The 60,948-nt window shown below is 35.5% G+C and overlaps 4 protein-coding genes across 5 annotated transcripts; 1 reads left to right on the plus strand and 3 right to left on the minus strand.

Annotated features, from left to right (window-relative positions):
- Positions 1-2,253: 2,253 nt before the first annotated feature.
- On the minus strand, positions 2,254-3,743 carry LOC127076880 (protein SRC2 homolog). The gene is made up of 5 exons (XM_051018675.1): positions 3,301-3,743; positions 3,096-3,222; positions 2,897-3,026; positions 2,531-2,831; positions 2,254-2,450 (listed from the first exon to the last, which is right to left on the minus strand). Exons 1-5 carry the CDS (start codon positions 3,455-3,457, stop codon positions 2,425-2,427), a joined length of 741 nt encoding a protein of 246 aa, XP_050874632.1. The 5' UTR covers positions 3,458-3,743; the 3' UTR covers positions 2,254-2,424.
- Positions 3,744-9,147: 5,404 nt separating this feature from the next.
- Positions 9,148-12,540, minus strand: LOC127076881 (wax ester synthase/diacylglycerol acyltransferase 11). Its single transcript, XM_051018676.1, has 6 exons — positions 11,745-12,540; positions 10,236-10,308; positions 10,075-10,142; positions 9,767-9,982; positions 9,555-9,692; positions 9,148-9,479 (listed from the first exon to the last, which is right to left on the minus strand). The coding sequence occupies exons 1-6, from the start codon at positions 12,456-12,458 to the stop codon at positions 9,336-9,338; spliced, it is 1,353 nt and encodes a 450-aa protein (XP_050874633.1). The 5' UTR covers positions 12,459-12,540; the 3' UTR covers positions 9,148-9,335.
- Positions 12,541-25,922: 13,382 nt separating this feature from the next.
- On the plus strand, positions 25,923-43,336 carry LOC127076882 (protein CHROMATIN REMODELING 25). The gene is made up of 19 exons (XM_051018677.1): positions 25,923-26,493; positions 26,580-26,666; positions 26,764-27,130; positions 27,212-27,268; positions 27,368-27,454; positions 27,737-27,832; positions 28,058-28,108; positions 28,807-28,881; positions 28,980-29,066; positions 30,062-30,153; positions 30,231-30,363; positions 31,325-31,444; positions 31,551-31,664; positions 31,754-31,837; positions 31,954-32,031; positions 32,118-32,176; positions 42,259-42,436; positions 42,586-42,684; positions 42,803-43,336. Exons 1-19 carry the CDS (start codon positions 25,973-25,975, stop codon positions 43,190-43,192), a joined length of 2,775 nt encoding a protein of 924 aa, XP_050874634.1. The 5' UTR covers positions 25,923-25,972; the 3' UTR covers positions 43,193-43,336.
- Positions 43,337-53,069: 9,733 nt separating this feature from the next.
- On the minus strand, positions 53,070-60,058 carry LOC127076883 (presequence protease 1, chloroplastic/mitochondrial). Of its 2 annotated transcripts, none has more exons than XM_051018678.1 (17): positions 59,736-60,058; positions 59,469-59,661; positions 59,002-59,380; positions 58,579-58,662; positions 58,196-58,286; positions 57,096-57,613; positions 56,844-57,008; positions 56,526-56,744; positions 56,313-56,440; positions 55,684-55,873; positions 55,478-55,561; positions 55,280-55,377; positions 54,762-55,029; positions 54,178-54,340; positions 53,908-54,088; positions 53,707-53,778; positions 53,070-53,389 (listed from the first exon to the last, which is right to left on the minus strand). In XM_051018678.1, exons 1-17 carry the CDS (start codon positions 59,956-59,958, stop codon positions 53,248-53,250), a joined length of 3,198 nt encoding a protein of 1,065 aa, XP_050874635.1. In that variant the 5' UTR covers positions 59,959-60,058; the 3' UTR covers positions 53,070-53,247. The 2 variants fall into 2 exon arrangements, with proteins under 2 accessions (XP_050874635.1, XP_050874636.1); XM_051018679.1 differs by having other exon boundaries at positions 59,469-59,628; positions 59,736-60,053.
- Positions 60,059-60,948: the final 890 nt, after the last annotated feature.

Consider the following 60,948-nt stretch of genomic DNA (forward strand, 5'->3'; position numbering starts at 1 on the left):
TAGATATGAGATACTGTAACAATCTCGTGATTCGTTATCAACTTCTTAATTTCTCGAATCAAAGTCAAACAGCTAGGGTTACTACAACCCTCGCCCTGAATAGCTCTCACCACAAGCTTAAAATCCAAATGGCTCTCACCACAAGCTTAAAATCCAAATTAACTTCCACTCTCACCAACCCTAAACTCTTAGTAAGCTTTAGCCCTTCAAAAACTCTCAAAAATTCTGCTACCATAGCACTACAATTTCCCAAGAACTTGGAAAATCCCCTAATTCATTCAACCTCCGCATCACGAATGATTCCTCCACACCCAGAAATATTTTGATCTTTACTAGAACCATCTAAGTTAAGCTTAACCATATTAATCAAGGGCGACTTCTTATTTAGATATAAGATATAATCCAAGTTGTGCTTGACTTAAGCTCAAAAGAGATGATTAGGAGGGTTATGGTTGCAGTTGTAGATGACCATGTCGAATCCAAGATCTGGTTCCTCAACTCAGACTGCTCCAATCACATGACTAGTCGAAAAATGTGGTTAGCATATTTCTATTCGTCGAAGAAGAATAAGGTCAAACTTGCTGATAATAGCTCGTTGCAAGCAGAAAGTATCGGCGACATAGTTATCCAAAGGAGCAATGGAGGAAAAGTTATGATAAAAGATGTACTCTATGTACCTGGAATGAAGTGTAATCTGCTAAGTGTTGGATAACTGGTCGAAAAAAAATTCTCAGTGGTTATGAAAGATGGAGCGTTGGAACTGTTCGACACTTAACATAATTTGATCTTGAAATCTTCTTTGTCGAAGAACAGGACATTTAAGACCGTGATCAGTTCGACTGAAGTACAATGTATAAAGATTGTTGTTAACCACAAGCATAGTTGGTTGTGGCATTTGAGGTTTGGACATTTGAACTTTCGATCACTCAATCAACTGATTACTCAAGATATGGTAATTGGTATACCAAGTCTGGAGATGTCCGACAGACTCTGAAGGTTGTCTAGTCAGAAAGCAATCTAGAAAGTTTATATTTTCGACTACGCCAATGAGATCCTCCTGCATACTCGAAGTTGTACATTCAGATGTATGTGGACCTTTTGAAGAGCATATCATTAGTGGAAACATATATTTTGTTTCGTTTGTCTTGAGTTTAGTCGAAAGTTGTGGATCTATGTGATCAAGCGAAAGTACGAAGTATTCGAAATCTTTATGATATTCAAGATGCTTGTCGAAAATCAGAATGAGAAGAAGATCAAAGTTATGCGAACAGATGGAGGCGACGAATATACATCAGAGATGTTTGAAGAATTCTGTATAGAACATGGTATTGATCATATGAGGTAATTGCTCCTTACTCGCCTCAACATAGTGGAATAGTAGAAAGAAGAAAAATATCATATTAGACATGGTGAGATGCATGCTAAAGCAGAAGAATTTGCCAAAATCCTTATATGATGAAGTTGTTTTCACTGCTCTTTATATTTTGAACATGTACCCTACCAAGAAGTTGAAGAACAAGGTTTCTAAAGGAAAACGACCATTACAAAATCATTTGAAGGTGTTTGGCTCTATTTGTTACAAGCATGTTTATGATGCCAGAAGAATGAAGCTTGATGACAAAAGTCGAAGATGCTATTAAAAAAAGTTAAAGTCGAATATTCCAGTCAAAGTCGGTGTTAAATTTTTCACATGTTTAATAAATTATAAACAAAGCAAGACGATATAGTAGATGATGATATGTCCTCAACATATAAAAGTGTATGTGATTTAATCGTCATTATCATCATCTTCGCCGCTGGCAGGAACATAGTCGTCGATCACCGTTGGCAGGAGCGTAGGCTCCATGATGGACAACAACTGTACTTGATAAAAAAAAAGTTCAATGAAAGTAACCCTATGCTTGTAGGATTGTCTTTGATGTTTTTGGATATTTAAGATGGTGAGAAGTTTTGTATTTTATTTTTTGCATGAGATTAGAGATCCCTCTCTCTAGGAACGATTGAGAAGCCTCATGCCATATTTTGGGCAGCCTAAAACCGATTAGGAGACCTCATGCCTTATTTTGGGCGGCCTTTCGTCCAGTTTTGGATGGTCTGTCAGCATATGTTGGGCGCTGGAATACAAGAATTTTCATAATAATTGCTAATAAATATACTGAATTAGAAGACTTTTAAATAGGTGCGCAAATAATACTTTCATAACATGGATGAGTAAATATTCAAGTTTGTGATTGTCTGTGTAAAACCAATTGCTTACGGTAATTTAGAACATATAATATAACAACTTTGATAAGCAATAAATATTCTACAAAATGATGATTCCACTCGTCCACTAGAAGTATAGATAAATATAGGGATGGCTACAAAATGCAGAAAATGTAGGCAAGATTGTACAAAGTAATCCTTGAAAGTAGCAGATCTGTGTCAGTATGGTGGTGGAGGGTACATCCCTGGAAGAAGAAAAAAAAGTGATTAGAAAAGAGCAAATGAGGATATGAAAATTGAAAGCAGAGAATAAAGAATTAGTTACCAGCATTTGGAGGATAAGTTGCAGGCGGAGGGTAGGAAGGTGGTGGATAAGCAGAGTGGGGAGGAGGGGGGTATGGGGAGGACGAGGGTGGTGGATAAGGAGATGGCATGGATGGATAGGTTGAGGGTGGTGGATAGTGAACTGAATTATGTGAAGCAGGATAAGGTTGTTGTGGATAAGCAAGAGCAGGTGTTGGATGTTGATAATTAGAGTATGATGGTTGTTGTGGGTAGTAGGAAGGAGGACCTGTGGGTGCTGCTCCATAGGAAATAGGAGTATGGGTTGAGGAGGACCCTTGTTTCTGCAAACCAAACACATTCATCAATATTCCAAATTCGAATATCTAGAAATGAAAATGCAGGTTACCTGGTGATTTAGTTTGGCGTTTGCATAATGCAATATAAGTTTAATTTCGCCTGCGTGTCTGCCAGATTTAGTTTGAAGTGGCCAACAAGAGTCATCAAAACCTTGAGACAGAACCTTGTTCAATTGAACCCTAACAATATAATAGAATCAATTAATCAATTCAATCATAATAACAAAGCGATAGAATAGATATACTCACTTTCCGGTGCCGATAAAATCATCCAATTTGAGAGTATTGCTGTTCCAAACGACAACAGTGAGTTCGCGAAGACCTTCAATCAGCGGCACAACGAACTTCTCTTGAAACACCGGATATTTTCCACCGTCTGGATCCATCAAAATCAGGTCAAAAAGTCAAATCAATTCAACGGTCAAAGTAAGAAGAAGAATGAGTAGGAACGAACCTGTGCAGGTTCTTGTTCGGAATTTGGTGGAAGCGTATTCAAGACAGACGTAGGGATCTTGTCTTGAAATCCATTCAGTATCCTTCAATTTCGAGCAAGAAACCACCGTCACCTCAAGAGGTTGGCCCTGAATCCCCGCTACCGTTCCAGAAGACATTGTTTTTTGATCGGAATATGGTCGCTGATTTAGATCCACAACGTTACTTATACTAAAATTCACTTTTCAATCAAACTGTGGGCATTTATTTTCATACTTATCTCTTTACTTTCTTCTCTATTTTACCAAATCAAAACAATAAAACTTCATCATCTTTTACGACTTGACCAAAATAAAATACCAGAAAAACAAAACATGTTGTAACGTTTAAGATTTTTAGATTTTTTAACAAAACAAACTTATTCATTAAGGAAATGCCCGCACTTGGAATTTTGGCCTCAAAGTTAGAATGAAAAGGCAAGCTAAATAAAATATGACTTATGTCAATTTTAAATAAATATTAATTTTATTTAAATATTTAATATTTTTTATGAATTTAATTGATATACACTGTATAAAGAATTTTTATACCGTCAATAAATCACAACCTTTTAAAAGATTTGATTTTTATTTTAATCACTTAAAAAATAATAAAAATAGATAATTATGATATAAATTTACATAAATAATATATAATAATTAATCTCATTTTTTATTAAAGTTTTCTATTTTTTATCTCAGAACAAAATTTTGTAATTAAAAAATTCAACTTTTAAATTTTTAAAAAATTAATTATAATTTATTTCCTTATAATTCAAATAATAGTCATTATTATTTTTGATATGTTTGATTCAATCTGATTTTTACAATATTATATATTTTTGTTTTAAAATAATAAATATAGATAGTTTTTCATAAAGTATTATTTTAGTTATTTCATTATTCTACTATAAATATTTATATATTAAAAGTTAAAATAAATAAAAAAATCAAAGTTAAAGTTGTTATAGGTCATCCAAAAATAACCAAAATAAGGAAGCGCTGGTGAGGAACATGTGTTTGTCCGTCGTCACTTAGAACAAATGATTGTGCCTTTAAGGCACTGCCGATCATCAAAATCAATCAGAAAAATGACCGCGATTCACGTCACAATCCACACTTTCACTTTAAATTGTTCCCTTTATTTAAAATGAGAAACACACATTCTCGCGTTATAATTGTTGAAGCTCTTAAAGCTCTGCCTCTTCCTCCTCAAATAGATGATGATTCATTCCTTGTGGCATCTCCTTCCCGTTGGGGGAGTTTTTCACTAGGGAGCATTGAACATTGTGGGACTTCTTATTTAGAGCAATACCTTTGTGAGAGACACACCACATATTCACCCAAAACTTTAAGGTGATAGGTGAGTGGGTTCTCTCACTTATAAATGCTCAAGTCTCCACATTATAATCAATGTGGGACTATTATCCATACTACTCGCACTTGACACATTCTCAATACTTCCAACCCTTCACAATAAGATTTTGCTCCATTGAAAGTCAGTTAAAGAGCATCCCAAGCTCTTATGTTCTTTGAATCTATGTAACAGTTTCACCAAGGCGAACCATAACATCGACCTTCATTACTGCTTATGGTACCTATGAAGACAAGCTCCTACTGATATAAAGTTTTGATGAAGACAAAGGATTATCAACGAAGGAAAATATCTCTCAATCCAAGCTCAAGTGTCAAACACCTCCAATCAAAGATCAAATGCATAAGCTATTGAATGCCATGAAATTAAAGTGAATTGGTCATGATGCTAATACAATTGCAATTTATCATGTAATACTTATACATGCTAAAAAAACTTGATTCTCTTCGTATCTAGATTCCTAAACTATCATGCATCAATAGCATTCAAACAAAACTTATTTCAAGCTGAATTTTTAATGATTTCAATAGTGTAACCGGTTACACAAATCATGTAACTGGTTACAGGTTCAATCATCCTAAAAAATAAAGTTGTTCTCAAAGGTGGTAACCGGTCACATCATTTATGTAACCGATTACACCCTGCGATTTTTAAAAAATTCTAAACCACCGTGTATCATTTTCGATGCAATTCTTCATGGAACTTCTTGAAACAATCACATCTAGTCCAAGAGGTGTCTTAGGGTGTATTTAAGACAAAATACATAAGTTTTTCAAAGCACCTCTTCCATTCAAAATTTCAATACAATTCAAATCAGTTTTAATATTTTGTTTTGGATCAACCTTGAAACCTTTTCTGCATAATTTTCATATCTTTTGCAAAAAGTTTTTAAGCATTTAAGTTTGTTATATTTGAATTGTACATTAGAATTTAAGATCAATCTCTGCATTGGAATTGATTCAAGTACAACAGGAAATTCAAATTAGTTTCAAGTTATGTTTTGATCACCAAGTATGTGGTGACAATTGATTATAATAGAAAGTTGTGTGATTTCTAAAAAGTGTTTGTAATAGAAAGTGGTGTTCTTTCTAAGTGTTGTAAAAAAGAAAGTGGTGTCCTTTCTTTGTGCGTATGATAAGAATGTGTAATTGATCTTGGTGTAAGACTTGTAATAAGGATGTTATCATAGTGAAAACTACTTGAATGAGTATAGGAACTAGACATACTCTTAAGTTGGAAATGAGAATAAATATAAATCTTCGTGTTATTTACTTTCCGCATTTCAATTTTTTTGCACTTTCAATTATTCAAATAACTAGTTCAATTGTATCCTAAATTTTATTTAAAAAAAACTCTTAAGAAAAGGAGAAAAATTATGCACCATAAATTCACTCCCCCTCCCCCTAGGTTGCACTATATAATTACAATTGACATCACAACAGGTACTTGCTTCACGATCTAGGTAGATATGGATTCCGCAAGAATTATTCTTAGTTGATGGTGGCAACACCCAAAAACTACCATGTTTCTTCAGTGAATACTATGATTTCTAGAAAATTTGTATGCACATATCCTTAGAAACACAATGGGCTAAAGTATGGAATGCTGACAAGGATGGACCCTTCATTCCTATAATTGTTATAAATGGTGTAGGACAACCAAAGATAGAAAGTTCTTGGACTTGTGATGACAAAATGAGTGTGTTGTATGATAAGAAGGCAAAAAATATAATTGCATTTGTCTTAGGAGTGGACAAATTTTTCTGAGTGTGTTGATTGACCTGTGGATTATTATCATAACATTGACACCTTTACGTATATTCGGGATATTCAATAATAGGTTCGGTTAGACGATTTTTGATCCGGAAAATATTTAAAACTTGCTTTCGCGTCATAAATTTTTCTAAGTCAAATTTTCGGATAAATTTTTAACTTGGGATCTATTCATCCCCTATAGATCTAGGCTATCGTCTAACAAATAAGAAGTGAGAAAGGAGAAGGGTCTGACGCGATTTAACCTCCAAAGTATTCCGAAAATGCATCTCCATAATTTTTTAACGTTAACGGACTTTTTTGTGCGTTCAGAGATGTATCTTCGAAATCTGAGAACATTTATGTATTTTTGTATGGTGCGTAATAAGCATATGGGATTAGGGGTGTTCAAAACCAAACCAACCCAATAAAAAACCACAAACCAAACCAAACCAAACAGAAACCGCAAAAAACCGCATTTGGTTCAGATTCGTTTGGGTCATTTTTTAATAAAATCGCACGGTTTGGTTTAGTTTGCGGTTTGTATTTTGCAAACCGAACTAAACCAAACCAAACCAAACCGCGTTATGTTACAACCCAAAGTTCACTTATCCCACATCCAACCCAAACCTCAAACCTAATATGCCTTAACCTTACAATTACAAACGATTTTCTCTTAATCACACTTAGGGTTTCAATTTCAACCTTCTTAAATCTCTCATAGTAATATCACACATTCTTCTCATCTTCTTTTTCATGTAGGTCTCGCCTATTCTACTATAATAATTCCTCTATTATGTTCTTTCTTTTTTATCTTTTATGTTACTATTTTCTCTTCCAATTACGTTTTTATTGCACTTTTCTTCTCAATCTCGCATCTCTTATGTTCTTTTTTTCATCTTCTCTAATCTCTCATCTCATATGTTTTTTTTATGTTTTATTATAATGTCTTTGATATTATTTTATGCTACTATTTATATTTGTCTTTTATTCCACTTTTGTCTAATCTGGTTTTTTTGTATATTGAATGAAACGTTTTTGTCTAAATATGATGAATTTTGATGTTATTTAGTAATATATGAATGACTAAACACAAAGTTATGTCGTTATTTATAGGAGTATATATGGTTCAATAAAAATATTATAAAAACCGAACTAACCGAACCAACCCAAACCGCATTGATTTGGTTTGGTTTTATTTCTAAAAGTCAACCGAACCAAACCGAACCGCATGCTTTTTTCTCTTGCGATTCGGGTGATTTTTATCGCAAAAACCGCCCAAACCGCACCGCGAACACCCCTATATGGGGTGCATTAAGAAATTGCCTTTAATTTATCATTTCTCGTAAGTCTATCATGAAAATAATTTAAATGTGCACTGATTGCCAATATGTTTGTTGATGACTGAGATGGAAGTGACCATCGAGTGGTCGGTGACGGAGGCACACAAATTGGAAGAAATGAACTTAATGTCCTGGTCAGTTTTACTGGACCCCATAATAGACATCATTGTACTTGTTAAAAAATACAATAGTGCATGATACCCCTGAGCAAGTAGGAATGACAGATGCTTTAATAGTTTTCTGAAACTAATAACTTGTCCACAACGGTGATAGACTCTGTTTTATGGTGTTTATGGTGGTGAGAGATGGACAATTAATGTGAGGTGAAAGACTCTGTGTTTATGCATTATGCAGGGTAAGTTATAACCTGGTATTATGACGTGTCCTCTCAACCCTAGGTTAAGGTATTTATATATGCATTTGGGCCTAGGGTTTCTTTGAGAACCATAATAGTCCACTAAGGAGGTGTGGATAGGTCGGTTGACTCTGACTTCTCTCTAACATAGAAACATTTTTCTCCCACGCTTCCCATGGCGAGGCGAGGGGAATACTTAGGGATAGGTAATCCTTAACGCTGGACAAAAGATGGAAACCACCCCTGACATGTGATTTGTGGTCCCTGTGTTTAATAAGTCTTGTACAAATATATTGTTACAACTTGTTTTTCTTTGATGGAGATTTCACATATTTTATTTTATTTTTAATTATGAATATTTCTCGAGAACAAGAGATAGCTTTGTTTTGAAACTAACAATTCAAAAAGACAATTAGTATTATTTTTGGAGTCGATGCCTAGCATCTCATTCGGGGAGCATGAAAACAAATTTGCATTGGCCTTGAGACACTTGACGAGTTTGTCCACCACAAACTTGAGGAGATTCACTCTATTTTCGACCGTTTGTATCGGGTTGTCATCGTGTTGAACAAGAATAAAATCGTCATTTAGAATTGGTCTTTAAATCTCCACTCTGGCTTCAAAAAAGAGAGATATCTTTGGATCATTCTCGTCCTTATACTATTTGTCCTCATGGCTATTAATTGTTGATGAAGACATTGAAAAGATGTACTATGTCAATAGAGATTGTCTTAATGACCATTTGTCTTCATCCTTTATTTGTTAATTCATTGTCTTGAATGAATTGCATTGAAAACATTATAATGACCATTTGTTTTCTCGAATGAAGCACTAATGACATGCATGTTTTCAAAATTGATGATCAGTCTTCTCACATGATTTCTCAAAATTGATGATCAATCTTGTTACATCAGTTCTCTCACATAATTTCAAATGTTGTATGTAGGCGCCAGTTTGCTTATTATTAATAATTGATGATTTTTTATAATACTCCATAAAACAGTACATCAGATGGAACATCTAGCTTTGGGGTCTCTCTTTATTCAGTGTATGAGAAATTTTTACTTTTACTCCTCGTGTACTAGTGTGTATAATTCATGGTTGTGTTGTGATATCACAAATTAATGTGAGGAAATGTTAAAGATTTGTTGTCCCACATCCAAAGAATACAATTTGTCCAACACTAATGTCAAATTTAGGCTGTAACGTGCTCCTTCAATTCAAGTAATGCATCTTCAAAGCACTTGGCAAGAAACTCAGGATCCGGAATGATGTCTTTGGCCACCTGCACTTGCATGTCTGCCTTTCCAGCATAACTCACCATAAGCAAAACAAGTGCCTGCATTATCAGCCATTAACCACATAGTCTATGCTATGAAGAAAAACAGAGTTAGCTAAGGGGGTTGTACTGTACATGAGGCAAGGCAGAATTATTTGCCCTTAAGAACGTTACAGGATTGCCTGCAATCATAATCTCCTCTTGAGGGCCAACCACATTTGAGAATGCAAAGGTAGTGTTGCAGAGTATCCTATAATTTAGCAAGCTAGCAAACTGCAATTTTCAAATAAGAATAAACACTTGACACTTTAATTCATAATCCATCAGCATCAAAAAAGAAAATGCACCTTTGGACCAAGAGTGGACATTACAAAATCTCCAATTTTGTATGACATATGGGCCTCCAAAGATTTTTTCTTTCTGTCAATCATTACTTTAGCTCTCTTCAAATATTCTACAGCATTTGAACTCTTGCTTCTGTGATAATATATAGGCAGGAGGATCATACCAAATTTGTTGCCCCACTTTGCCCCTGAGTTGCTTTTCATCAAATTGGATAGTTCCTGATAATTATCCAACATCAACATTATAATATTCTAGGCACAAATTAGAACCATTATTACTAATTAAAAACATCGTAGAAAGAATAGTAGACCTGCAATCCTGGCTGTTTCCTCAAGTTAACCATAGCTAACCCTGTTAGCTGAACACCGTCTCGCAGCCCTTAGAGGGAAAAAACAGTGGTAATTGTTTTGCTTATGTAAAATCAAAAGGAAGCTGTAAAAATCTGTTCATTCAAATGTCTTTTATATTTACCATTAGGTTGTCTGAAGTCCAGGTATCTTGATATTCCAGATGATATAACTGCAAATAGAACATCGTTTATAGTCTGCAGATCAAAAACATCACAAGGAAAATAAGTTCTCGAACGGTGAAGAACATACAATATTGCAAAAACAAGGTTGCATCTTGTCACATTATCATCCAGGTTAAGTGCAGCAAACCAAAGGCGTGTCCATTGATGACAATTATTTCGATTAAAATAGGTCCATCGGTTCTTCCTATGTGAACTCTAAAGAGACAGAAACTGAACCCCATTCGATTTCATAATCCCACTGTGTGCGTAAAGTCTTGAAAAGCAAAAAATAATAATGAAGAGAGTATATCTGCACACACTTGATAAATGCTAATGACTACCCTTAAGTTATGAATTGGTTATGGAAACAAGCTTACACACACCTTATTATTACTATTTAGATTCTGCATTAGTAATAAATAAGTAATTGGACAAACACTGCTTTTTAGGTGGCCATCAAGGTGAAGTTAATGTGAATTGAATAAGATTTTTAAAAAACTTTCAAGAGAGTATTATCAAGCCATCATGTTTATCTCCCAAATCCAAAAACAAAAGAAAACTAGAATTCTAAATGGATTCTATTGAATTTATGTCCTTAAGGTGTAAATTTAACTAAACCAAACTATTGCAGAAGCCTCCATTCAACATGCCCAATGTGTTTTGCATTGCGATGAAACTTTCACTTAAAGCAGAACTAAATGTATTTTGATGCTCTAAGTAAAAAAATACTTAGGATATTGTTCTCCAAACTTTGTAAGACAATAATACTCCAATTTACAGCAGATCTAAATTTAAATATTCAGTTATCCTTCAATACGTAAACTCTCATTTTAAAAAGTTAAAATTCTATCTAATCTTTTTTCTATTCATCCCCTTCAAAAAAAAATATATTTTTCTCTCAACTCTCAAACAAAATATAAGTGGTTTGAAATGTTTTTGTTTTAGAAAACTATCCCTCGTCCCTACTTTCTCCTAATTTTACTTTTTTTTTTAATTCATTTAATCATTGATGTATGATATGATATCTATATATAAAACAAATATATTAATTTGGCTATTTAAAGTTGTTGAATGAAGTTTAAAAGTCAAAATTGTTTTTATCATTAAAAATGGAGGGAGTATATATGATTCTTGTTTCGGTCAAAGCTTGGCATAAAGTAAAAAACAAAAGAATGTAGAGAATAATCAAAAACGAAAATTAAGTGAGTGAATGAAAGTAAATAAAATATGAATGGGTTCTATTTAGTATTTACTGACTTCATCCCTATTAGTAAGAGCTTACAAATATTTAAATATAAAGAAGAGTGTGGCCCACAATAGAAACATGATTTGTATTGTATCCGTTTTTGTATAATACCTGGTCACAGTCTTGTTTATCATGATTTGAAGGGATAATCTATAATTAGATATGTGTGGTCATTAAAATAACATATAGCACTAGTAAAGGAAAAAGGTAATTAATTTTTTACCGCGTTAGGAACGGCACTCTTGACAGTCTTCATGTCTTCCAGTGAAAAACTAGCCGTGGCGATCTTCCTCGGCCAGAGTTCAACACCGTCGCCACCGGATATGGCGGTTTTCCGGTCACGAATCCATAGACACCTCAACATAAACTGGATCACATATATAAAAGAAAAGAATAAGGCAGTGAGAAGATTCCACAAACTGCGGCGAGATTTAGTAGTCGGAATAGATATGGCTGGAAGCGCGTCTGGATCGTGGAGCTTCCTGCAGCTGGCGAGAAGCAGTGACATGAGTGAAATTCCGTCTCCAAGCGAATGATGGATTCGAAATATAATACACTTGTGTGCTTTTAGGAGGTGGATCTCCCAGAGTGGCTTATCCATGCTGAGTTTCGGTGTCGTGCATAAATCCCCCATATAGTCGCTGATTGCCGATTGATCGTCGACGGCGTCGGAGACTGGATTGTCGAAGACGAGTACGTGGCGGTCGAGGTCAATTTCGGTTGGACGCCAGTGCTCAACGCCTCGATGGTCAAGGACCATGAGGCTAGTGAATCTTGGATGTTGAAGCATAACAGAGTTTTGAATTTCGGTGATGATTGAATCAACATCCATTGCGTTCTTTAGACCAACGACACAGTGGACTACTTGGTTCATCTCCGGTTGAAGGAACAGCCTTCCGGCCGGAGTTAGCGGTTCATCATTATCATCACCGCCCATCTTTACTTCTTCTCTGTCTACTATTCAATCCATTTAAATAAATATAGGAGCTGTCCCATCAATCCCTTTCTGAAAAATAGGTTTACAAGTTTGAATGGAATTGTTTTAAGGTGAAAAAATAATAATAATTCAAAAGTAAGGGGAAGCTACAGTGAATCTGGACCATAGAAGGAAGGATGGATGGTGTGGTCGAGATTTGTTGCGGTCCCCACTGCATTCAATTCAACTGCAACCAATATGGATATTGATGGGTGCAGCTAGCTACTACCATTAATTCTTTCTTTTTTATTTTACAAAATCTGTCATTTATGCCTAATACTACTCACATGTGAAATGCATATTATACTTATTCAAATCTTAATCCTTTTTATTATTATATTCTCACACTCATTATTACATCTCACATTCTAATTCAAACAGACGGAACATGTCCCCACTAATGTTTCAATTATTTTCTATGCATATATGTTTCGTCTCTTATGTGTTTATAAGAAAAGTTCAAATTCTTGTAAGGTGTATTTGATTTGGACGAGAAGTTCTCAACAGAGAAATAGATAAAAGAAAATATAAAAAAAGTTTTTAAAAAATGAGAAGTAAAGTAGATTGAGATGTTATTTAGTTTAAGAGAAAGAAATAAGAAATAAAGAAGAGAGAGGTGTCACATATTTTTAAAAGTATTTATAATAAATAATATTTTGAAAAATATATATTTATAATTGAATAGACAAAATAATTACTTTTCCATCTGAATTTATTTCTTCTTACTTTCTCTTCATAATTGAAGAGAAATATAAAAGAGGTAAGGTCTTCTCCTTTTTAATCTCTCTTTTCAATTTCTCTTATTTTCAAACAAAAAAAATTATCAATCTCTTTTCAACTTCTCTTTCATTTATTTCTCTCTTTTCTACTTCTATTATATCAAACACACTTAATTAATTTATAACAAGTGAATTCTTCTGAACAAAAATAATTAACACATAATATATGCATAGTATATTATATACTAACACTTAATTAAACATATTTTTAATTAGATACAATCAAACTCTTGTTTTTTCCTTTTTTAATTAAACTCTTGTTAAGTCCACTAATATTTTATATTTATATTTCAATATGATTGTACATTTATACTTTTTATGTTATAATATTTAGTTTTTTCAGTATAATTTTTATAATAGTAATATAATTTTTCATTTTAAATAATACATATTGAACATTTAAAGTAATATATCATATTTTAAATAGAATTTAATTAGTATCATATTGTTAATATATAAAAAATAACCATGTGTATTTAGTTGTATTTTGTTTGTGAATTTAAAAAAAACAATATAATAAAGTGAAAAATGATTAAAAAATAAAAATAATTTAATATACTTGTTTTTCTTATATACAAGTTATTTAAGTTTAATCTTATTATATATATATATATATATATATATATATATATATATATATATATATATATATATATATATATATATATATATATATATATATATATATATATATATATATATATATATATATATATATATATTTGGGCATACACAAAAACTTGTACAAAAGGATATATCTAGTCATTATATATTGGTGCGGTTAAACATTAAAGAAACTAAGAACTAATTTATATTGAAAATAATGGATAATATTATTTAATGCAATACATTTACATTGAAAATCATCTACCATTCATTTTTTGAAAAATAAAAAGATTGAAGCACATCTAACAAAGGCATAGTTTCATCATTTTTTTTCAAATGATATATCTTTCTCACAGACGGTGTCATTGTTCTTTTATATAATTAAAAATGGTTGGAGATTCAGTGGTTGCGATGGACAACAATGTGTTAGCCTGAGATTTTTAGCCAAGAGAAAATTCAACAAATTTATGGTCAAAGCTACGTTGACATTATTAAGTGTCTAAAGCTTAAACCAAAACCTTCAACATAATGACTGTATCGACATGTTGATTCATTGACTTGTAAGTGAAGTCGAAGCTAAGAACGGTTTAGAGGAGTCTTAAGAATAGATCCTTAAGATTAAGATCAATCTTTTCCAAACATGTTCAGAATCTTGAAAGACCGCATAGCAACCCTTCGACACGACGTCGAAGTTGACATTTTTAAGTGTTAAGGACTTATAATACTTTCAGGTCCAAAGAGCATGGTGTGGAGATATTTCAGCCTTCGACAAGGGCGAATAAAGCGTTCAGAAACAGTTATTTCATTTGGTTTTCAACAGTTTCTCGTTGAAGACGCGTGGAAGCAAGTTATAGCACATCAACCCCAGGTAGTAGGACACACGTTGAACATGTAGCAAACAACAGTTGTCGACGGTTATGTTAGGATTAATATATAATGTAAGCTTATGCATTATAGTCGAGGTCGCAAAACTCTCATTCATTCTCTGTAGAACTAGAGTACCCAAGTCATCGAGAGAAATAGTTTGTTAGAGATGTGAGTCTACGTCCACTCTATGAATTTGCTGCAAATATTTTATATTTCAAGAATTTACAATTAATATCATTTACTTCGTTTACTTTGATTATTGCTTTTTTTCTTTATCCAAAGTTTATTGCTTACATTCAGTTGATTTATTATCCAAGTATTTTAAATCCAAATCACACACTTTTTATCGTATATTTTCTTTACATAAATTATGTTGCCCTATTTGGTAAAGTCTTATATCAGGGTGCCCATCGCCTAACAAATGAGTCACATGTATGCAATCTAGTGGATCCACCCATACAGCCCGTTCAAAATGGAAGTTAAGTAAGAAGAAGTCCTTGTTGACTCTAGAGATATAGACGGTTCACACACCCCATAAAAAGGGGGGAACGAACGAGACCACGTCGAAGAAGCTATAAACCCTAGCCCTTGAGAATCCCTATAATAGACTACCCATTGAATGGAAACGGGATCAAGTCATATTCTCTTAATACCACCTAATATTGCTCAGATGGCACTTCGCTCCAAGCAAGGCTAACAACGATAATCTAATTGTGCGCTAGCAATCCAACAATGTCGTCTGCCAGTAGGGACTTCCACCTAACATGAGTTAGTCCCTTAAACAACCTCAAAAGTCATCGTACATGGCTACTCGCAATTGTAAACTAGCCTCACCATATTCATGAAATATACCTACTATGGCCTATGAGTCTCCCTAACCTTATATGGGGGACGCACACACACCTTGTGCCTTTTTGGATAATACAGTGACGTCCACCGTGAGACCCTTTAAAACTAATTTAGGTCACACCTCCTTTTAACAAACATCACATTCCCTATCGTACCCTCAACTCCAGTACCTAGTTATTACCCGTCATGGTGAACAAAAGAGCTTCATCCCATACTCTTGAGGGTACAAGCGGTACAGGCGGAGTCGAGGCCATGGCGAAGATGCTAGCCACCATGGACGAATTACAACTCCACAACCGGACATTAGAGGATGATGTCCATAATATCAAGCAACGACAATAGGAGGCTAACCCTCCAGAAGAGACGGAACTTCTAGATCCCCAACCTCTCTCTGACGAAATATAGGGGGCCCTATTCATGAAGGTTTCAAACTTTCATCCTTTTCCAAGTTTGATAGACGCACCAACCCATACGAACACGTCGCCTTTATCAACACCTGGATGGTTATCATAAAAGCTCCAAACTCTCTAAAGTGTAAGTTTCTCTTAGGTACTTTTAGAGAGTTCACCCTTCAATGGTACATGGATCTCCCCTGGCACTCTATTAACAACTACCGAGAATTGGTAATAAAGTTGGTGCATCAGTTCACCTCCAGTCACCATAAGAATATGTCCACCACTAGCATGTTCAACATCCGCTAGGGTTCATCGGAGTCTTTGAGGGACTATCTCACCTGCTTCAACAAAGCCACAATTAAGGTAGTCCCTCTAAACCACGATATGTTAGTGGGAGCGTTCTAGAAAGGACTCTAGGTGGGACACTGCAATGAGTCCCTCGCCTAAAAGTTGGAGGTCTCATTGGCCAAAGTAGTTGATAGGGCAGAATACTACATCAAAGGTAAGGAAAGCAACATTGAAAAGAAGGCTTGCGACGCTAAGGAGTGCGTCATTGATTTTGAAACCTCTCATCCCTCAAATAAGAATAAATACACCTTTCCCGTGAAGGAAAAATCCCTGGTCAAGAGGGTGGGGGAGGCGGCGAAGAATTTCACTCCTTTGAACACTTGTCGGGAACAGATTTGGCACAAGATGATCCACTTACATAATATCCCGACACCACTTACCCATAGATCTTAGATAATGGGATCCAAGCCATAAAGGTGGTGTAAACTTCATAGGATCAAAGGACATCACATTGATAATTGCTACCAGTTAAAGAACGAAATTGAAAAGTAGATACATGAGGGCCACCTTAAGAAATACGTAAAAGGAAGCCCCTCTAACCATGCAAAATGATGCAACCCATGGGCACGAGAAAATACCAAACACCCAAGGAGCGTCTCGGGATAAAGTCGAGCAATCGGTATATCACACTTTCAACTTTGTATCCAGAGGATTCGTTGGGGGTGGCGAGACTAGCTCCGCCCGTCAAGTCCTGAATATAGACAGTCTCCCTAAGATCACAAACCAGAAAGTGGTGGAAGTCGTGGTCATCTTCTCAAAAGAAGTTGAGTTCGGAGTACATCCTCACAATGATTATCTCATGGTCATCTCCATCAAATACGAAGAATAATGGATAGAAAGAGTCATGGTCGATCAGGGAAGCTCCGTCGATATACTATAGTGGGACGCCTTCGAGAGATTTCACCTTGTCCTTGAGGATCTGAATCCCTTCAAGGGATCACTAATGGGGTTCTCGAGAGAACAGGTACAGGTGAAAGGCTACCTCATCCTTAGGATCACGTTCGGAGAACAATATAACACGAAGTAAATAAAGGTTAAGTACTTAGTCATTAATGCCCTTTCCTCATATAACATGATTATAGGGCAATTGTCCTTTAACTGGTTGAGAATCTATTTGCATACCCTGTATTTATGTATGAAATACCTGTTCTTTAATGGACGAGTTGGAGTGGTTCGAGGAGATCAAGAAATCACCAAGAAATGGTATGTAAAAATCCTTAATTAAGGAGAGCATACCCTCCATGCGTAAGGGAAAAAAAGGCCAACTCATGGATTACCCCGCTCAAAGAAGTTGGCGAGGACAAGGGAGTTGCCCACCCATCCCCGCCACGTGACGAAGTTTGAGCAAATCTCTTCTCCTCAGAGTTGTCGTGCCTCCATTATATTTATGTTATTCATGTAATTTCTTTATCGTCTATCATTCTATTTAGCTGGCGATTTTCTATAGGTGAGTATTTAAACATTGTCTATTGTAAGAACATGTTGTTAATTGGGATGCTTTATTTTCCCTCTGCATCTCCCGATGGGCGTGGGTTTTTAATGAGGCACCTCATATTTTATTTATGTTTATTTCATTATGCCATTTCTACACAGGAAGTCCAGTTCCAAGAGGAACAAACTAATTATATTTGCTAGATCCTTCAACTGTGGATCCTTGTTATCCATAGAGACAATTATATTTATTGGATCCACCAGGGGTGGATCCTTGCCGTTGATAGAGGAATTTATATTTGCTGAATCCCCTAAGGGTGAATCCTTGTCATCCATAAAGGCAATTATATTTGTTGGATCCTCTGGGGGTGGATCCTTGCCGCCTATAGAGGTAATTATATTTGTTGGAGCCCCTAAGGGTGGATTAGTAATTATATCTGTTGGATCCCTAAAGGGTGGATCCTTGTCAACCATATAAACAACTATATTTTATGGATCCCCCAAGGATGGATCCTTATTTCCCATAAAGGCGATTATATTTGTTGGATCCCCCAAGGGTGCATTATTATTTCTCATAGAGGCAATGATATTTGTTGGATCTCCTAAGAATAAATCTTTATCACCCAAGTATGGTGACCATTTCCATGGGGAATCTAAAGAAAAAGACGACAAAAATAGTTAAACATTGAAAACAATTAATAATAAGACACCCGTGAGGGGCGTCGCTGTTCCATACAATTACAAAGGCCCCGAAAAAAGGTAGTCAAAAGTATAATAAAGAAAAAATAGAGAGATGGGGAGAGAGAAATAAGACATTCTTCATCCACCAGTTCCCCATTCATAACCACCTTAAAAGGGTCTAGAGGATTCAAATCTAGATGAAGATAAAAGAGAGACACCCGTATTCTCGCCTCCCCAAAATGATTAACATAGGCCATCACAACTTCGTATTAAATCTAGAGACACGCTCATTTGTGCTTTTGAGGGCACCCTGAGTTTCCTCGAGCAACTTATTTAAACCCTCCACATTTATTTGTTAGATAGTCCTTTCCTCGGGCACTACCTCAACAAGCACCCTCAAATGATACTTTCTCACCTTCATCCGCCTTAGCGTCACCCCGCCTTCACGAGTACGCCTGCCCAAGTTGGACATTGTGGACTACATTTTCACCAGGGTCTCAACACGATATTCTATCAATATTTTGTCCACCAAAAATATAACACCATGTTTCTCTATAAATTATTTATATTAACTAATATAATTTTATGTATGTATCTAATTATTATTTGTGTGATAATTGAAATGTGTTAAGGCAACAAGGGTGGGGGACCCTTAGATAGAGAGTGCGAATAGTAATTAGAGGTTGGTAGATTTATTTAAAATTATTTAATTGATTAAATAATCTTTTAGGGTTATTATTTAAATAAAATAATAATATAAAAAAAAGAAAATAATGAGTTTGGGATGGAAAGTGCAATTTGTGAATAATTAAAATAAATAATGTAAGTTAGTAATAAGTTGGGCCTTAGTGGAATATTAGAAATATATAAATTAGGATTTTGATTTATGAGGAGATAAGTGAGGTGAAACTTTTGGAATTTGAGAAAAATAGGCAAGAGAAGAGAAAAACAAGGAAAACCTAAGGAGAACTCTAGGGAAGAGAAGCCATATCCAAAAGCTTAAATTTTTTCTGGAATTACAAGGTAAGGATGAGAATTTGGTTCAATAATAGGGATATAAATGGAAGGGTAGAGGGAGGTTTAATTCTTTTTGGATTGATGATGAATATTGATATTTGTTGAATGATATCTATGTTCTAAATTGTTCATGTATGTTCACCATTGATGATGTTTGAAGTTTTTAGAGATTGATATAATATATAGATCCATGATTATATGAATATAAGTAGTAATTGATATAGGTATATTTGTGACTGAATTTTAAATCATAAAATATTTTTGGTGATGATTTCACGACCGTTTTTAGGATTGGAGAAGATGAAAATCGTGCTGGAAACTTAAGAAAAACAACGACTTTTTGGTAATGTCTTTGTACACGGTTTTGATCATAACTCTCAACTCGTAAATCATTTTAGGACGAGGTTCAAAGCATTTGGTAGCTGAAACAGGGGGCTATAACTTTGTTTTAGGGATAAAATACTTTTAATAATTTTATGAGAGGTTGGTAGTAGGTGGGAAAAAAATGTATGATGTGACAGATATGTACGAGATCCGTATTGACAAATTATTTAATGTGTTATGAATGATTGGGATGATGTGTTTAATTATATTGGTGGTAGTCCAAAATGATGGATTATGTTACACATGGTTGCAATTGTGTGACCGATTATTGATCACTAATTATTATTATAATTGTTGTGTTAATTGCATTACTATCATGTCATACATTCATTATTGATATGTTGAGGGAGATAAGTCATAGGTATGAAGAGGGACGAAATACTTATCAAGAACTCAGAAAGGGGAGTTTTGGATTTCGAAGGGGGAATCAGGTTCATAAGAAGAACCAAACATTGAATTGGTACCACATGCATATGAGCCATTGTTGTTGTCGTGAGTCGCATAACATGAATGAATTATATGCGTGAAATATGACTGTATATGATGATGGTGTTGTTATATGTGATGCTGATGATAATTGGGGTGTGAGAATGTGATATGTTATCATGCATGGTTGTGTAGATGTTGTACTCTACTTTACATTCCATGTTGTTATTATTGAAATGAATTCTCATCTCTTTTATTTGAATGTAGCCTTTACATAGGCATCGTGCAGATACCCAGGAGTAGAGACGCTGTTGTGAGTGGAAGTTAGCTCCTGGAGCTATTTCTTTCAGTTTATTCGTGTTAGCTTTGGTTATGCTCTGATATATAACACTATGAAGCGAATTATTTATTTTGTGTTGAAATTTTATGAGAGACAATGCATGCTCTCGTATTTGTTTTATGTTTTGGTGTGATAGTACTTGGAGAAGACTCACGAGTCGGTGCTTTTAATTTTTTTTATGAAAACTATTATGATATTTTAAATTTATATGTTTTTATATTATGATTCCATTGCGAAGATATTCAGATGAGTTGGATGTCGTCTAAACATCCTAAGTGTAAATTTATACAGTAAAATGTTTTGTTGTAACCCTTGTTACAAAGCAGGCTATGATTGTTGTGAGTGAGATCCTAAGTGATTGTATTTTATTAATTAAATTCTTTGATAATTACACGCAGGTTTTTAAGGTGTTACATAGTGGTATCAGAGCAGATCGGCTCGTCCAACTAGGTTGTTCAATTATGTTTGTTCCCTAGTATGCGACATGTGTGTGAAACATTGTTGATACTTGCTTTGTTTTCCATTTGAAGGTTGGGAATGAAACAAGTGAGAGAGAAGTGTTTGTTTCTCTTGGATTTTCCAACTGTAGAGAGCTTGGACATCATGTTGCTGCATACAAGAGTGCAGTGTTTGTTGGTTCAACTGTTTTGAAAATATTGTGTTTTTCCTGTACCCGAAGAGAGGTCGGATTTAAGGATGGTGTCGGTTAGAAAAATAGTGTGATCCTTGAGGAAAGATGGCCAAGTGCTTTCGTTGTTCGCTTCCTTGTGAGTGGTAAGGCAATGTTTTCGCTAGAGATGAGCAAGTGGTGTATGAATATCCTGACGTGTTTCCTAAGGATGTGTACAATTTGTCTTTCATTTGAACAAGTTGATGTTATTCTTGGAATGAATTGGTTGGAGTTAAACCAAGTGTTTACCATTTGTTTTGATAAGTAGATGCAATTTCTTGAATCCAAATTGGATGTGGAATCGAGATTCCTGTCTACTGGTCCATTTGAGATATTTTTTAGGGAGAACGATTAGGTATGGTTGAGATTTTCTTCTCGAAGAGTGAGGAGAAATGGGACGGCTAGTGATATGCAAGTGGTGTGTGATTCCTGATGTTTTCCTGAAGATATATGTAACTTGCCTCTAGAGCGTGAATATGAGTTCGATGGAGGTGAATAGTTGATGTTTTTATCTGCTAAGCAAGTGAGAGAGTCCGTGAAGGATGAGGCGCAAGTGTTTGTGATTTTAGCTTCATTGGAAGCCAAAGGCAAGGGAGTAGTTTGTGATCTTCCTATAGTGTGTGAATTTGTGTAAGTGTTTCCTGAAGACATCAGTGATTTACCACCATAGCGAGATATTGAGTTTGCTATTTACTTGGTACCTGGTACTAGTCCTGTTTCTATGGCTCCGTACAAAATGTCTACTTCTGAGTTGAGCGAGCTAAAGAAACAGTTGGCAGTATTACTTGAGAAGAGACTTGTTCGACTAAGTGTCTCTCCTTGGAGTGCGCATGTATTATTAGTAAATAAGAAGGATGGTAGCATGAGGTGGTGTGTTGACTATTAACAACTGAATAAGGTGACAATTAAGAATAAATATTCGCTTCTGAAAATCGATGATTTGATGGACCAATTAGTCAGTGCTCATATTTTTAGTAAAATTGATTTGCGGTCGGGTTACCATCAAATTCGAGTGAAACCAGAAGATATTCTTAAGACTACGTTTAGAATGAGATATTATCACTGTGAGTATTTTGTGATGTCGTTTGGTGTGACCAATGTGCTAGGTGTGTTTATGGAATATATGAATACGACTTTTCATCAGTATTTGGATAAGTTCGTGGTGGTATTCATTGATGACATTGTAATTTATTTGAATACTAATGAAAAACATGTTGATCATATGAGAATTATGTTGAAGTTGTTGAAATAGAAGTGATTATACGCTAAGTTATCTACGTGTGAGTTTTCTTGGCCACGTAATATTTAATGGTGGTGTTGCGGTTGATCCTTCGAAGGTTGATGATGTGTTACAGTTAGAGACTTTGAAGTTTGTTACGGAGAGTAGAAGTTTCCTTGGGTTAGATGGTTATTATCACATATTCATATAAGATTTTTCGATGTTGGTAATGCCTTTGACTCAGTCGACTCGAAAGGATCAAGCGTATGTGTGGGATGTTGCTTGGGAGGAGAGTTTTGTAGAACTCAAGAAAAAGTTGACGAGTGCTCCGATTTTGATTATGTCGAGTACAATCAACCTTTTTGTTGTGTATTGTGATGCTTCCAAGATGGGTATGGACGGTGTGTTGATGCACAATGGACAAGTTGTGGCTTATGCATCGAGACAACTTAGAGTTCATGAGAAGAATTATCCTATGCATGAAGATTATTCAACTTTAAGAGAAAGGAATAATTAACATCCGCCATCAGTGGTTCTACCAGAGATGAGTCTCAACTTTAAATTCTGGACATTACCATTATGCATTCGCTCCTTTTCCATTTGGAAGCTTCTAGCATGTGTGTTATGTTCATACAACATTGCAGACAACTTGGAAACAATAGATGAATCAATATTTTTTGTGTTCCTATGCATAAAAATAAATAGGCCTTAGGGTAATCGATATGAGATATTGGAAATGTGAAAGAAAATATGGAACATAGAGTTAGTTATCTTAGGCCATTCATTATGTTTTCCACTTCATTTTTAGTGTCATAGATGCATAGTTATGCAAATTTTGGTGGTTGACCTTCAGGTGACAACAAATTACCAATTCGATGACATGTTTGGCATTGAATACGTATTGTGGATGGTCCACAATTGTTGTTGTACTTGTTATCCAATCTGGCTATAGGAGATGTAAAGGCAAACATCTCAGTTTTGTTGTTGAAATTTTCGACTATGTAAATATGATACTTGCTAAAATGTCAGGTGACTCTTTTAAAAATGGTATTTCAACTTTTCCGTTCCCGCAACATAACGAAAACTTAGGATTAGCTGAATGCTTGTGTTTCCCCATCCTCTCTTGATACCACGATAATGCTTGACAATATTGACATTATATGTGGGGATCGCCAATGTCGTAATAGTCTAGGAATAAATGCAAGAGAATAAGTTAGATGTGAAAATGCTAGCATGTATAAATAACATTGTTGGATAATATATGTAGTAATACCCTTTGATGGTCGAGACACAATTTTCATCTTCAGAGCCACTGCTATCATCTTCAGATTGAATAGGAAGGAAGTTTTTCTCATTGAATTAAACATTGTTCAAACATAAGAAACATAGATATGAAGGACCCACCAATATATATGGCTTTCAAACATACTGTTTGTAAACTATAAAATACATAAATTTAATTCTAAGCAAATATATAGACTATATTGCCATTGAAACTGTAAATATTAGATGATAGCAGTTAAAGTATATACTTTAAATTAGTAACACATGAAGTATCTTGGAAAGTTTTTTAAAAAGAGTGATGCTAGAAAACTAATTTCAAACTTGAGAAACATATACTTGAAGGAGAAACATATAAAAGTATAGAGAAACCTGCAAAAGGGTCATAGTCTGCACTATTAAAGTCCAAATTTGCAGCTGGGGTAAAAATAGGAAGTGACAGTGTGTTGAATGGAAAACCATGTTCCAGTGTGTGAATTGTAGGATTCATAGGTGTCTTTGGTGTTAATGTTGTATGTTGAACATTGTTTGGTTTGTAATTGTTAGAATACCTAGAAAGCATTGGATGATACCAATGTTATCTACATGTACTTAGTTGAAATCAATGAATTTGCAAAATGAGAGTTGGCTTTAGAAATGTACACATGTGTGTTTGGAGAGTAATCATTGATCTTTTCTTTGTAGTGTGGTGTACCTTGACAATGCATAAAATGAAAATCTAGGATGTAAAATAGTTGTTCATATCACACTCAAAATAAAAACTTCTGGCTTATACTTTCACATTGGCATGATGAAGGTAAATTAAGAGCAACATGTATTGCATCAAGACTTAAAATGACACGAAGAAATATTAACTGAAAAACCATAAATTAAAGTTACCATATAAATTGGATATTAAAAAATTGTGCAATTAAAAAAAGATCTTACTAATACACAATCGAGACAGATGTAATTTAATTAGTTTTGTGAAGTAACAAATGGAACTTTATTATATTGCACTTTGTTGCATATATTAGTTTTATTCATCAGTTGTTAGAAACTAACAACTGCAACTTGATCTTACTATAATAGAATGTTGAACAGTATATCGAGGACGACATTGCATGGTGTAGTATGAGTGATAGTTTTAATAGACTTCAACCAATTTACAAAAGAATTTCCTGCAACATGTTTCATAACATTGAAGGGAAGTGTATAAATTTTGCAGTATTGGAATATATTATGTGTAAGATTGAACATAACTTTGAGATGATTTTCACAAGCCTTGAGAGGTAAATAATTCTTTAATGGTTCCCCATTATACAATGTATAAATTTTGTGTTTAATCAACATCTCCATCCAATGTAAATGCAAATAATTCTTTAATGGTTCCCCATTTTACAAACTATTATAGTAGATGCAAATGCAAATTAGATGACACTGATAATCATTAATAGGATGTGGAATAAACATTATAGGGTGTATACCTTTGCATCTTGAATCACCATTTCTACATGTAACAAAAGAAGGTAAGGAAAGAAACTATGTGGAAGCCATAAAATATGCAAAGCCTTTTGAAAATGCAATCTGAGTATAAGAAGAAGTTTAAGTAGCTTACAAATGCCTTGTTAGTAAACGCAATGTCATAAAATATGAAAACTAATTGGATATTATACTTTCATAAAGATTTACCACAACACAAAAACGCATGTTATTAGTATAAACTGGTGTTCAAGACAACAAAATAATCCGGTTAAAGCAAACAGTAAAGCTAATAGTTTGTAAAATGAAAAGATAAAAAATAGTGGTACAAATCATTTATAAGCAATTATTCAAAGACTTATTATAAAGTCATTCTCAGTATAAACAGAAGTTGAAAGTGGTTGTAAATACATTTCAATTGGTATTGCAAAAGTAAATAAAACAGAAACAATAGAAGGCATATAAAGTGTTTTTGAGATGAACATAACATGTAACGTAACATAACAAATGAATAGATACATTTCAATTATTATTATTATTATTATTATTATTATTATTATTATTATTATTATAATAATAATAATAGTTATTATTATTTTTATTATTATTATATCTATAATTTCCAAATGACTGTAGATGCTAATAAAAGAAGTTAAGAATGATTTATATTTGGTTGTATTTATATAGTTTGGCGGCAAAGGATAATTGAATTGGAATCCAAATGGAGGACCAAGAGGAACTGTTGTCGTCGTCTTCTTCCGATTTCGATTCCGATTCCGATTCCGGTGACTCTGAAATTGAAGTTGAACAGCTGAAATCTCAAAATGTAGAGGCACTCGTCAAAGGCAACCTGATCGTGAAGAGACAATCATTGCTACCGCGAGTGTTATCAGTAGGTACCAGTGGAGCCGCTGTTTGCAGAAAACCGTTCAAACCTCCTTCCGATGCTGCTTATACTAACAATCAAGACCTTTCTCGTAGGCTCTCTGCTCGCAAAAGGTTTGTCCCATGGGGTTCCACTACTCCCATTCCTATTCCTATTCCTAACCCTACACCCTCCCCTTTATTGGACTTCAATTTGAATGTCCCACTCCCCGATGAGGAACCGAAACCCTCATCTTTACCCCCTGGAATTGATCCTCTTGTACTCTGGCAACCTCCACACGAGGATCCTCCTCATTCCAGTTTCACACCGATATCAGTTGATACGTTGCTCGTTCGTTTCCTTCGTCCGCATCAGAGGTGACTAATCCGCCTCAATTAATCTATTTTTCTTCGATCATAGTCATACTAATAACCATTTATTCCTTTCTACTTCTTTGATGCAGAGAAGGGGTTCAGTTTATGTTTGACTGTGTCGCAGGACTGTGTGACACACCTGATATCAATGGATGCATTTTGGCCGATGATATGGGGTAACTTATTCTTCTTATTTACAAAAAATCTTTTGTTTTCTTTCTCAATTCTCCTTACTTACCTATGACTGCTTTTGTTCCTTACCTTACCCCACAGTTTGGGGAAGACACTGCAGTCCATTACATTACTATACACTCTTATTTGTCAAGGCTTTCATGGGAACCCTATGGTTACAAAGGCCATCATTGTCACTCCTACCAGTCTAGTTAGCAATTGGGAAGCTGAAATCAAAAAGTGGGTTGGAGAAAGAATTCGCCTTGTTGCTCTTTGTGAAACCACACGAGAAGATGTTATCTCCGGGATAAACAGTTTTACAAGTCCCCGAAGCAATTTGCAGGTGCTCATTGTTTCATATGAGACATTCCGAATGCATTCGTCCAAGTTTATTGATAGTGGCTCGTGTGATCTCCTCATATGTGACGAGGCTCACAGACTGAAAAACGACCAGACAATAACAAACCGGGTACTCTTACTATTTAATCTCCCTCCCCCATCCTCTTTACAGGCATGTTTCTGAGTTACTCACAAATACTTCTTGGATTAGGCATTGGCTGCTCTCCCATGCAAACGTAGAGTTTTGTTGTCAGGAACTCCTTTGCAGGTGAGGATTTATGCATGATTAGCTGTCTGCGTTGTGCCGTGAGTTATAATCCCAAGTATTTGTTTATTTTATTTTGTGTATGGCATGTGCCACTTGCAGAATGACTTAGACGAATTCTTTGCAATGGTTAACTTTACTAATCCTGGAGTATTGGGACCCATTGCACATTTTCGACGTTATTTTGAGGTACATCTATACATTACATTTTAGATTATGGCTACACATTGTTTCTAAAGCTTAAGTTCATAATTCATATAATGTCAGAATATACTAGAAACTAGGAAGGACTTGTTCAGTTGTCAAATAAAAGTCAATATTCAATGGTATGTACGGCATATTTCTATTGTTATTACTACAACAAGAAGTCAAACTAACTTCAAAATGCTTCCAGAATATATCATGCTAGAATGAGTTTACCCTTCTGCTTTTCTGATTTTGACTGTGGCTTACCTGCACTGCATCATAAAGGCGCCAATAATTTGTGGAAGAGAACCTGCTGCTACTGCAGAAGAGAAGAAACTCGGTGCTGAACGTACTGCAGAATTAAGTGCCAAAGTTAATCAGGTTATATTTTCTTGGGCTGTGCATGCAAATTAGACTTTACTATGTACTTTCAGAGAGCTGTATTATTATCCATCACTAGTCCTTAATGTTATGATCCTGCTAGTAAATAGAAAGTGTTATACAGAATTGATAGCTAAATGACAATGTAGTGCTACCGTGTATTCTGTCTGTCAAGAAAATATACTTTTGTTTTCATGAAATTGACTTGCCAATTTGTTTTTGCAGTTCATACTAAGACGGACTAATGCGTTGTTATCAAATCATTTACCACCGAAGGTAGTGTATTTTTCTGTCTGCCAAACAGACTGAAAATTGCAATATTCTATCACATCTTCTTTCTTTCTTTATAAAGTTATGATTACCATACATCCAATCTTATCTTCTGCAGTGTTCTTAAAAGAAGTCTCTTTCCATAAGCCATGCATTAGATAATCAAAAGATTCAAAACTATACACGTTTTTTGATATGATAAAAATATTTCATCAAGATAAAAAGTAAAATAAACAATAGAGAAAGAAAAAAGATTGACGAATCAAAGCTTTCCAATCCCTCAAGATATCTGAATGAGAACATCTAGTAAAAATACCATGTATTGTGCTATACATAAGTCGAAGCTAAAGCCTAATCTTATCCCACGAAAGTTGCTCATCTAAATAAATCTCCTTGGAGATGATTACGCTGATTTCAGGCTTTTGTTGATTCCCAGTAGCTTAGGTTATGAAAAATAGTTTTTCCTACGAAGAAATTTTTAGGATTTGGCGATGACATTTGATTCCATGAGAAGGTAGATTTCAGATGATGTTTAGTATTGAAATATTTAATCATATATTTTGTTTACATATATATTATTACCTTGACTGAAGAAAAAGTCCTTAAATAAAGCACACAAAAAGAAACTGTATGGGTAATTGATAATCATCTGGTCCTCTTAATCTCGTATGAGTCATATCCATGATCTTTTACTTGTGGTACAGATAGTTGAAGTTGTTTGCTGCAAGTTGACTCCGCTACAATCAGATCTATATAAACATTTCATACAATCCAAAAATGTAATGTCCAGTTTTGTTTGAGCAAACACATTTTTCATAAGATTGACCATTACAAGGTTGTCGAGCCTGAATAGATAAATATGTTTCCTCAAATGCAGGTTAAACGGGTGATTAATGAAGAAGTGAAGCAATCAAAGATTTTGGCCTACATAACAGCTCTAAAAAAGTTATGCAATCATCCAAAGGTATGATTTAAATCTTTTTGTTTTTTGGGCGATGGAAGGAGGGGTTTCTTTCTAGACGATTTCTTAATGCATCCTATATGTTTCTTAGGGACCACGCGAAAATCCAAAAATGTCCCCAATTTTCGGAGATGCATCTTCGGGTGCACCCAATACACACAATTCATTCGTTTTTGAGTCAAACCTCAATTTTAAGAATAAATTTATTCCGGAAATGCATCTCCGGAAAATTTCTGGAAATGCATTTCCGGAGACTGCTAAAAATCTGCTTAAATAGTGTTGTATTTGATGTTGGCTACTGTGAAGAATTTTTGGGGCATTTATAGATGCTGAATGTTATGGATAATGACATGGCATGGAATTAAGCTGTAGATTATGCTGCTGGTGTGAACATGCCAAATGATTATTTTAAGTTTGAGGCTAGAAAGTGGCGGAGATCATATTGGCGTGGCAAGTTTGGATATGGATCTAGATACCTCTGCTGAATTTGAAATGAACATAAATGATCTATATTTAAGCAGATTTTTAGCAGTTTCCGGAAATTTTTCGGAGATGTATTTTCGGAAATGCATTTCCGAAATGAATTTATTCATAAAATTGGGATTTGGCTAAAAAACGAATGAATTGTGCGCATTAGGGGCGTCCGGAGATGCATCTCCGGAAACTGGGGGGTATTTTTGGATTTTCGCTTGGTACCTAAAAAACATATAAGGTGCATTAAGAAATCCCCTCTTTCTATTGCTACTGTTTATATGCTTGGACAAAATACACTTTGTAAACTTGGTTAGTTTTTTCCTTATATGTTAAAAATAGTCTGAAGCTCTTCTATGGGTGTCATTGTAATTAGCAAGAAGACTATTTGTAATAATTTATTTTCATTCATTTCCTCCTTTAAACCTAAGATCCTTTGTTAATAATTGTGAAAGAAACCATCTTCTCCTTTAGTGTTTGGTTGGTTTTGGACATACTTTCTTCCTCATAACAATAATGTCTTGCAGCTCATCTATGATACCATACGAAGTGGGAGTCCAGGAACTTCAGGTTTTGAGAACTGCATCCGATTCTTCCCTCCAAATATGTCATCTGGAAGGTAATTTAGTTTATGTTTCAGTTAGACTTATACTTTTGGTGCCACAATTTAGTCATTCTATGGGGGATAATTTGTAGGTCTGGATCATGGACAGGAGGACATGGAGGCTGGGTTGAGCTTTCTGGTAAAATGCAAGTCTTGGCAAGGTTACTTGCTCAATTACGTCAGAGAACAAATGATCGCATTGTTCTTGTCTCAAACTATACTCAGGCATGTGGTAGCAAGAAAAGTTATGTCATGGAACTATTTTTCAATAGTAGGTTTAGGCTTGTAGCTAACCAACACAACTGTTTAATGGAACTAGCAGAGGAGGTTTAGAATGATTAGAGTTCCGTACTTTTGTGAGATGATTCATATATTTTTTATGAAATGAACAATTTTAAATTTTAGGAAAAACTATTAAGTAAAACTTAGACGTCAATAGTTTGGCTAGAAATATGATAAACATATAAGTTTAGTCCATATAGCCTATCACTTTTAATGGAGCAATAAAGGTTTTTTTTTTTTTTTTGAAATAAACAATTGTAAGTTTTTTTCACCTAACTTAACAGATACAAACCACATCTATTATTCAATTTTACGTGGGTGAATCTAGATTGCATTAAGTGTTGATAGTGCCGCCCTTGTTTGAAAATTGAAATACTGTTAATGGTAGTCTGATAGATACTGTTTTGAAAAATGGGAATTAACAGAAGTAGGAAGAAAAATAATTTTATCGAATTGATTCCTCTTACTCTGGCGATTTAAGTACCTAATCCCTCCCACCGAAAACTACCCGATCAGCTAATTGCTTTCTCCTACATTTTCTCCCTCTATCCTCTGGTAACCATGTTATTAGAGAAGAAAATAAATCAACCCAATGAAGGAAAACGAAATGTGATATTTTCTGACTGTTCTCTAGTTTTATCAGACAAAAAATTACTAGGTAATATTTCAGTTAGAGCATTGAATACTAATAAAAAATAGTTAATTAAAGGAAGTGACTAGAATATTGAAACCCAACAGCAACAATTATATTTTTCAAGGTACATATGGGTTCAAGCTCACAACTGTACAATTAGATGTGTATTCATCTTTCTTAATCATCCATGTGGCTAATTGAATCTTTCATGCTGCTTTTGTTGCTGTTCTATTTATCTGTTGTGACCCTAAACTATCTCCCATGTAACAGACTCTTGATCTTTTTGCTCAATTGTGTCGGGAACAAAGGTACCCTCACTTAAGGCTTGATGGCGCTACATCAATCAGTAAAAGGCAAAAGTTGGTCAACTGCTTGAATGACCCATCTAAGGTAAATGGGTTCCCTTGAAATTTCCAATTCTAGTGTTGTTTCTTCTCTTTGAAATTGCACCAATACATGCAATTATCTTTGATAGAAACATTTTGTCATATTGCAGGATGAATTTGTTTTTCTTTTAAGCAGCAAGGCTGGTGGTTGTGGACTCAATTTAATTGGGGCAAATCGACTCGTCTTGTTTGATCCTGATTGGAATCCAGCAAATGATAAACAAGTAATACACTGGCTTCAATTGTAACAGCTGAAATCTTTATATACAGTCTAACTGATTTTCATTTGTTTACAATTCTTTCCTATAATCAGGCTGCAGCAAGAGTGTGGAGGGATGGACAGAAGAAAAGAGTTTATATTTATAGATTTTTGAGTGCCGGAACAATAGAAGAAAAGGTTTACATTATTGTGATAATTGAGTAAACAGAAATTTATCTTGTGCTGTTTATTGATTCGATATCAGTTCCTTCCTTGAGCTATTTCTGCTACTGAATCCATCAAGTTATTTGTAGGTCTACCAGCGTCAAATGTCAAAAGAAGGGTTGCAAAAGGTTATTCAGCGAGAGCAAAATGACAGCGTCGCGGCACAGGTTGCTTCTACCATGTGTTCAAGTTGATGCTACCTATTCCATATTTTACAATCCTTCATATGTTATAATCTATTTATGATTTTCAGGGTAACTTTCTTTCGACAGAGGATCTTCGCAATTTGTTTACTTTTGATGAGAACGTCAAGTAATGCATTCTTTTCCTTTTGATCTATATATTCTCTTGTTATGAACTTATGATACCTGGAATTAATGGAAAAGAAGAAAGATAACATATTTAGTTGGGGGCACTTTAAAATTTGCGGTCAATCTATCAAAGTTATCGTGATGTTGCATACTAAGATCAATTAGTTCTAATTCTAACCCTAAATATTCAAATTTATATAGAAAGAAAATCTATTTGCTTCGGTGGGTCCTGCTTGATTGTATGAAGATTGATGTAATAAAAGTAGATAGAGGGTGTATATCATTAGCTTTTGTTGAGAAAAGCAAGGGCGGGGAAGTTCCACATTGATTTGAAAAGTGGAGATTTGAGTATTTATAAGGGAGATAATCCACAGGCCTATCATCTTAAGATTTTGGGCGAGTATGTGTCTATGTGGTGTGTCTCTCACAGAGTGTGTTGTATATAAATAAATGACCAACATAAAAATGCTCCCTCATGTTGACCTCTAAAGAATTGATGATCTAACTCTGGTATCATAGCCATTGACTTCCTTGTATCAAAATTACTCTCTACATCCTTGTATCAAAATTACAATCTACATAGTGATATGTAGAAGACATGTTCTGTTGAAAAAGTGTTAACGACGGTACAAGTGTATGTGGATGAAAGAGCCCCTGCTTGATGAGAGCATTGGTGATAAACTCATACTTGATGGAGAGTGTTGAGAAAAACAAGTGTGGGGAAGTCCCACATTGATTAGAAAATTGGGGACTTGAACATTTATAAGGGAGAGAATCCACACACTTATCATTTTAAGATTTTGGGTGATTATGTGGTGTGTCTCTTACAAAGTGTGTTGCTTATAAAGAAATGTCCAAACGTAAAAATGCTCCCTCATGTTGATCTCCAAAGAATTGATGACCTTGTCAGGAAAATTGACTTGATGCCTTTCTCATTGCATTTGATACTATATATAATAGTGTCAGTAATTACATTTCATAATGACTAATTACAACTCGTAATGACTAATTTCCTATTCTATAAAAGTAAATTATTCACAATAAATGTAAAGATTATTTCCTGATTAACATCCCCCTCAAATTGATGTGGCTGGTCAAGGAGCATCAATTTGCTAACAAGAAACTGATGTCGTGGGCGTGGAACAACCTTGGTAGAATATCTGCAACCTGCAACTGAGTACTGACGTAAGGAAGTGATATCATTCGATCATTGTAGGTGTCGTGTATTGAATGACAATCAACTTCTATATGTTTGGTGCGTTTATGAAAAATAGGATTTGCAACAATTTGAATGACACTTGTATTGTCAGCATAAAGTGAAGTTGGCTCTATTTGGGGAAATCCAAGTTCAGCCAAAAGACCACGAAGCCAAAGTATTTCTGAACAAACAGCAGATATGGCACGATACTCTGATTCAGTAGAAGATTTAGAAACTCTTGCTTGCTTCTTACTTCTCCAAGAGATCAATGAAGAACCAAGAAACATGCACCAACCAGTAACAGATCGACGAGTATCAGGACACCCTGTCCAATCAACATCACTATAAGCACTCAACTGAACAGAAATTCCAACGGAAAAGAATAATCCGCGGTGAGATGTTCCCTTTAAGTAACGAATTATATGATGAACTGCAGCCAAGTGAAGATGGCGAGGAGAATGCATGAATTGGCTTACTTGTTGAACAACAAAAGATGTGTCAGGGCGAGTAATAGTCAACTAGTTGAGGCTACCCAGAAGTTGTCGATACAATAAGGGATCAAACAAATGATCACCATCATCACGATGATATTTAACATTAACCTCAAGAGGAGTATCTACCGGATTAGCCGATTCAAGACCGGCCATAGAAATCAAATCTGTAGCATACTTGTGTTGATGGAGAAAGATGCCCTCGGATGTAGAATGAACCTCAAGACCAAGAAAATAGTGTAGATTACCCAGATCTTTCATGTGAAATGAGGCCTGTAACTGTTGCTTAAGTTGTTGAATGGAAGCATGATCAGAACCAGTAATAACCATATCATCAACATACAAAAGAAGCAGAACAATATCTGCAGATGTACTATGAATAAATAAAGAGGAATCATACTGACTCTGAGTAAAGGAGAATCCAAGTAGAGTGGAGTGAAATTTCTCGTACCATGCTCGAGGTGCCTGTTTCAAACCATATAAGGAGCGTTTGAGCTTGCACACGCCTTTAGATGAAGATAATAAGCCTTGAGGTGGAGTCATATAAATATCTTCTGTTAGGCCACCATGAAGAAAAGCATTCTTCACATCCATTTGATGAAGAGACCACCTACTAGAAGCAGCTATAGAGATGATCGTGCGAACAATTGTCATTTTGGCAACCAGTGCAAATGTCTCATCATAATCAATTCCATGTTCCTGCTTGTTTCCTAAAGCAACCAAAGGAGCCTTGTAACGATTGAGGGACCCATCCGAATTCAATTTCACAGAATACACCCATTTGCAACCTATAGGTTTGACATCAGGAGGACAAGAGACAATATTCCATGTGAAATTCTCTTGAAGAGCTTGAAGTTGTTCATTCATTGCTTTTATGCATCGCACATCTTTAACAGCCTGTGAGTAACAAGTAGGAATAGATATGCTAGAGAGTGTGGCAGTCAGAGAAGTATGTGAGGAATCATACCTGTTTGGTGAATATCTATCTGGTGCGTGAGATACTCGACCAAAACGCCGTGGTTCAACCGGTACAGGATCAGGTAGCGGTTTAGCGTCGGGAATGGGTGTGGGAACCTGTTGTCTGTGTTTTTGGACATATACATGACCTGGTTTATAACGTTCTATAGATTGAGGTATAATAGAAAACTTAGGAAGAGTAACAATATCATTAATGACAGGAGAAACACAGGGAAACGTAAACTGATTATCAAAAAATGTCACATTTCTAGAAATGCGAAAACGATGGTTAGTGACATCATAAGACACAAATCCCTTATGAGAGTGACTATATCCCATAAATGCACATTGAACGGACTGTGCTCCAAGCTTATGCCTTTCAAAAGGAGGTAATTGAACAAAACACACACACCCAAAAGTATGTAAAGTACTATAATCAGGATGAATTTTAAAAAGACAAAAGAAAGGGGAATCAAGATCAATAACCGTAGAAGGAAGACAATTGATCAAGAAGACGGCTGTGGAAAGAGCCTCCACCCAAAATCGGGATGGTACAAAAGCTTGGAGAAGTAAGGTGCGTGTTACATCAAGCAAATGACGATTCTTACGTTCTGCCATACCATTTTGTTGAGGGGTATTGGGACAAGATCGTTGAGACAAAATGCCTTTTTGTTGAAGGTATTCCTGAAACTTATGAGACATGTACTCACCACTTGAGTCAGAGCGAAATGTTTTAATACTTGCTTGAAATTGAGTTTCAACATATGTCAAAAATTTCTTAAACATAGAAAATACTTCAGATTTAGAACATAGAAAATATATCCAAGTAAAACGACTATAATCATCAGTAAATGTGACAAAATATTTATAGTGAGCATGAGAAACGACGGGAGACATTCCCTATACATCACTATGAATCATCTCAAAACAAGATGAGGCACGGTGAGCATCGGACAAAAAATGAAGTGTTTTATTTTTAGCCAATTTACAAACAGAACATGAAACAAAGACATTAGAAATAACATTTTTATTTCCCAACAAACCAGTTTTACATGAATGAGGCAAAACAGAAGAGTTTGGATGACCCAATTTTCTATGCCAATCCTCATAAGAATTCAAAACATTATTACACGCAAAAGATAAATGATTAGAAATAAATTGTATTGGAAACAACCTTCCCACTTTAGGCCCCTTCGCAATCACCTTCCCCGACACCTGCTCCTGCACAAGACAACCAGTACTAGAAAAGTTAACATCATAATTTTTATCTACCAATTGACCAATAGACAATAAATTGGAAGCCAGTCCAAGTGATACAAGAACATCCCGAAAGTCGGTGTTTATATCGCCAACATCAGTGATAGATAAAGTATTACCATCAGCTACTTGAATTTTCTGATTACCATGATAAGATTGTAAATTGTGCAAGTATTTAGAGGAACCTGTCATGTGATTGGATGCACCAGAATCAAGAAACCATGGGCGAGAAATACTAAAAGACTTATCCTGAATTCCCAAGGCCGAAAGAGTAGAAAGTACCATTTGTTAAATTAGTTCAGGTTGTATAGCACCTCCGTTTGATGTGCCGCCATTGGAAGGACCAACTGCATAATTTGTAGTTGCATGGAATGCTTGCATCGAACGTTGTGTTGGTCGTGGAGGACGTGTGAGGCACTCAGAGATAATATGTCCCTGCTGCTTGCAATAATTACAAAACTTCTTACTACAACTACGAGCAATATGTCCAAATTATTTGCAAGAGAAGCACTGAATTTGTCTCATATCACGACCTTTGCCTTTACTTTGAGCAGCATATGCAACCGTCATAGGCTCGAAAATAACAACTTCATTAGACATGACTCCTTGAGTAATAAGACGTTGTTCCTCTCTCAAAAACTCTCCAACACATGTATCTAAAGAAGGAACTGGGTTCCTATTCAGCAAAGCACCTTTGACAACTTCAAATTCTGAGCGAAGCTTCATGAGAAATTGATCTCGGCTACTTGTGTTGTAGACCTCTTGAATAGCCGCGCGAGAATTCTTGGGAACATTGACATGTATAAGAGAAGAGTGTTCTGTCCACAGATTCAAAAAATCAGAATAATATTCTTGAACAAATAAAATACCTTGTTTGTAATTAGCTATTTCCAGCTCCAACTGAAAACGTTAGGCGATATTATCTTGGTTGAAAATACGCTTCAAATAATTCCACATTTCTTTAGTAGTTGAATATGAACGCAAATTGTTAATTATTTGAGGATCAATAGTGCTGAGGATCCAAATGATTATCTGAGCATCTTTAGTTTCCCACGCATCTAACGCAATCTTTTCTGTAGGTGTCTTAGAGACATCGTCTAGGTGACTTCATAATCCCTTTCCTTTCACATAATTTTTAAACTAAAATTCTCAAATTGGATAATTCTTACCGATAAAACGGACACAAAAATAATTTATGTCATTCTCCATAGCCATGATATCATAATCCCTTTTTATTTTAAATAACAAGATAAATCCAAATCCTAGGCAAACCAGTAAACCCCTTTCTTTCTGCTTTTTATTTATTTATTTAATAATAATAATTAAATAAATAGTAAAAAAAAGAATGGTAAGCAAACCAGTAAACCCACACAGTAGCTAAACCACAGTCGAGAAACAACCACGATCGAGAAACACCGACAATGAAACCACGATCAAGAAACACCAACAATCGTACAATGAAACCACGATCATCGAACAGAACCACCAAGAACAACGATCACCAAGTAGAATCGCCAAGAATACGAAACAGAGTCACAAATCACAATATGCTAGCAGCACCAAACGATCAATGATCACCGAAACAACTTGCGATAAACACGAAATCAAAATCATGAAATAGCAACAATGAAGAAATCATGAGACGACAACTGAAAGCTTTCAATTGAGAAACACGATTTCCAAAAATACGAATGAGAAACACGATTTCAAGAGCAATCCAGTGGGATGTCGCTATTTAGCCAAGAGAACAAGGATTCACAGGTTAGATCGAACCCTTCTGATACCATGTCAGGAAAATTGGCTTGATGCCTTTCTCATTGCATTTGATACTATATATAATAGTGTGATTAATTACATGTAATTACAATTCTTAATGACTAATTACAACTCGTAATGACTAATTTTCTATTTTATGAAAGTAAATTATTCACAATAAATGTAAAGATTATTTCCTGATTAACAGACCTAACATAGTTATCAAATGTTGAGTTGGGCCTAACTCATCCCTAAAAAACCGGCTTATAAGGTGAGGATTGCTCCCACTTCTAAACACAACACACGCCATATCTCTAAGCAATGTGAGACTAAATTCACCCCTTCAAACCCAACACAATGAAGGTGTTGAGGGCTGCAATGAAGACAAGTCAAATGCTGCAATTAAGGCGACTAGGGCGGACCACAATTAAGGTGGAAATTCCAACTCACCCCTTCACGTTTGGGCTTCAATGATCCCGAAGCGTGGACGATGTGGGAAGTCCAATTCATCCCTACAAAACTGGCTTGTAAGGTGGGGATTGTCCCCACTTATAAACACAACATATGCCATATCTCTAAGCAATGTGGTACTAAATCCACCTCTTCAAACTCAACACAATGAAGGTGTTGGAGGCTGCAATGAATGCAAGCCAAATACCGTAATTAAGGTGACTAGGGATGAACCGCAAGGTGGAAATTCCAACAACTTTCATCTTTGTTTGGTATTCTGTTAGGGTACTTCATACTTTTATTTGTTTGATGTATAACAAGCATTTTGAAAGACAAGTATGAAAGATATTTTTGAATTTTATTTCATTTGTTATCAAAGTAAAAGCACTGGTCTATATTTCTAAGCCAAGTACTAACTACACGGGCCAGAAAATTAGGCATGTGACAACTAATACAAACTAATTCTTGCCAATTACAAGAATTATTCAAAACTCCTCCTCTCAAGTTGGTGAAGGAATAATATCTATTATTCCCAACTTGGAAGTAAGTGGATTAAATTATTCTGTTGGTCTCTTTTTTAACACATCAGTCAATTGATGCCAGAAAGGAATGTAAGCCATTACTATCAATCCACTATTTGACTTCTTCTTGTCAAAGTGTAAGTCTATCTCAATGAGTTTTGTCTTGTCATGTTAAACCAAATTATGAATAATACTGATAGTCAATTTGCTGTCACAAAACAACTTCATAAGACCTTCATACTTTATATTGAAGTCATTTAACACAATATTCATCCATAATAACTCACTTGATCGAGCTACCACACTTTTCTTCTTTTTTCTCCAAGCAACATTAATATGTAAAGTTCGGTCTAGTGTGGGCTAAGTATACTAACTTACCCACTAACCTCTGATGATAAACTTTGTCAACTTTAGCGGTGCTCATTATGTGATTTTGACCAATAGAGACGCCTGCAGATTTGCATTTATGTTTGCCTATTTGTTGCCAAAGATCAATCACATACTTTCCTTGACAGATGAATATACCTTTTCTTGAGCATGTCGCCTTAATTCTTAATAAGTGCTTGAGTTGCCGCCCAAGGTTCCGTCCAAGGTTCGTCATCTCAAACTTTGTTGATAATTTCTCTTTTAGCAGCTGTCTCTTAGTGAGACCTGTAACAATGTTATTATCAACATAAACAAGTATAATTAGTTTACCTCCCTCAAAATGTTTAATAAAATAGTGTGATCTTCTGGGCTTTGTTTATAGCATAGGTCTACATTGCTTTTGAGAATCTCCCATACCACACTTAGGTTTTGTTTGAGAATTTGAAGGGGAAGGGAGGAGAGGGCTTTGAAAAAATAAAAGGATTGAGTGAAAAGAATAAGAGGATTTAAGTGGAGAGAGTTTTGGAGGATTTATTTTTATTCAAATATCAAAATTCTCCGAATTTGGGAAAATAGAAAATTGTATTGGAGGAGGGGGTTGGAGGGTTTTGGAAGGCTTAGACAAATTGTTCAAATAAAATCTATGTTATTATAGTATTCTAAAAGTTAAAAATATGTTGATGATAAACACTCTTTTATCATTCTATACAAAATCATTTTTTCAAAACATATTTAAAATTTTCCATATTATAAAAAAAAATCATTTTTCGAATTCCTTCCCCTCCCCTCCCCTCCCCTCCAAACTCCCAATCATAGTCTTAGGGAATCTGCGTGCGTCCATACACAGTTTCTTCAATCTGCATACTCTGTTGAGGTACTTTTTATTTATCTTTCATCAAATAAAACCAAGTTATTCGAGTATAATTATCAATAAAAGGAAAACTATTTTGCACCCAAATTATTAAAAGCAGGGGCAAGTCTCAAAACATCATAATCTCAAAACATCAAAATAAATAAAAACACATGCTTTTGAGAAAACTTGGAGAAAAAGTAATATAATGGTGTTTGCAAAACTAACATGAATTACATTTAAAAGACTCAAAAGACTATTTCAAAAACAATGATAGAAGCATATACTTAATCAATGAAGGCGGGGGATGGGCAAGATGTTTGTGTTAGAGCCAAGACCTGAGAGTAGGTAGTAGACTAGGACTCAGACCAAAAATGGTACCTTCTGAGTAAAACATGCACCACTAGCACCACATCTTTTATAAACAATGCAGTAAAACCACCCCCTATTCCTTAGTAAATTCAATTGTCCACCTTGTTGCAAGGTTTTGAGAAAACACAATGAGAAAAGAAAAATGTCATTGTACACTTTAAGCTTCCGTAAGTTTGTGTATAGAAACAAGGTTACCAAAGAGCTTCAGGTCACGTCGCATACTATTCAACTGCAAGGAAAGGCGAATTTGAAAACTGCTGCGTTCAATAACAGGAGCACAATATCCACCAACAGTTGTAATATGATGTTTCCCTGACCATACGTTTTACAATGATAAATATGATGAGTGCGAAGTCATATGGTCAGTAGCACCAGAATTAAGTATCATGATATCTTCAAGGGTAATACTGGTGACATTCAGAGAATTCAAGATAGAAATTGCTGCAGATTTATGGTTTGACATAGGGGAGCATGACCGTAACAATGTCTTTAATATAACCGAAAATAACTTACTAACAACAACAAAGAGGCCCCTGGTCAAACTAGTCAAACAACCACAACAGAGAGAAAATTGATGGGTGTCAATAATGCCCACGAAAAAAGTATCTCAAATCGCGATTTTGACCTCACAATAGTCAGGAGAGGTACCAATGAGAAAACTGGGAAAATTGTGCTTCAAATGAAGGATTAGAGAGCAACACATTGATATCATGTGTTGAAACTGATGGTTGCTGTAGTGGGTGCGTCTGATGGCCTCTGGTCACTTGCTTCATGGTTGTTGCCAATCTCTGGCGGCCCTTAAGTGTATGCTTGTCAGTGTGAGAGCGGTGTTTGATGGCGATGTGTGAAGAACGGGCATTTAAGGTCCCTAAGGGCTGCAAAGAGGGAAGCATTAGATGACAACCAACAGTAAACAAACAGGCACTTAAGCTCCCTATGGATTACTAAGAAGGAAGCAAAGAGAGTTTGCAGGAGCTCGTGATACCAGGTATGGTTGTCAGCGCGAAAGCGGCGACTGACAGTGGTGTGCAAAGAGTGACAACAAACGACTGACGGTGGTGTGCAAAGAGTGACAACAAACGACTGAAGGTGGCATGCAAAGAGTGACAACTGACCACAAACGACTGAAGGTGGCATGCAAAGAGTGCCAACAAACGGGAGCTTGTTGTAGTGCGAAAGTGGCGTCTGACGGTGACGTGGGAAGAACAACATCGAATGAGAATTTGTTGCATTGGGTGAAGAAGACCAACAGGAAACAGGCACTTAAGGTTCCTAAGGACTGCAAAGATGGAGGTGACGACCAACAGGAAACAAATGATCCCCATAAGATTGCAATGGAGGTGCCTAGACTTTTTACGCGGAAACAAAGACCCCAAAATCGGGAACTTGTGACACCTAGAAAATAATTACGAGTGTTATTTCAATTGTTATCAAAGTACAAATGCTAATAATATATTTATAAGCTAATACCAACTATGTGAGCTGGACAAATGAACCCGTGACAGCTAATACAGACTAATTTCTACTAATTACAAAAATTATAATTATCTACAACAATGACGATGATCTATTGAAAACTAACAACAGATAGAGATCTGGTTTTCGGATATACTATTTCCAGGAGACGGGATTTCCATTTGGATATCTGTTTTTTCGTCTGTATCCTCTATCAATTCTATTAGCTAATAAATGTAGTTGATGGAATCAACTTGAAAACACAAAAATAATCATAAAAGAAGTTGGTCATTTTGCAATGTTAGTCATGGTTGATGTTGATCGTCTGGTAGGGTTAAAAGACACTCCAATATTCATGGACTGTCTATTATAACCTCTCAGTCTAATGTCTGCTTGTTTATATTTCTTTAGGTCAGATATTCATGAAAATATGCGATGCAGTCGGTGCCAAACATATGATGACCCTCAAGACACTGATGTCTTATCGACAATGATTAATAGCGAACATGATGATGATGAAACCTCTGATATAGGCGGATTTGCTGAAATTGCAGGCTGCTTAGGGAATTTAAAAAGATCAGAAAAGCAGGTTTGTATATATTTTGTTAAATAAAAACTGTTTATCTATTCAGGGCCTTCTCTTTTGTGTAGGATGCTTTCTTTTCAACTCTTCATTTCATCTATACACAATGAACAAATTATTGTGGTTTTGACTCTTTTGTAAACTTCTTTTTGCAGGTAGGGAATCCATTGGAAGAAGATTTAAGTAGTTGGGGCCATCATTTTTTCCCAACCTCTGTACCAGATGGTATTCTTCAGGCTTCAGCTGGTGATGAGGTGTGTGTCCTATAGTTCTTTTTTTACATATTTTCATTCCCAAAATCTTCCTTTTTTTTTAAAATTATTTATCGAAAAGTAACACAATTGAATTTAATTGCTTTTCTATATGTTTTAGGTGACTTTTGTCTTTACAAACCAAGTTGATGGAAAGCTGGTACCGGTTGACTCAATCAGTCCCAAAGTACAGAAAAAGGAATTACACAGGCCTAGGCGGAACGTTGAGCGAAAATCTACTCCTTTTTCTTTACATAATAAACTAGTACCACTACGTTCTGCATCTCATTCATCTTCGATCGCTTGGAAGAAGGAGGCAACGAATTGTGAAAGAATTACCAAAAAAGTTGACATAGATGTAGCATTGAACACCGAACACTCTCTTGTAAATGAAATATCAGGACAGAAAAGATCATGCCCTGCTGATATCAATGATGAGCACTCTCTTCTAAATGAAGTATCACAGAAAAAAACATGTCATGTTGTTATCAGTGATGATGATTTTGAGTAACACTACTTCATAAGTTTTTTCCCAAATTTGGTTTGATTTAGGCACACTTTCCTATTTGGGAATTAACGTCATATTGTCAGCACAAGTTTATGGAATTTAACTTCTTGTTTATTTATAAAATGCCACATTTATCTCTGACGAAAATTTGGTTCCAAGTGGTTAATGTGTTTTATCTAAAACAATAACTTTTGATCAAGTACAAGTTTAATCTATAAAGATGGAGTGATTTGTGATCGACCTTAGTTGTCTCTCTGCCAAATACAAATTAGTTTAGAGGTATCTATTCCAAAGATTTTATGAGTGATTAAAAGAGATATATATGACATGTTCAGTCATACTCTTTTAGTATATGATATATAAAAATATCTTTACTTTCGTATAGAGATATATATGTTAATCTTGAAAGGTACAACTACTCAAGCATGTTAAAGTTAAGAGGAAGCATGGTTGTAATCATGAGCATAAACGTAGATATATAATGAAAGTAACACATATAATGAAAATAACACAGATAAATATAAAAAACAATTAAAATAGAACCTAAAGAATAGTGCTCCAATGGAGATTTTTGCAAAAATTTAAATTATGGAAAAATGTAAACTTAAACTATATAGAAATTTAGAATATGTAAATTGCGTGAAATCTAAAATGTAACTGACTTGAAAGAGGAAAAATCAAGAATAAAATAGCAAAATGCAGAAAACCTAAAGGTCGATGTAGCCATTACTATCGTAATGCCCATTACAGGCCGACCGTAATGGTCTATGCCATATGCAACAGTTATTATTATTTAGAAAACATCTAGGAGAATTACAACCATAATGCTCATTTCTGGCGGGTCGTAATTCTCAGTTTTTGGATGAAAACTTGGCTTTTTCACTTTTGAAGACTTGGGACGAGTATGGCCGTAATGCACATCACGGGTTGACCGTAATGGCCATGCTTAGCACCAATTTCTATGCTTCCTTGCTCAACCTTTGTGGTATCTTCCTGCATCATTCCGACTTAGTTACTTTTCACTTGATCATGACTTAAAATCTTAACAACTCATCAAACACAAAAGACAATAAGGAAAAGAATGTAAAATGGAACAAAAATATTTGATAAAATTGATTGAATTAAACTATTAAAAATGATAAAAATACAACTTATTAAACTCCCGATGATTGTCCTCAAACAATTATTATCATGATAAGTCAATTTTTCTAGATTTTTTTTGTGAAAATATACATGTACATGGACTTAGTCAAAATCCCGAATCTGTTAATCTAAATTTTAATTGTTTGAAACCTGTTTAAGGTTCTTATAAAAACGCTTAACTAGATTCTTCTTAAAAAAATAAAAATTTCTATCATATATATATATATATATATATATATATATATATATATATATATATATATATATATATATATATATATATATATATATATATATATATATATATATATATATATATATATATATATATATATATATATATATATATATGTAAATTTCTTATACCGTTTATCCTTTTAAATACAATCTTGGTTTTGCTAAGGCATTTTATACAATGATAGACATAAATTTCGAGGGTTACATTATATATATATATATATATATATATATATATATATATATATATATATATATATATATATATATATATATATATATATATATATATTTTTATAGACATTGGGGATCAACTCATTATTGGGTTACATTGTATCCGCGCTAGGCTCAATATATGGGGTTGCGAGGGAGCAGGTTGTATACAATGAAACACGTTACGCGGCTGAAACGTATCAATACTAGGATCAACATATGGGGATTACGTGGGAGCAGGATGCGCAGAATAAAACATGTTATCTAGTTGCACCGTATCCGCACTAGGCTTAATATACTAGAGTTGCGCAGGAATATGCTACACAAACTGAAACACATTATGTGGTTGCACTATATCAACACTAGGCTCAACGTATGGGGGTTGCGGGGGATAAAGGAAACAAAATAGAAAATGGAAGCTAGAATGTTTGATACTTTATTCAAAAGACTACGCTGGCTTTTATAAAGCCTTACAATTTGAATGCAACTGCAATAGAAAAAAATAAGGAAAATAAATTATAACAAACTGGAATATATCAACTCCTAGAAACTAGCTTATTTAGACCTATTCTTTAGCTAACCGTAAACCCAACAAATTCCTCCCCTTAAACTGACACATGCTTAACTAGCATCAGTTTACTCCTCAGGTCGTCGAACACCAAGCAAACCTCTAAGTTTCACAAACTGATCCAACTTAATAGGTTTAGTCATTATGTCTGCCACTTGATCATCAGTTCCACAAAATGCTAACTTCACAGTTCCTTCATTTGATAAATTACGTAGATAATGATATCTAACATCAATGTGTTTTGTCCTTCGATGCATAACGGGATTCTTGGATAGTTTAATTGCTGAACTGTTATCACACATTATGTGAATGCAATTACAGTCTTTGACGCTTAACTCTTTCAAAATTCCTTTCAGCCAGACGCAATGACATGCACAGGCAGTGGCAGCTACATACTCAGCCTCTGTAGATGAGAGAGTCACAATCCCTTGTTTTCTTGAACTCCAACAAATTGCTGCACCACTTAGTAGAAAGACGTAGCCCGAAGTACTTTTTCTATCGTCCACATCTCGTGCATAGTCGCTGTCTGTGTATCCCAACAGATTCGCATCCGTGCTTCTCTTGTAAAAAATTCCCAGCTCCAGTGTTCCTTTCAAGTACCTTAGTACCCTTTTAGCAATCATCATGTGTTCTTCTTTAGGTTCAGCCATATAACGAGAGATTAAGCATACCACAAACATCAAATCCGGACGTGTTACCGTTAGATACATTAAGCATCCTACCAGTTGTTTGTACAGCATTGCATCAACATCTTTGCTGCTGCCTTCCCTTGACAAAACAGTACCAGGAACTATTGGATTCTTGACAGCATTACAACTCCACATATGGAACCTTTGCAAGACTTCCTTAGCATACTTCTTTTGGCACAAATGAATCCCGTCCTTACGCTGATTGATTTCAACTCCAAGAAAAAACTTCATTTTTCCCAAGTCGGTCATCTCGAACTCCTTCTGCATTGACAACTTGAACTCTATGCACATATGCTCATCATTTCCTGTATATATTAAATCGTCAACGTAAAGACTTACCACCAATAGTTTGTTTCTATTTTTCTTCAAGAACAAGGTGTGATCATAGTTGCTTTTTTGAAACCCTTCCTTCTTAAAGTGACTCTCAATTCTGCTAAACCAAGCTCTCGGGGCTTGCTTTAAGCCATAGAGAGCCTTCTTCAGCCGATACACCTTATCTTCCTCACCCCTTTTGATGAACCCTTCCGGTTGATCGATGTATACCTCCTCTTTTAATTCGCCGTACAGAAAAGCACTTTTAACGTCAAGCTGGTAAACGCACCAACCATGCTGAGCTGCTACTGCCAAGAGAATTCTGATGGTATCCCAACGAGCCACTGGCGCATACACTTCATTATAGTCTACTCCCGCTGTTTGCGAATACCCTTTGGCGACGAGTCTAGCTTTGCATTTATCCACCTTGCCTTCTTCATTTAATTTTGTTTTGTATACCCACTTAACCCCAATTTTCTTTGCTTGATGTGGCAGTGACACAAGCTCCCAAGTCTGATTTCTCTCAATAGCTTGAATTTCCAGCTTCATGGCCTCCTGCCATTTTTCTTCCTTCACAGCTTCATCAAAGCTTACTGGATCATCATGAGAGATATAAAAGGCTAAGTTTTGTTCTAGTTCCTCTTCTTCAGACAAGCCTTCGCCGCTTTCATAGTTATTCATCCAACTAGGCTTTCTTCTCTCCCTTCTTGTTTGTTCTTCTGGTGATGACTGTCCAGCTTCTGGGAGCTCCTTTGTCCTGTCGTATTCACTTTCTTCAACATCACTATCAGTATATTCCGCTTCAAATTCTTCTGTTACAGCTTCGTCATCTCCCCATGCAAGAGCATTTTGCTTTAACTCTGTTGCGCTCAAGTTCCAATCCCATTTACTACCTTCTTCGAATATGACATCCCTGCTAATAATTATTATTTTTGTTATCGGATCATACAACCGATAAGCTTTAGATTCGTCACTGACTCCAAGCAAGATGCACTTGTGACTTCGATCGTCAAGTTTAACTCTTTTCTGTTCAGGGACATGTACATGTGCAATGGAACCGAATACTCTGAAGTAGTCAACCTTCGGCTTTATTCCTGTCCACCTTTCTTCTGGTACCATGTCTTTTACCGCCTTTGTAAGACTTCGATTCAAGACGTGGGCTGTCCATCTCGCTGCATCTGGCCATAGTGATCTCGGCATCTCCTTCTCAGTCAACAAACAGCGCACCATGTTCATGATGGTTCGATTCCTTCTTTCTGCCACTCCGTTTTGCTGTGGAGTGTATGCTGCTGTCAACTGCCGCCTTATACCATAATCCTTGCAGAACTGGTTGAATTTATTTGATGTAAATTCTCCTCCCCTGTCAGTTCTTAGTCCGCAAATGGATGTTTTTGCTTCCTTTTCAACAAAACTTTTGAAGGTTTTAAATGCCTCAAAGGATTCTGCTTTATTGGAGAGAAAATAGATTCAAGTTTTTCGAGAGAAATCGTCTACAAACACTAACAAATACCTCTTACCACTGTGAGAGGTTGGAGTGATTGGTCCACATAGATCTCCATGAATTAATTCCAATTTCTCCGATGCCCTCCAACCACTTTTCTTTGGAAATTTCCCCCGCTGCTGTTTTCCCACATTGCATACCTTGCAAACTTTGGCTGCTTCTTTCAACTTTGGTAACCCTTTTACCATTTGTTTTTGCTGCATTATTTGGATGGACTTGTTATTTAAATGTCCATATCTCTTGTGCCAGAGATTCTCCAAGTCTTCTTCCTCCATCTTCAAACAACTACCAGGCAGTGGTTTCATCTTTGCATAGACCATGAACATACGATTCATAGTCATTGGAGTGTCTACTATCAAACCTCTTTGATGATGATAGATTCTGCAAGTACCCTCTTTAATTATAATCAGTAAACGTTTTTCTTGTAGCTCTCCTATGCTCAACAAGTTGTTGCTGAGGTTTGGGACATAATAGACGTCAGATACCGTTTGTGTGATTCCTTGTACTTCAAACCTGACGCTGCCTTTTCCTTGAACCGCCATCCTTGTGCTGTTACCCAATCTGACAGAATGCTTGAAGCTTTCGTCGAACTCAACAAACCAAGTTTTGTCTCCTGTCATATGGTTTGAACACCTGGAGTCGAGAAACCAAATACCTTTTCCTTCAGCTTTACTGACTTCTGTGTGCGCCATTAGGAGGAGTTCTTCTTCCTCGTCGAACTCGGTATAATTGACTCCTTTTTCCAGATTTGAACATTCAAATTGATAATGCCCTTGCTTTCCACATCGAAAGCAATTGATGGCTGACCTGTTGACGAAAGACCTACCTCTTCCCCGACCTCTGAAGTTGCCGCCTCGGAAGTTGCCGCCTCTGAAGTTGCCGCCTCTGAAGTTGTTGTTTCCTCTCTGATATATGCCTCTACCTCTTCCTTGTACATTTCTTTGCTCGTTCTCCACCTGTAGAACTTGCTCTTCGCTTCTTTTCTCAATCACCTTTTGTTCATGTACAAGCAAAGATGCTTGCAATTCATCTACTGTGAGATCATCAATGTCCTTGGACTCTTCGATGGAACATACCACAAAGTTGAAGTTGTCTGTGAGACTCCGAAGTATTTTTTCGACAATTTTGACATCGTTCATGTCTTCTCCGCAGTTCCTCATGTCGTTGGCAGTAGACATGAGTCTTGCGAAGTACTCAGACACACCTTCTCCCAATTTCATTTCAAGGGTTTTGAATGTTCTCCGAAGCCGTTGCAGTTGTGCGCGCTTGACTCTCTTGTCTATGGACTGGAAAAGATAGTTCTTTGCTTTGAGATCTTTCAGTTTTGCTTCGTCGAGTGCCTTCGCGCTTATGGCTTTTCGGTCTTCTTCAACTCTTCGAGCCCAGGTTCGATGACGCTCCAGTACTCCTTAGAAAGGAGGAGATTCTCCATAAGTAACCTCCAGTGATCATAGTCACCGTCGAACTTCGGAACGCATGGTATTGAGAGAGTTTCTGCTGCCATAATTCCTTTCTTCTGTGTTTTTCCTCTCAAACACTATTGCAGACTTTCGTTACTTCCTCTCAGTGTTTTTCCTCTCAAACACTCAATTTGTAAATTACTCTTATCAGACCCTTTCGAGCTCTGATACCAGATAAAGGAAACAAAATAGAAAATGGAAGCTAGAATGTTTGATACTTTATTCAAAAGACTACGCTGGGTTTTATAAAGCCTTACAATTTGAATGCAACTGCAATAGAGAAAAATAAGGAAAATAAATTATAACAAACTGGAATATATCAACTCCTAGAAACTAGCTTATTTAGACCTATTCTTTAGCTAACCGTAAACCCAACACTGACTGCACAGACAGAAACACATTATCTGGTTGTATTGTATTAGCACTAAACTCAGCATATAAGGTTGCACAGGAGCAGACAGTATAGACTGAAACACATTTTTGTATCATCACTATGCTCATTATATGGGGTTGCATCGGAGCAGGATGCACAAACTGAAACATATTATCTGATTGCAGCGTATCAGCACTTTCGCATGAGCATGCTATATAGAATGACATGTTATCTGGTTGCACCGTACTAGCACTAGGCTTCACACGCAGGGGTTGCATAAAAGCGTGTTTCATAGACTAAAACACATTATCAGGTTGGATCGTATCAACACTAGGCTCAACATATAGGGGCTACGCAGAAGCAGGCTACACAGACTGAAACACGTTATCTGGTTGCACCTTATCAACACTAGGCTTGACATATGGGGGTTGCGGGGGAGTAGGTTGCACATATTGAAACATGGTCTCTGGTTACACAATATTAGCACCAGGCTCGTCATATGAGGTTGGGTAAGAGCGGGTTTCGCAGGTAGGTGGCACATGCTGAAACATGTTATTTGATTGCACTGTAATAACACTGGATTCAACATATGGGGGTTGCGTAAGAGCCGGTTGCACTGAAGCAGGTTGCACAACTTGAAACATTGTAGTTCTTGTGGTGTATGTTTTTAGATGACACAATATCAAATTGCACATGTTGTTGAACAAATGGAATCCTTGCAGGTGGTTGCACATATAAAGAAGTTTCGAGATATAGGGGTTGCACGAGAGCAGGTTTCATAATTCTAGTCTCAGCATATGCATGTTGCATGAAAGCATGTTTCACAAGAGTTTGTTGCATGTAAACAAGTTTCACAAACTCAAACATGTTATGTGGTTGCACCGTACCATTACTAGTCCTCAACCGTACCATTACTGGTCCTCAGATAATCAAATATAGATTTTGAAGTATCTCTGTTGGTGATTTTTTCATACTCAGTGTATGAAATGGAATTTAACAAGATGATCCTTACTTTGTGATGATTCTTGTAGTCTTTCTTTTGTTAATCAGACATCACTCTTCTTTCCGCTTTATTGCCACTTGCATCTACTGGATGTATGTAGCCATCAACTACTATATCTTATAGATCAATATCGTGGCCTAGAAAGAAGCTTTTTATTCTATCCTTCCAATAGTCAAATCTATCTCCATCAAAAACATGAGGTTTAGCATTGTAATAATCTCTATCATTTGTTTGAGTAACTGGTGGTGGAGGAGCAGACATTGTTCACACTGGATCTTTATCTGATACTATTAAGTGTTTGATAATCTTATCAAGATCAAACTCAGAGCTCTTATGTCAATTGAAGGTGGCAAGAAACATAAGAAATAGGGGTTTGAATTGGGTTTCTAAAAATAAAAGTTTTTTTAAAACCAACTCAATCATGCAAAAACACGAACAAGAAAAATAACAAAGTTATTTTTATACTGGTTCGCTGTTAACGAAGCTACCTCCAGTCCACCCTACCAAAGTGATTTTGCCTTCTAAAGAAGGACTTAATCCACTATAATCAAAACCGGATTACATACACCACAAAGATAAACTGTCATTGTCTTCTTGAGTTTATCTGACTAAAACTTATTCACTCAAGGAAACCATCCAAACAGATTTGAGATTTACAATTTGTGTTTATGAAGAATGCTTCTAAGAAAGCAAATTAACACGAGTTAATACAATGAATACTTTTCACACAGTAATGAGTAAAAACTCTTGTGTGTTTACAAAAATATACACATAAATAATATGATTTCAGCAAGAGTGTGTGTAATAGCGTAGTTATGAGCGTAATGAATTAGCAACAGATTTCAATCTTCAAGTATACTTTATATAGGCATATTAGAGAAACGTTGGAGGATATAATTGGAATACTTAAATGCAGTTGTCTCTTTCATAATTATGTCTTTACTAACAAGCTAATCGGTCATCTCATTGTATATCTCCTTGTTTCGGAGGAGATGTAACTTGTTTCGGGCATGTCTTTAAACATGGCAGCTCCGAAAAACATACTCGCATCTTTGAAACGAAAAAGACATCTAAATATTGCAAATATCAAACAAATATACAACGTGCGTGCTCGAGACAACAATGTAGTAAAAGGACCAAGATCTGAGATGCAACAACTGTTAAACCTTTTGGAAGATGAAGACTACGTTTCGAGGTATAGAGTATGAGAGGATAAAGTCACTGTTCGAGATTATTTTGGAGTCATTCCGACTCCGTGAAGTTGTTCATTATCTTTTCCTATGTGCTCATAATTGACTCAACATACAAAACAAACAATTATAGACTTCCACTCTTAGAAATTATCGGTGTTACTTCTACGGAAATGACTTATTCAATCAATTTTGCATTTTTGAATCCGAAAAAAAAGACAATGTTACATGGGCTTTGGAAATATTTAATAATATGCTGAAGGACCAAGAAAACATATTACAAGTCATAATCACCGGTCGTGACACCGCATTGTTGAATTCGGTTGTAACTGTGTTTCCTACATCGTTTGCATTACTTTGTAAGCATCACATAACCACATGTAAGAAATCGAGTAAAACATGCAGTTGGCACGAAACAAGTCAAGGGTGAATATGGTAAAATTGTTAAACCTGGTGTTTGTTGTGGAAAAGATAATGGATGCATGGAATTATATAATAAATCCTTCCACAGAAGAATTTTATGTCGAATCTCTTCTACAACTTAGGAGTATTTTGTATTTCAATGGCACAAATCCCCCACTTCAGTTTAGGATCTCCGATGAAATGCTTCTCGTCGATCTGAAATCTAAATTGGATACTCTTTTGCGGTATCTAGAAAATCGGAGAGTTGTCAAACTCGAATACAATTCACACTTGATTGACAACTAAGAGAAGATACGGTTCACCATACTTGAATTGAAGACGGGTGATAATTTAAAGGTTATGTGTAGTACATTTTATCATTACTCAATAAAATGCCCGATTAAAATGGATGCAATGATGATTCAAAGATCAACCGAAGATATTATAAGAATGTTGCAACGTCATGAACTACCCCTTTATAATGATGTGTAATGTTAAATTTATATAATGTTCTGTCTACTATTGTTTTGAATTAACCGAGCATATTCCAAAGATGCATCTTCAAATCAACATTTCATTCATATGAAGATGCATCTCCAAACCAAATTTAAACCGGATAAAAGTTTATCAATAATTAAGTTGTATTGTGTTGGAAAAAGATGCATCTGTAGAGGCATTTGAGACTAATAACTCCCAAGGGTGAAAAAACTAATATCTACCAAATTGCATCTTAAATCCTACAATCAAACGGTTTTCAACGATGGTGGTCAAAACTATAGAAGCCATCAATTTTATATTGAATTCTTTTTGTATATATTACGTATATTCAATAAGTGTTATACAAGAAACTTTCTAGCTAATAAACTAGTTTGCAATCTACATCTGTAAAAAAAACTGTGAACAAAATAATCGAAAATTATATTAAGAAAAGAGTACAGTTAAAATCCTTGCATAGTAAATCCTAAATCTAAAGGGCTTTATTTATTTGAAAGAAGTTGGAAAGCTCCTTGTTTGCCGCTTCTACGTCATCGGGAGATGCCACTGCAACCACAACCCCTTTATCCTTAACTGCTTCCATTGCACCAATGAATTCTTTGAAGTTTTCCAAACTGAGGGAATAAAAAAATAAAAACAGAATAAGAACACTACAAAGCACATGTCTCAGCACCAAATATACACAAATATTCATACTCCTTTGATTCACTGCTCTTTCTGCCATAGGTGAATGGCAGCTGCATCCATGGGAAATGCAAAATATATCAAGACTTCTAAAACTATCAGATTCTAGAAGATTAGTCTCTAGGAGCAGTAGAGAACTAAATGTAAAATTATACAATCTTCACACATAAGCAGACTGCATTATTTTGATTTATTGATAGCAATGAGATCAAAAGGTCATTTATCATACATGGATCAGAATCTTTACCTCGTAGATAATATCTCTTCACGTCTCCTTTGCCTTTCTTCCTCTGTGATACCCAGTAAATACCGCAACAGACTGCATGAAATGAAAAGCAATCATAATTTGCAACTATAATAAAAAAGCAGCAACAATTGCAAATTTAGAAGGAATAATTAATAGTTTAACCAAAAAAGTATCAACTATCAATTATATGATCATTCATACCTACTATAACCTTTGGCATCAGGAAGTTGATAGGAGTCTACATCCCCAATGGTCCCAATTATGGATTTTGTAAGAGTATCATTATCTATTTCCAGTTCTCTTAAGAAGTCACCAGTTCCATCATATACCTCGAGTGTCTTCAGCAAGTTGGGATCGCGATAAGACAAAAAGGAGAACACACCTAGAAAAACAAACAAAAAGGTAAAAATGCAAGATACCAAGCATACTACCCAATAACTTTTAATTACACCTAAATATAATACAAGTTACCTGAATGTGTATCAAAATCACAAAAACCTCCATAAGCCCCACCACTAACCCGTACACGATCCCACAGCCATGTATTGCTAATGTATTTGGAAATAACATATGCACTCCCATGAAGCTTATAACCAGCCTCATAAACATTGGTTGCTTTTCCGACATAATTTACCTGTAGAAAGAAACATGATTAATTGATAGAAACAAATATTAAATGCAACAAAATAAAATAAAACATAGGCTTAAAGATAACTACACTACTTGTGCAATGTGCATATCAAAAATTAAATTGTGGGTGAACCCCCAAACTGATCTCCGACAAAATACAGACACCTATTAAGTTTCTGAGAAATGAAATACCAATTTTATCATTATTAGTGTCAAATCTGGGTCAAATTAGTATCTAATAGTAATAGGTGCTAACATGTTCCCTAAAAGAACTAATTTAACCTGCATTTGACATTCTTCCACACCAAATAATCATTTTTCATTTTCCAGAGACTAAATAGGTCTCTGAATTTTTTTCTGGGGGCCAATATGGATATTTAATTTAAAACTATGTATATAAAGGATGACAACTAAAGCAATCTTACCTGAGTAGGAATCACAATAGCTTCATTTGTCAACGGAAGTCTAACATTCCAAATATTTGTTGTAGCAATGGGAGAGCTAGTAGGGAGCATATCAACAAACTTGCTCACAAATTTGTCCGTATTCGCAAGGTTTTTCCCATCAGCAGTGATATTTATCAGGCAACCTTGCTTAGAAAATACAGTTTTGCGAATTTCCTCAAGAGAAGATGAGATATCAGCCCAATCTTGATCCACTCTCTTTTCAAGAGTTTGAAGGAACTCAAGGTAGCTAGAAAGTATATAACAGAAATACAATCAATGCATACAACAGGAATTACACTTCTATTTCAGTTTTGAACATAAAGATTAGATTAAACAGGAAACCGTAAATTTCTAAAGCCTTGCACAGATAATGTCATACCTAAGTGTCAAAATAAGTTGACTAGTGTTAGAAGCATTTAATATGACAAGAATGGATGACAGAAGTGAATATAAAGGTTTTCTCACAGTAAATCATTAGATTATCATAATATTCCAACCTGAGACCACCCATCTTTTCCGACATCCAGCCTGCTGCATTTAGTTTTGCATCCATCCGTGCAGCTGCAATTCCATGACCACTGCCTCTAAGCCGGTTCTGACAAAAGACAATGCACAAAATAGATAATAAGTATGGAGGTTCTGCACAATGACCGTCTATCACTTTTGTCATTCACGTAAAACATTTTGATAATTACCTCCATTCTTGCTCTACTCTGGGAAACAAATTGTTTGAAACGCTGTTGATCTGTAAATTGGACGTCTTGAATAACAGAATTAATCTGGAGTTCAGTAGCAGAATGAAATTATGATTAACATGATGAAAATTTTAGGCTAATAATGCAGAGCATCAAATGCTGAACTTGAAACAGGAAATGTTTGAAGTTTGGACAAAAAAGTATACCAAGTCATAAAGGTCTTCAACTCGTCCACCCATGGCTTTTCCTCGAACAATCATGTGACTACATGGATCTTCCTTGCCCCGCACTGATGATGTGAATGGGTAAACTGATATTCCTCCAGTTTTTCTCCCAATTAATTGGTTTAGCTGGACAAATGTCAAGTCCTTAGTGCCCATCTCCAGCAATGATTGGCTGTCAAAAAATAACATAGGAAGAGGTAGAGAGCATGTAAATACTAGATTTGTCATGTATCTATCAAAAAGCTGCTTCTAATATACACAGAATGAGGAATAGAAGAATAAAAGCATCAAAGGAAAATAAATAGATTTATTGCTATCAGTAATACTGAGTAACATGCTGAGAACCAAAACAATCCAGTAAAAAATTTGGATAGGAGTGTATAACAGAATCTAATGTTTTGTTTTATAGAATCACAATAGCTCGGAACCTAAGAAGAGCAAGCATCTTCAGAATTGAAGTTAAATAAAAATAATAAAACTCCAGAGGAAGGAAGGTCAATAACAATATAACTACCAATTGCTATTCGAAAAATACACTAAGTGTGCAATATTAGGAACAGTAGATGGACGGAAACAAAATGTAAAACATTCTTAAGAGGTTGCATGATTACCAAAACAGTGGCACCAAAGGAAGAAGCTCTTGCTTCAATGAACTCATGTCGAATACTATTTCAGTGTAAAGGACATCGTTGGTAAAGAGATCATGCTGCAAAACTTTTACTCCATTGATATCCCCAACCTACATTTAACATGCAAGTCGTTGTGAGTCTCTACAGGCTATTTCAAAAACACACAACTCTCACCCAAGGGAAAGCAATGGTAACCTCAGTGGGAATATGAATGGGTTCTTTAGGAATATCTTGAAGAGTAAGACTGGGAACAGTTTTCAAAGCTTCTGGTGGGTCAGGGGTCTCCTGCTTAAGCTTAAGCTCGTGAGTAGCACGAGTCAACTCTGCCAGATCTTCTGTTGTCATACTAGCTTTAACTTCCTGCAATATCTTTTTTTCCGCCGCTTCATCACGGGCAGCTTTTTCAGGGTCAGGCTGACAAGGAAAAAATTCCATCAATTAATAACATATTGTGAGCAAAATGGCTTCTCACATAAACATGGGCTTTCAAGGCTAATATTAGTAAATAAGTACCTGCATTTGCACAGTAACTTTATGAGGGTTGTTCAAGATGAATTTCTCTATTAGTGGAGAAAAAACAGACTTAGAACCCTCCTTTGCTATTTTAGTTTTCAGGTCTTGGAGAGGTTTCTCATACTTCAGTGGCTCAAGGGGATTCATATCATAAATCCACTTACCCTAAATATGCAAAACAAAACAATTATAAATCTCAGTCAACAAAGGATGCATATTTTCCACACACAGAAAAACTTAAGCTTATCTTACAATGGACTGGAGCATGAGGGACAAGCCACGGGGAAATGACCCAGTGTTGTTCTCTCTGAGAGAAAACTCAATTGTATTCATAGAAGCCTCAATGGCATCTGTATCAAAACCATCTTCAGCCAACTTTTTAAGTGAACTCACGATCAGTTCTTCTACCTTATGAATATTATCTTCTGACACACCCTTCATTCCAATGCTAAATTGAGGCTGCAGTAGTTCATCTTCTAACCCACCACCAACAATGGCATCACCCAGCCCACTTTCTAGCAAAGATTTTCTCAGTGGTGAAGCAGGAGTGCCCAGTAGAAGATGATTCAGAAACCCAAGAGCTAGCTCAGTTTCCAAATCTAAGGGCTTATCGGAGAGCAACCAGTTAAGGCAGACCATTTGCTTCTTCAAATCACTCTCCTCCCCAGCAGGATAAGTCTCAACAATCCGGACTGGCTTTGAAAACAGTTTCTGTTGTTCAATCTTCGATTCGTTTGGGGCTGAACTTGCATCAAACAAGTCTAAATACTCTGGATAACAGATAAGACACTTAAGTTAGCGGCTATATGCTACCGGTAAGAACTCTAAACTCATCTTTCATAACTGATCTGAAATATTGAACATAAACAGAAAACAGAGCAACTGTGCCATGATGCCAATAATATTCTCAGTTATCAATCAGTAAACATAACAGTGAACAAATCAAGTATGACAGAGAAATATAAGAAGTGAACATATAAGTCCAAAGGGAAATAAATCCAAGAAAATAAAAGGAAGCTGTAGGAGAATTCACGGTCTTCCAACGGGGAATTTAAACTTATCCATAGGTTACTTTTGTTACTTATATTTGACAAGGAATATGTGAGGGAGTTAGTAGGCTTGGCATATAACTATGAAGACCCAACTTGCTGTTGGTTAAAAAGTATGTACAGGGTAATCCAACAATATCCTGATCATTGTCATTCAATGGGCTTGTACAGCAAGTCAGGCCCCATGCTTAAGTAATTCATTTTTATTGGGAGTTTGGCTTGGATCTACAAGAGCATTACAAATGACTCTCCCCAACTCTCAGCCTCAACATTTAAAGAGCAAGTTAAACCAGTTCTCATTACCACTTAGGATGCGGAGGCGTTCATTTGGATCATCATCTCCATAAAACCATATCCGTGAATTGCTGGGATGGTAATACTTGCGGTGAAATTCCTGTAAATGAAGTTTAAAATGAAAAATTCATAAATAAAGCAACTAAGTCTTTGAAATAGCTTGAATTAAGTATTGAGATCTTCTACAGTAAGAATATATGGAAGTAAAAAGGTCACAAAGTACAGGTTCCTACCAAGATGTGCCATTTTACCCATCATACTTCATAAATCAGTGTTAGTGGACAAAAACAACCAACAACCAACAACCAAACAGAAGTAATTGACTCGTTGTTCAAATTAGTTATCTCTATATATCACAATAATATTTTTCCTACTTTATTCTTAAAGCAAACCTTAAATTCCTCAAATGTCAATCTTGGAATAACTTGAGGGTCACCTCCGCTGTCAACACCATATGTGTTATCTGGGAAAAGAGCCTGAATCAAAGTAACATATAATAAATAATTAATGCACACGGCTTAAGTAACAAAAAATGCGACAATTGGTACTTGAAATATAAAATTGAAATTGACAGAATATTATTGTATATTTAACATGAATTTGGTGAATGATCTGGTGGGGAGCTTAGAAATTGCAATAACAAATACAAAGACAAATTTAAATACAAATCCTACAGCAAGGAATGAAATATTCGTATGACTGTATTTTCAGACACTATTATAGGGACGGACACCAAAAATGAAATGAATGCTTAAAGTATGAGCAACGAATAAGTTGAAGGACCAAATTGAAGGTGGTAGAATGTAAAAACTAGCCTGTTGAGAAGCTCGTCCAAGTATGTTATCTGGTTGAGAGTAGACACCTTTCATCTCATTAAAGACAACACCTTTATAAGTGATGTCTTCAGAAGGATGATTGAGCTCATAGTGCCAACCCTCCTGTTGAAAAGTCTGAACGTCGTCAACACAGTTAGGAAAGAAAACAGCATCGAGATAGACATCAACAAGATTATAAAAATCCTTGTTATTAGTGGAGGCAACGGGGTAACATGTCCTATCAGGATATGTGAATGCATTGAGGAAAGTGTGCAAGCTTCCTTTCAACAATTCAACAAATGGTTCTTTGAGAGGATATTTTCTGGATCCACACAATACACTGTGCTCTAAAATGTGAGGGATACCAGTGGAATCGTTGCTGTAGTAGTAGATAAAAAAGAATGAGTGAATTGTGTTTGTGAAGATAGATAGATAGATAAAGTTAAAGATAAATGAAAAATACTAACGGAGGAGTTCTGAAAACAATGCCAAAGACTTTATTCTCATCTTGGTTGGAAACAGACATGACTTGAGCCCCTGTCTTGACGTGCCTGAACAGCACGGCTTTGGATTTGCATTCTGGAATGAATTCGTCTGATATTTTCTCAAACCCCAGTCCTCGGGCAACTTCATAGTCCACTACTTGGCCATCAGTAATATCTAGAATGAATAAATAAAGCGTTAAAATGATGATGAGGATGATGAATTAAGATGGAAATGAATAGAGAGTGAACCTGGAGAAGAAACAAGGGATGCTCTGGTGGAGAAATGGTTCCGATTGCGGTTAGGGAAGTAAGAGGAGGTAAGACGCAATCTGGTGGAAGTTGAGTGGCGGCGGAGGAAAGGAGGTGGAGGAGGAGAAAACCTAGATGGAGTGAAAGGGAACAGAACGGAGAAGCGAGATAAGTATCTGCTGCTTGTGAGGGATAGAGAGCGTACAAGTGCCGCCCTTTCCATTGAAACCTACTCTCTCTGTCTCTCTCTCTTTTTCCCTCTTCCTATTATCTCTCTACTACTATATATTCAATTCGCTCCCTCGTGTATCCATCACAGCTACAATAATAATTTCCATTTATTCAAACCCACAAGTTATTAATTAACACACCTTCAACATAATACCATTTTTTTTTCATTACTAATACTCCCTCCATCCTTAATCTACATATCTAAATTAAATATATAAAGATTATAGATTAATATAACAAAAAAAATTCCCCACTACTTTAAAAAAAAAAAAGGATAAAACAATCGTTTTAGTTTTTTTTAATGTTCGATAAAACTTTTACAATCTCGAGTGCTAGGATGTCAAAAGTGTCAAATATAAATTGTAGGAAAGTATGTTAATTGTGTGAATATGTGTCTCCATATTTGACAATTTTACTTGAAACGCATTTTATGATCCTTTATTCCAAGAGTCTTTGAATTTTCAATAAAAAATCTATGGTTTTGGGTGCTAGCAAGTCAAAAGTGTCAAAAATATATTGTATGAAAGTATATTCATTATTGGAAGAGATTCTTTCATGTTTGCCAACTTTACTTGAAGCACATTTGAGGATTATTTATCCTACAAGTCTTTGAATTTTCGATAAAAGGTTTACAATCTCGGGTACTATAACATCAAAAGTGTCTAATACAAATTGTATGAAAGTATCGTAATTGTCGGAACATGTTTTTTCATGTCTGACACTTTACTTGAAACACATTTTAGGGCTTTTTATACCACAGTAAAATCTTCAGTCCTCACTTTCATCAGTGGGGAAACCTTAATCAAATTTACACATGGATGTTTTCTTCTTACCCATTCGTACACCAAAACATATGGTGGTCTTAATATTAAATGTTAAGATTGTTTTACCCTTATTTCATTAAGAGATATTTACTTCAATAGATATTTTTCATTTCATTATAAATGTAAATGGTAAAACATACTACTACATCGACGCAGGT

Source organism: Lathyrus oleraceus, chromosome 4 (genome assembly GCF_024323335.1).
Source record: "Lathyrus oleraceus cultivar Zhongwan6 chromosome 4, CAAS_Psat_ZW6_1.0, whole genome shotgun sequence".
NCBI classification, from domain to species: Eukaryota; Viridiplantae; Streptophyta; class Magnoliopsida; order Fabales; family Fabaceae; genus Lathyrus; species Lathyrus oleraceus.

Coding starts and splice junctions, on each gene's coding strand:
- LOC127076880 (XM_051018675.1), bottom strand. CDS start 3,457: ATGTCTTCTGGAACGGTAGCGGGGATTCAGGGCCAACCTCTTGAGGTG. Junction 2,832..2,896: donor ACGCCAAACTAAATCACCAG/GTAACCTGCATT, acceptor TTTGGTTTGCAG/AAACAAGGGTCCTCCTCAAC. Junction 2,451..2,530: donor AACTTATCCTCCAAATGCTG/GTAACTAATTCT, acceptor TTCTTCTTCCAG/GGATGTACCCTCCACCACCA.
- LOC127076881 (XM_051018676.1), bottom strand. CDS start 12,458: ATGGGCGGTGATGATAATGATGAACCGCTAACTCCGGCCGGAAGGCTG. Junction 10,309..11,744: donor AGAGTGCCGTTCCTAACGCG/GTAAAAAATTAA, acceptor TTTGATCTGCAG/ACTATAAACGATGTTCTATT. Junction 10,143..10,235: donor GGACTTCAGACAACCTAATG/GTAAATATAAAA, acceptor TTTCCCTCTAAG/GGCTGCGAGACGGTGTTCAG.
- LOC127076882 (XM_051018677.1), top strand. CDS start 25,973: ATGGAGGACCAAGAGGAACTGTTGTCGTCGTCTTCTTCCGATTTCGAT. Junction 26,494..26,579: donor TTCCTTCGTCCGCATCAGAG/GTGACTAATCCG, acceptor TCTTTGATGCAG/AGAAGGGGTTCAGTTTATGT. Junction 30,364..31,324: donor TTGTCTCAAACTATACTCAG/GCATGTGGTAGC, acceptor CCCATGTAACAG/ACTCTTGATCTTTTTGCTCA.
- LOC127076883 (XM_051018678.1), bottom strand. CDS start 59,958: ATGGAAAGGGCGGCACTTGTACGCTCTCTATCCCTCACAAGCAGCAGA. Junction 59,381..59,468: donor ATTGTTTTCAGAACTCCTCC/GTTAGTATTTTT, acceptor CTACTACTACAG/CAACGATTCCACTGGTATCC. Junction 57,009..57,095: donor CCCTCATGCTCCAGTCCATT/GTAAGATAAGCT, acceptor TTGCATATTTAG/GGTAAGTGGATTTATGATAT.